At 41.3% G+C, this 72,089-nt stretch overlaps 2 long non-coding RNA genes across 5 annotated transcripts; one reads left to right on the top strand and one right to left on the bottom strand.

The window, feature by feature from the left end:
• Window positions 1-13,322: 13,322 nt before the first annotated feature.
• On the top strand, window positions 13,323-39,684 carry LOC116553973. Of its 4 annotated transcripts, none has more exons than XR_004269988.1 (5): window positions 13,323-13,833; window positions 17,624-17,719; window positions 19,922-20,032; window positions 24,392-24,528; window positions 39,455-39,684. It is a non-coding gene; the product is annotated as an uncharacterized LOC116553973 (long non-coding RNA). The 4 variants fall into 4 exon arrangements; XR_004269989.1 differs by lacking the exon at window positions 13,323-13,833 and adding an exon at window positions 16,135-16,717; XR_004269990.1 differs by lacking the exon at window positions 13,323-13,833 and having other exon boundaries at window positions 16,136-17,719; window positions 39,417-39,684.
• Window positions 39,685-67,262: 27,578 nt separating this feature from the next.
• On the bottom strand, window positions 67,263-68,758 carry LOC116553972. Its single transcript, XR_004269986.1, has 2 exons — window positions 68,497-68,758; window positions 67,263-67,581 (listed from the first exon to the last, which is right to left on the bottom strand). It is a non-coding gene; the product is annotated as an uncharacterized LOC116553972 (long non-coding RNA).
• Between the last annotated feature and the right edge of the window lie 3,331 nt (window positions 68,759-72,089).

The following is a 72,089-nucleotide window of genomic DNA, read 5'->3' as shown; positions in this document are numbered from 1 at the left end:
CTTCCCGACAATTATGAAAAGAAGAGTGAGTAGAAATGATTTGGGTTTGAGTCCCATAGCATAGGGACAACAATGACTCCAACCTCTTAGGGTTGTGAGAAAGAAGAATTGAAGGGAAATATGTAAATCATTCAGCATGAAGCCTAGTTATTTTTATCATCATCATTCATTTTTTAGGTGGGGGAACTGAGGCTCAGAAAGATAATTTGGTCACACGGTTTTGTGCTTCAGTTTCTCACAGTCAATTGAGTTACTGCCTAGGACCTAAGGTTGATGTTTCATAAGCATACTCAGTAGACCCCATGCTTCAAAATCAACTGGTGTGAATAATAAAAATTCAATTTCTTAGGCCCTTCTCTAGACTAACTCAATCAGACCCTCTGGAAGTAGAGAACAGAAATATACATTTTAGAATTTCACTGGATGCTTCTGTGCACTAAGATTATAATCATTGCTGTTCAAGCTTTCCAAACTCACCAGCCAAGTTCCTGGGCCCTAACCCAGGTTTCCCTCTCTGTGAAACTGGAATAATATTACTGCCTATCAAATTAGTCAGGAGGATGAGAACAGTATATCGTATAGGAAAGTGCTTTGTACGCTGTAAAAGAATTATTGTTTCTCTGTACCTGAATCAAGCTCTTAGCAAATAGGAAAAGACAATATCCAATGTCTCCATCACAAATTAATAGTACTGTCACAGACACAGTTCACGCTAGGCCTAACCAGATAGCCGGTAAGATTGTATTGCATTTGTTTTCTCTCATTATTTAACTTTGAGCCCTAAACATATGGGGACTATTCTGAAAACTTGATGTCATCCCTTTGCATCCCTCCCTGCCATGGTCTTCCCAGACAAAATTAGACATTGTCACAGTTGATCTTAAATACCATTCTTCACTGTGTTCTTTCCTCAACGGTTCTGATAGAGTCCGTTCTATTTGTCTGCGGGTGACCAGCAAACCTGCAGTTTTCTGAAGAGGTCTTCGTACTTCATGTTTTGCATGTGGAGCTATTACAGTGTGTCTGACATTTTCTTTTCGAGGTATGTGATTATGAGTTAAACCAGCACATAATCAAACCAGCCTACTTGCCTAATCTTTCTCGTAATAGAGTAGCTTTCAGGGAAGGGAATGTAAGCAGTATGCAGAGGAAAAAGAAAAAGCCCAGGAACAACAAGAGTAGGGAATAATGTGTGATCCGTGGGCAGGACTGGATCAAAGTAGCAGGAAGAATGTGCCCCTGTGAAATACAGCGTAACTTGTTTCTTCCCACTCTCTCCCACAAAGCTAGCCTCTCCATGGAAACTCCTCTCAAAGAGAATGGAAAAATGTTAGCAGCAAGAAGAACGTGGATCTCCATCTGCCTAAAGGAAAATGTTCAGGTCCACCTAGGTCCTGAATATCTGGATTCCCAGAACTACATAATATAAAGCCGGTGGAGATCTATTGATTTCTGTTTGATGAGTTCCTACACTACCTCATTTTTGTGAGATTTGTGGAGCCACCATTCCTAGTTCTGAATTCCCCTATTCAAAGTGAGTTCTTTAAGGTTAGACATGCAACTCAGGCCTGGCCAATACATGCTCTGCCCTGAGATTCTTTTTAAATTTTGAAGCTGAAGAAGCAGCAGCTTTGCATTTTTGGTCACAGAGCTAGAAGGGTGAGACTGAAGGAATATTGTTGGTTATCATCACCACCATGGATAGAAAGTCTGTTTATAGAAAGACAATAAAACTAAACAGTATCCAAGAGAATCTGGAATGAGAGTGGACACCCTGCTCCCTGGCCCTGCAGTTATCCAGTGCCTTTGTAACAAGCTCCTATGGCTCAAATTCATCTGAATTAGCTTCTGTACCTTGGAAACCAGAGTTCTTCCTAAATACAGCTGTGCCCTCGGTTCCTTCTTGTCTTCTCACACACAGCCTGGATACATAGTACTAACCTCAAATCTGTCACATATCACATCTACATCTTCCTCATCTTGATAAAACATCCCTTTGCGAAACAACCTGAAAGGGTGAATAAATTAATCTGCTTGAGGTAACTCGACTGATCCTGCCTTAATGTGCTACCTTTCCTGGGAAATCATGCATCTTCATCCAATGACTACTGCTACTACTACGACCAATAACAACAACAATAGCATTGAGTGGCAGGTCGTGTGCTAAGTACATTATATATATTAACTCATTGAATCCTTACAACAACCCTAATATTCCCACTTTATAAGTAAGGGCACTGACATGTGGTGGCAAAGGGACTCTTCAACCAAAGAAATAATCTCCAATAGTATATTTTCAGGAACTGTAGCCAGGAGTTACATGCACATCCATCCTTAAACCACTGTTACCACCCATTCATAGCTCTTCATGTACAATCAGCTGAGGGTAAGCAGTAGCACTGGTCAGTGAGTCTCATATTTTGCTTTTTATCTGGAGACTTGAGGGTTAAAAGAGGCCACAGTTCAGCATTTGCTAGATAAGAAAGAAAGTCATACATTATTCGTTCGAAACAAGCAAGGAGCAGGCTGGAAGCCAAGGAACCCTGGCCAAAAGAGACTGAGGCAAGAGAATATTCATCATCAACTCTCATCCATACAGTGAACACATGGTTGAATTACTCCCCAAGGGAAAGGAATCAATGACATTGGGAATATGGTTCAGAGAGATAAGCCAGTGTTTTCTAGTCAAGCCCCCTGCAAGACTGAACTTTACCAAGCTTAGGAGTAAGACAAGCTCCATTCCAGAGTTCCTTCCCTCTTATCCTTTCCTCCCCTCTTCCCTCCCTCCCTTCCTGCCTTCTTTCCTGTCTTCCTGCCTTCTTGCTTTTCCTCCCTCCTTCCTACCTTTCTTCCTCCCCTCCTTTCCTTCTTCCTTTCCTTCTTTCCTTCCTCCTTTTCTTCCTCTCTCCTTCCTTTCCTCTATAGATATTTAGTGATTTTCTGTGATACATTGAAATAAGATTCCTGCTTTTGGTGAGGTTAGAATTCACAGGAATAACAGGCAATAAAGCCAGCAATAACAATAGAGTATGGGATATGTGGTAATATTATAGAAAAAGCATAGGCTTAGGAGCCAAATAGATTCGGCTCAGAATCACAACTCTGCCTCCTATAAATAGATATGATTTTTGTTGCAAGTTATTTAACTATGTGTGCTTGGCTAGGCGTGGTTTGCTCAGGCCTATAATCCCAGCACGTTGGGGGGCCAAGGCAGGCGGATCACAAGGTCAGGAGTTTGAGACTAGACTGGCCAACTCAGTGAAATCCCGTCTCTATTAAAAACACAAAAATTAGCTGGGCATGGTGGCACACACCTTAGCTCCAGCTACTCAGGAGGCTGAGGCAGGAGAATCACTTGAACCTGGGAGTCAGAGGCTGCAGTGAGCCGAGATCGTGCCACTGCACTCCAGCCTGGGCAACAGAGCAAGACTCCATCTCAAACAAACAAACAAACAAACAAAAAACACAAAAACTATGTGTGCCTGTGTTTCCTCATCTGTAATATGAGGATAATGATCATATCTATTTACTAGTGTTGCTGGGATGATTAAATTAGGCATATTTAATCATTGCATTAAAAAGCTGACGTGTAAAATCCATGTAAAAAACTTGGCAGAAGACACAAACTGGTAAAGCAGCCGTACTTCATTTCTGATTTCATTCAGCAAGCATTATTTAGAGCTTAGCAAGAACACAGTATCGAGGAAAAATCAAAGATTATCAAGCTTATGTTCTATAATCAAGCAATTTATAAACTAGCAGAAGAACAAGCCAGATTAATAAGTAACTGTGTATATTTAAATGCTAAGAAGTTCAATTCAAATAATAAATGTCCCTGGAGGACTAGAGTGGCCAGAAATGTTTCATAGAATTGGTGGATCTAAACCTGGGCTTTGAAAGAAAGACAAGACGTGGTAAGAAGAAGGAAGATATTCACAGCGGGGAAACATCATGAGTGAGTGCTCTTCTGGGATGAGGCACGCCAGTCTTGCTAGGGTTTGCTTCCTATTGAGAATCAGTAGGCCAGAAGGTTGGAAAGGTTCAATGGATCCTGTATGACAGGCTGGGGAGTGTGAACTTGATCCTGAATTCAATGGGTAACCATGAAGGTTTGCATTTTAGAGTATGGCACAGTGTTAGTGCTTTACGGGTAATATCAATTGCTCCATGCATGTGGGGTAGATTGCTGGGGACCAAATTCCAAGGGGGTAGAAGTGGGGAGACCAGTTTGGTGACTACAATTGTCCATACATTGGGCCATGGAGACCTGAATAGGGCTGTAGTAGTAAGGAAGACAAGGAAGTTGACAACAACAGGCTATTTTAAACTTTTTTTTTAAATGGTGGCAAAATACACATAACAAAATTTACTGTCTTAACCATATCTAAGCATATAGCTCAGTAGTGGAAAGTCTATTCGTATTGTTCTGCAACCAATGTCCACAATTTTTTCCTCTTGCAAAGCTAAAACTATATCCATTGAGCAATTTTCCATTTCCCTCTCCTCTCAGCCCCTGGCAACTGTCATTCTACGATCTGTGTAACAGACATTTCATATCATTTAGAACTCTTTAGATTTTTTTTAAGAGCAAAAGACAACTTAAGCTAACAGGCAAAGGGGGTGGCAAGGGATTTATTATTGATTTACAAAAAAGGATCACGATGCCTCCAGACAGGAATGCGTCTGGGCCTCTGAACTGACTGGAATGTAACCAGAAAGGTGTCAGACATCTCCGAGTGTCTGCTTCTTTCTGTGCGCTACTGCATTCCATCTGTGCAGACTGGCTTCCTCTGCTTCTCTCTGTGCTTGATAGAATATTGCATCCTTATAGCTCTGAGTTCATATGTTCCAGTTCTACCCACAAACAGAGACTACAGAGCTGTTTCTGAATCTCAATTTGAGATTTCAGAGAGCAGAAGAGAGAGAGAGAGAATATCAATCCGATTGGTCCAGCTTGTGGCAACTGTCTATCACTGTTCTAATCAGCTATTGTCTCAGAAAGAGTCATATAGAACATAGATGTCTGCAAGGACAGATTTCCAAAGAGGGCAGGGGCCTTCATGAACTGGGCAAATACCCTAAAAGGGGTCTACTACACATTTCAGAAAAAGAATTACAATGGCTTGGTAACTGATTTTTTGGAATTGTGCAGCAGAGGATTGGCTGAGGAGATCAGGGAAGAGTGAAAGACACACTTTCTGCCTTCAAGAGTCTCACAGCCTAACTGGGAAGACAGCCTACACAAGAACTGTTCAGCTCAGAGATGGCTACAAAGAACTCACCCATTTTCAAAGTAACTATTGTTACTGTCCCCTTTTGGAGGCACTGCTACAATCTTGTAAATTTAACAAGATATGACTGGACTGGGAAAAGAAGCTAAAATATAACACATTTACATTCTTTCACGAGAAACAGAAGAAAGAGCACCTTTACCTCTAGGGTCATGGCAAAAGGAGAGCAGACAGATCTCAGGCACAACCCAATGGCTGAGTTTCATTGGCCGTGATTTATAAAACTGCCTCTAAGATCAGGGTAGTTTCAGAGGCTTTCTGGGGAGATTTCTGCAAAGGCATAGTTTGTTCTTATTATAGTCATGCACTGCATAATGTTTCAGTCAATGACAGACTGTATATACAGTGGTGGTCCCATAAGATCATAAGATTATAATACTGTATTTTTATTGTACCTTTTCTATGTGTAGATAGGTTTAGATATACAAATACCAGTGTTACGATTGCCTGCAGTAGTTAATTCAGTAACATGCTATACAGGTTTGTGGTCTGGAAGCAATAGGCTCTACCATATAGCCCAGGTGTGTAGTACCCTACGCCATCTGGGTTTGTGTATGTACACTGCGATGTTTGCACAATAGCAAAATCACCCAATAATGCATTTCTCAGAACATATCCCTCTCATTAGGTGGCACATGACTGGTATTAAGCAACAACAACAAAAAAACAAACATGAGAAGGTGGAGTTCAGAGAGGAACTAAAGTTAAAAATAAAATGCAAATCAAATCAGTCTCTGATACATCCTGAGCACCTCCCACAAACCATTCCAGACTTTGTTATCAGCAGATTAGTGACTCCAGCTGCACTTAAAATGCAATAAACATAATTAAATATGGCATTCAAAATGATAAAGTGATATAGTCACAAAGCTCCTGGAGCCTTCCTTTCCTCAAAATGTGTAAGCTCTAGCTTCTTTAAATTTAATTTTACCTGAATTTTTCAAGAGACCAGTTGAGTTCTTTGAGATTACATATTCTGTTTTAGATGAAAGCTGAGTGGTGCAGTGAATTGTATTTGAACTCATTTCTCTAGACATCAGTTACCAGAAATCCTTTTAATGAAAGCTTTGAGAACTGTCTGTCCATTATGCTACTAAGGCTCCTGAGTCAGCAATCTCATTCAGATTTAAAAATTTAACTGGCCCTCATCCAATCGTTAATCAAAACCTACTGCACTTTTCCAACCTAAGTCTTTTGCATTCACTGTCCAGAGAGGATGCCGAATACAATGTTTTAGGGAAACAGCTGGTTCAGTATGCAAGTTGCCATCATAGTTGTGTTGCAGTATTGTTGTGAGTGTGTGTATGTGTGTATTTTTTCTGAAAAGGCATGACTTATAGCAGGTCCTCACAGTTATCAAGCATTAACGAGCCTTTATAAGGAAAGACTTGCCACAGATGCTTTTTAACCTGCACTGAAGATGGAGCTAGGTGGACAGAATTAACAACTGAATCTGTTTGGGTAAGGGCAGGGAAGTTCTTCAAAGAATCTAAGTTCCTTCCCTGAAAGAGCTTTGTGATAAAGGCTAAGTATATTCCAGAAGGCAAGAAGTTGAATATTTAATTCCCTGTAATGGAACTAATCACAAATGAGAGGAAAATTACTCATGTTGGGCCCTGGGACAACATTCAATGAATCAGAAAAGGTAACTACCAGATAGAATTCTGGCAGAACGACTTTACCAAGGATAGAGCAGAAGTTCTCCAAGAGGGATTTGTTTATTCCCTTCAGTTCACTGAAAGACTAAAACAGAATCCAGCATGCTTTTAAGAGTAAGCCTGGACACTTAACTTGGCACCTGTGCCATGTAAGACTTTCGGCAAAACCCCCTTTCTACATAGGGACTGAAGGTCAAAGAGCTCACCACTGCCCATTTGAGTCAAGATAGTTCTCCTCATAAAGAATTCAAATGCTTTTTAATAGATCCTCAATGAATTGATTAAATAAATACTTTAACTTTCACATGGTTTCTTTTTCTTATTTTTATATTGAGCAAAACCAGCTTGTTCTTCTAATTACATAGATTGTATTTTTTGTTCCTTAGCTAATGACTTCCGTATTTTAAGTAAGCACAGAAATTGACAGATCAGTCTATTTCAGCCAATCTAATGAATTCTTTATATTTGAGAGCTGTGGAGAAAAGACTTCTGTACCACATTGCTCAATAGCCCATTTATATGTAAGCCAAGAGCCTTAGTGCGTATAAAACATTTATGCTTAAGAAGCACAGCTCTCATAATAGATATGTATTAGCAAAGCCAAGTGTTGCATGAGAGGGAATTGTGTGTAGATGACTTACAGGAAAATTGTACAAATTATCAGTGAATTCAAACTAATTATGCAGTATAATTAGGGGGCTTGTAAAAAAGTAAGCTTTACCTGAAGAGCTCAGCTTTCTCATTTCTCTCTCACAACGTGTCACATGCTTTGGAGATCCAGCAGTAGACGCCTTCTAGGACTGCTGGGAGCACTTACTACTCCAGGTGGTGGTTTGAGGATTCAGGACTGATGTTCCTGTGGAGAGTCAGCAGAAAACACAGCTGACTTCTGAAGGAAGAAAGGCTGGACACACACAAGAGATCAGTTCCACTCCTGAGGCTGCACTGCATGAGATTAACTCCATGGACATGACAAACTTAGTGGTGTTAATTTCAGTGCTGTGCCCTAAGTAGTGGAGAATACGTTAAATGCCCAAAATACAGCTCTCTAGAACATCCCATATTAAGGAGGCCACCCTACATTCCAGGAGCAGCTTGGTTGGTGTTGGTTTCCATAGGGGAATGCTTTAATTACAAAATGTGAGTAGACTTTACAACATGTCAAAAAGAATCAATTGCTAGAATGTCTATTGTTAACCAGGCCTTTCCTTTTCCAAGATTACTTGTCCTAAACTAAGGTGAAGAGCCCTGGGAACATGGTTAGAGGAGAAAGAGCCTGGCCCAGTGGCTGTAGTTTATTTGGTCTAGGATAATCTGAAGACATTGTCCCCAGAATAAAAACAAAAGCAAAGCTAAGGCAGTCCATGCAAACAGCCACCAGTCCAGAGGTGAGGAAAAGTGGAAGATCAGAAAAGGGAGAGAACCATGTAAGGAAACTAGCTTAGGAGAAACCCTGTAGAAGCTTTTACAGACCATCTATGGCCTCAGGTACAAGCAGTGAGTAAACTGTGAAAAGTAAGTACAAGGCTTAAGATACAAGCACCCACTAGTAGAGTCCCTGTGTTTTTTTTTCTGTGTGCTACTTTGTTGGAAGCGTTTGTGAAATTAAGGAAGACATCAAAGAAAACCATTTATAGCATGATATAGTGGCCCTTGCCCTTGTTTGCTTAGCCCTACCATCATCGTAACATGCACTCCTTCCTCTGATAAGACTCTACCATCACTACCACTACCTCAGGGACAGGAAGGTGACCCATACTGGACTAATCCTAGATCTCATTCCCTTATTTCCAAAGCCCCTTCCACCCTGACTCTCTCTCAGAAAGTTACATGAGACAATATATTTTGCTTTTGACTTAGGTTGGTTTGAATTGAGTTTCTGTCACTTGCAATCCAAGGGTTCTAAATAACATACAAAGTAATCTACTTTTCACTCTCTTTCTCTTTTTCTCATACAAATAAAGATGTGCTTATCCTATGTGAACACCAGAATACTCAGTATTCTCACTTCTATAATTACAGAAAATGATTTTCTATTTATCTGGCCCTTTTACTATGGGGCTTAGTCCTCATAAAGAGCCTAGCATAGGTACACAGTGTAGGTTGGGGAGAAGACAATCAGCAATAGCCCCCAAGCCATGGAGCATCAGAAGGCTGAGGTCCTGATAACAGGAGAGCATTTAAACGTGTCACTTTGGGTCCCGTTTTAGCTACTATGGGCATAGAAATACAGCGCAAGTAAAGCTACCTGCTTTCTCTGGTACTCCCATGGAGATGTTTGAAATTATTGGGAAATGCTGGGGATAAAGAAAGAAAAAATAGAGCAATGAATCAATAAATGCCAGTTGTGTACTTCCTTTATGAAAGATATTGCTAGGTGCTGTGATATCTACAGATGGATGGAACATGGACTAACATCCTTGAGAAGACCACATTTTATATAAGGAAACAAGACATGCACATAAACAGACAATGACCCAATAGAAGGAAGCAAGTACTAAATCCACCTAGCCACTGGGTGGATTAGATAGGAAGTGCTGCATAAGATTGGCAGAAGCAACATAGAGCATTGCAAGCTAGTGTTTTATTTATTCTTTGGTTATAAGGAGATTTGCCAACTTTAGCCAAAAGAGGAACTTACGGGAAAGGCAGCTCAAAGGACTGAAGACAGAGTTAAGCAACAAACCTTCAGAAGAACCAGAACCAGGGTAGCCCCAAAAGACCTCAGCGGTCATGATAAGGGTGTCAGTCAAAGAATAAGTGGAAGAACCTAGTGGGAGACAGTGAGAAGGAAAAAGTGGTAAGAAGAAAGGCATTTGAAAGTTCTCCCGTCCTCTCAACCTGACACAATATGTACTCATCACTCTTGGAGACTGGAGACAGTTGATTATATAAAACATATATATCTCTATGATTCAGGGATCTAAGAGATGAGGGAAAGACATATATATTGAGGGTAAAAATATCGCAGCAGAATGTCAGCCATAAGTAAATTCTCCAGGCTCAGATTAAAGACCAGCTAGGGATTTTAACCACTGAAGAACCAAGACTAATATTCTAAAATTGACTGCCTAGAAAGCCCTTCTGCACTGAGAAATCTGACTCAGCAATCAGTATGCAGAAGGGAACGTTTGGCCTTCTGGCTTTATTGAGCGCTATTGACAGGACCAGGCATCCATGACAGCTAATCACAAAGTTACAATTAGCTCTTGTCTCCTTCTGCCCTTCCACAGGGCATCTGCTGCCCAAATGAGGCTGGCACTCACTTTGGCCTGGCTGGGACCCCACAGGGAAACAGAATAAGTTGCCCAAACATTGTGAAAGAGTTACATCAAGAACAAACAATACAAGGGTTCTGACATTGAGCTGTAGTTTATAGAAACAAAACACATTTTGTTTTTTAAAGGAACACTTTAAAGGGAGTCTTATGACCACATGGTGGGGCGTCAAGGAGTGGGTGTGGAATGACAAAGTTGACAATATGCAGCAGCCACAGATGGTTCCTTCCCTTCCACTCAGCCAAGTAGGAGGTAGAACGAGCTGAGGAAAAACTCCCCATGATCCGTGTAAGCTATTTCCTATTACTAATAGAGCTGGTGATTCTTCGCTGTTAAAGAGAAGCCTTATTCCCCCAAACTTCATATTCCCATAAAGAATTCCAGGAAAAACTTGGGAGGAAACTGCCCTCTCTTTCTCCACACCACCTCAGTGGTTTTGTCCCAAATGAATTATGTGATTGTTTACTTAGGAAGGGGGACCTGACCAGCTGGTGCCTTTGCTGCTCTGCTTTTTGGAGTAGCCTGATCTCAGCTGACTTTTTCCTCCACCTGCCTGCACTAGGAGGTTGTTCTGTGGGAGAGACACAAGAGTGTTCAGCTCTGCCCCTGACTGGGTGAGGAAGCTTGTCTCCTCACCTAGTCAGGAAGTATTAGAAAGCTCATTGTGGCCACACACGTAAGCCACAAATTTCCAATCCAGTTGATATCTTCAACCTCATCCATTGGATATATAAATATATCTCAGCTCCTTCACAACTCAGTGCAGAAAGAGAGGAGTGGGTATCCAAAGGTCCCAGTATTCTTTATTATTATTGTTTTCTATGTTTTTAGTGACAGAGCCTCACTCTGCTGCCCAGGCTTAAGTCCAAGTGGTGCAATCACAGCTCATTGCAACTTCAAACTCCTGGGGTAGAGTGATCCTCCCACCTCACCCTCCTGAGTATCTGGGACTACAGGTGTGTGCTACCACACCTGGCTTTTTTATTTTTATTTTTTATAGAGAAGGGTTCTCACTATGTTTCCCAGGCTAGTCTTGAACTCCTGGCCTCGACTGATCCTCCTGCCTCAGGCTCCTAACGTGCTGGCATGACAGGAATAAGCCATTGTACCTGGTCCCAATATTCTTTATAACTTCTAATAGCAGTCAGAGACATCTATCTATGGTGTTCAGGAATTTAAGTAATCACACTAACATCTGACATCTGTATAGCACTCTTTCACATTATCCCTATGTGCCTCACAAAATCTTATGCTGTAGGTAGAGCAAGTATTATTGTCTTAGTTTTAAAGGTTAGAAAATGAAGATTCAAAGAGCTTGAGTGAATTCCCCAAGTGTGTCTGGTTACTAAGTGGTGAAATTGGGCCTCCAATCTGGTTTTCTAACTTTAAGTTCTGTAAGAATAAGATGGTTGAGATGCAGTTTTAGAATGTAGGCTTAAAAGCCAAGTAGATTTTGGTTCTGGCTCTGGTACAGCCCTTGGGAAAGCTAGTCATGTTCTCGAAGTCTTCCTGTCGTTACACATAAAATAGGAAAAATAGTAGGGTCATTTTGAGGATTTTATAGAATAATACATAGCCCCTGGCAAATTGTATATTAAACATTCAGTAAGTGTCATCTTTCTATCACAGATTTAAGCCAGTTGAATAAGCAATTTATTTAACCAACATAGATTTGGTACAGATCATCCTATAAATGTCTGTTTGGCCATAACGCTAAGGATTTAGTAAATAACCCAGTGAAATTATTTTGAACTGAAAACATTCTATGTTCCTATTTCAAGTACTTTGTCATCTATTACAAGGTTCTCCTTAATGGAGAGACAAATTTTTATAATTTTTTTCAGTAGTACTTTTTGTTATATATATAATACAAAATGTAAATTGGTATAATCCTCTTAAAAAGCATTTGCACAATTTATATTAAGAATCAGAAAAATGTTCATACCTTTTGACTAAGTAATTCCACTTCTGAGAAATTATATAAAATATATAAAAAGCTACATCCAAACAAACAGAACATTTTACACACAAAGATGTAAAATGTTCATACCTTTTGACAAAGTAATTCTGCTTCTGAGAAATTATATAAAATATATAAAAAGCTACATCCATATAAACAGGCACACACAAAGATGTATATCACAGAAGTATTCAAGATATTAAAAATAACCAAAAGCCCTAGCAACAGTTCTATCATTCAGAGTTCTTTGGTTGCAAAGAACAGAAAACAACTCTATCTTCTTTTCTATCTGTCTTCCAAAGACACCATTGGAAAGATTGGGTAATGTCTCAAATGAACGGCATTAGGAAGAATGAAAACCAGGAGTGTCAGTATAAAGGCCTCATTGACAGTCTTTCTTTGAGGTACAGGTATTAATTAAAATGACCCAGCTTTAGTCATCTGCTCATCTCCAACTAAGCCTTGAGTGGGGCCATACTGTGATCAACACCTTAGTTATCTGAAGATTGTCTAACTGGCCTGGCTTGGGTCTTCTGCTTACCTCTTAGTGAGGCAAAATGGGGAGTGAAAACACTGTGATAAACAGTTCCATCCAGATCCCATGCAGAGAGCAGGTAGCATTTCCCGAAAAGAAAGAAAGGTGTTGAGTGGGCAGAATGACAGACGTCCACTACTCAGCAGACTGGCCAAATAAATTATTATTAATATATATCGACTATTTGAGACTATAATCATGACCATTATAGAGACTATCTAGAATGCCTGTCCTTCCTTCCTTCCTTCCTTCCTTCCTTCCTTCCTTCCTTTTCTTCCTTTCTTTCTTTCTTTTTCTTTCTTCTTTTGACGTGAAGTTTTGCTCTTGTTTCCCAGACTGGAGTGCAATGGCAAGATCTTGGCTCACTGCAACCTCCATTTCCTGGATTCAGGCGATTTTCATGTCTCAGCCTCCTGAGTAGCTGGGGTTACAGGAGCCTGCCACCATGCCCGGCTAATTTTTGTTTTAGTAGAGATGGGGTTTCACCATGTTGGCCAGGCTGGTCTTGAACTCTTGACCTCAGGTGATCCGCCCACCTTGTCCTCCCAAAGTTCTGGGATTACAGGCCTGAGGCACTGTTCCCAGCCCTATCATGTCACTTTAAATAAAAAGGCAGGATATTCAAATATGTGTGTAGGTGTATGGTTATATCTACCCAAAAAAAGGGTATTAGAAAAGCACTGGAAGGAAATTCACCTAAATCCTTGCCAATAGCTATGTTTCTGTCTGATCTAGGCTCACACAGTAGGGTACCTGCCATATGAACTAAAACCAGAGAGAGGTCTGGGGCTTGAAGCTGGTTCTGAAAGAGTTGTCTCCAGTTGCTACAGAAGGCAAGAGTCAGGGAGTGAGAGCAACTAGAGGGAAAGAGAACTAACCACCCAGCCGGATGAAATTAATCAGTTCCCAGGACTTGAGCAGAAACAAAGCCCAAAGTCAAGGGCTGAGAACAAGTTGGAGGGGAGGAAGTGGGAAGGTCAATGGCTTTCCTGTGATCAAGACTGGATTGCCCAGACCTCCCTCTGTGGGGTGTGGCTGCACAGTAAGTCGAGGCTTGGGCCTGAGGAAAAGACACAGATTTGAAGGAAGTCACTGGAGAGAGGAAAAGCGGGTAATTTTCTGCCCCCTCCTTCTTTCAAACCTTCTGTGATGATTTTAAAATTTTTGTGAATAAGGGCTGGACGCGGTGGCTTATGCCTGTAATCCCAGCACTTTGGGAGGCGGAGGCGGGCTGATTACTTGAGATCAGGAGTTCAAGACCAGCCTGGACAACATGGTGAAACCCCATCTCTACTAAAAATACAAAAAATAGCTGGGGTTGCTGGCGCGTGCCTGTAATCCCAGCTACTCAAGAGGCTAAGGCAGGAGAATTGCTTGAACCTGGAAGGCAGAGGTGCAGAGGTTGCAGTGAGCCGAAATCGTGCCACTGCACTCCAGCCTGGCGACAGAGCAGCACTCCTTCTCAAAACAAAGCAAAACAATACAAAACAAAACAAATATATGTGAAGAAAGAAGCTGAATAAAAAATACATTATAGTTTTAAATTGTTGATTCATTCTTCTTAAATGCCTATTGCTGTTGTACCTCTATTAGCACAGTGAAGGAAGCTTTAAATTTGGAATGTGAAAGTCTATTAAATTGAACTGCTATCAATATTCCTGAATTGTAAAATTTTACTTGTTTGACTTACAAGCTACCCAACTTTATCTGAATCTCAAAATGCAGGCTTTCTATTCTTCTATAACTTAATGATCCAAGAGGCGATTTTGCTTATGCTTAGATGTAATGACTTCATGATTGGTTCTCTTACAGGTTCAGTAATCTGTTTGTTTTTATAACTCCCCAAAGATTCAGGGATGAAAACATTGCCTAGAGCTTCCTTTAAAATTTCTACAATTTTTCCCTTTATAATATGAGGACAAGGAAACTGTGAATAACAAATTACTTTACCCAAAGAGAATGGCTTCTTTGCAAAACAAAGTTAAAAAAAAATGCAGCTTCAAGATTTTATATGTTTGGTTAATGATACAACACACTTTCTTTCATCTCTGTGTAATTATAAAAAAGACATTGGTCCTGGTGTCATATAGAAAAACTTCATGGCTGGGCGCGGTGGCTCACGCCTGTAATCCCAGAACTTTGAGAGGCCGAAGTGGGTGATCACGAGGTCAAGAGATTGAGACCAGCCTGGCCAACATGGTGAAGCCCCGTCTCTGCTAAAAATACAACAATTACTGGGCATGGTGGTGCGCACCTGTAGTCCCAGCTACTTGGGAGGCTGAGACAGAAGAATTGTTTGAACCCAGGAGGCAAAGCTTGCAGTGAGCCGAGATTGCACCACTGCACTCCAGCCTGGCAACAGAATGACACTCCATCTGAAAAAAAGAAAAGGAAAAAAAAAGAAAAATTTCAAAGTTTCTGGGAGTGAGAAGAAACAATCTGAAGGGAAAAATATTCATGATTAGGTACAAGTTTTTGAGGACTTTGAAAACGAAGTAAAGAAAACCTATTTTCTGACTGCTGACATTTACATTTTGAAATATACACTTTCTTTAGGGCAGGAAGAAAAAAACTGTATTTTACACAAAGATTGCCAACCTTATTGCACAGATCTATTTAACATTTCCATGAGGAAATGATGTGTCTTAAGTCAAATGGGCTTCTAATGTCATAACATGAAACTTCCTTTGATATAAAACTGTATCCTCTATTCTATGACATGTCCTTCAACCACAGAAGAATTTTTCCTTTAAAAAAAACTCACAGGATATAAATAGAATATCAAGAAATACAGGTTATGAGATAGAAGGAAGCCCAAATATGCATAGAATCCTTTGCTGGACTAAGAACATCTTGAGAAGATCCACACACTTTAATCTTGAATGCTGTCATCTTTTCATGATGAAAGCCTAAAATCTTAAAGCCCAAACCAAAAGATTTCAAGAAAAATTAATTTGTGAAAAAGAAAAAAAAATCCAGCTTGTCATTTGAAATAATGAATACCATAATTCAGTGCTTACATGATATGCACAAAACTTGAATATGTAAATAATACCCGTTACATTTTGAATTTAACTTTTATGCTAGCTGAGCTTTCTTTTTTGAAAAAGGATGGGAAAAATGCAAGATAATCTTATTTTCTCTTTTCCACACAAGATATAGTCCTCAACTCTGCATAGGAAACCACTACATTAACCAAGTTTCTGAAGGCCCGGTCTGCACTTTAAATCCTCTTTGAAAGCTGACTTCCAAAGGATTTAAAAGGACGTTCAGGGAGCCCCCAACTTTCCTGGATGCTCTAAGAGAATTTTTTTTATCACTTCAAGCTGAAAAACATGATCTTAGTTTAATAATTAATATGTCTAATCTCAACATTGTCAAAATTTTAAATGTTTTAAAATTAGACGATAATGTTACATTTTCAGTTTTAAAAGAACACTTCTTCCCCATTCCCCAGCTCAGGCCTATGACAAGGGAGAATCCAGCAGTTGATGAAGGAGAGAAAGCTGCTCCTTTTTCCCCACTGATGGCTTCTCCTCCTCTCCCCATCTTGCTAGCCACTAAGGTTGGAAGAGGAAGAGGAGAGATGGGAAGGGAAGCAGGGATGTTCTTCCTTGCCAGGTACCCGGATAACTTAGTATCTGAGTTTTCTAGGCTCGGCATGTATTTACAGCTGACTGGTTATATATGATTTTCTTTTTCTTGGGGGTGGGGGCAGGTGGGTGGGTAAATTGTTAGAGACACCCCCACTCTCTATCACAGGGCATCTTTCCTATGTAATTCTCTCCAGGGGGGAGAATGAATCTCTAGGTTCTAGTTGGTGGCTTACCCCACATTCATCCATTGAAGGTACCTCTATCTTCTTTCCTACTGAGTGTTTGTTCTTCCAGGGACCTCTTAAACTCGACCTAAGTCAGCACCCATGAGACTTCTCAATGCAGGCGGTCTTTTGGACTCCACCATCAGAACACCCAACCTGTCTCCCTGACTTAGCTGTGAGTGAGAAACTAGACCATAATGTCCCCATAAGCAACAGTCTCCACACATTAGACTCTTGAAGTGGTATGGTTGAGATCCTTTCCCAACTATGCTTGAAAAGCACAGGCCTCTCCTACCCTGCCTCTATGGTGGTAGGGGTGGATTCATTCATAGCACACCAACATTTTTCTTTAAAAATACTTTCCAACCGATTTCCAATGTATATACTCTTATCAAAGGTGAAATACTTAAGAATTGTAAAACTGATTTCCCCCCACCTCATCCTATCCCACACAGATTCATATTAAATATATATAATACACATGCATATATATGTATATATATTTAAATCCTGTATGGTGTTCTGGCATTCATTTTGGACTGTGATATTTTCACTATCTTCAGTCTTAGGCAAAACTTCCACGTTAATATCTGATACTGATGTTCATAAGAATGTTCTAGTTCTGCCCTAAGACTTCAGAGAATGCACATATATGTCAGGTATTTGATCTGTAAAAATTATAGATCCTCAGTATAACCGAAAAGTAATACAAATGTGAGTGCTGGTCAATTCAAAATGTAAAAGAAATTAAAAGAAAAGTAATGCCTACTAACTACCATGGTTCTGCTATTGTCATATTAAGCAAGACGGTATCAAAGAAAATATGCTGAGAACATATGAACTGCAGAAATTATATACTTTTATCAAATAGCCATGGTTTTCATGCCTGTTCATTTTCTTAACACTGTATTTCCTGCTTCTTCAGAGACTACCTAGTCAATTACATGGTCTTCCTTTCACACTTACATCAAGGCCAGGAGTAAACTGCTCTAAGCACAATGCAACAGCCTGTTTCTTTTGAAGCAAATAAAATGGGACCATGGTTTTTAATCTTTTTTTTTTTTTAATTTTGCCAGAAAAGTGACAGGATAAGAATTAGGCTAAAGAGAGAAGCATGAAGAAATCTTTTCTTCCAGAAGGCTGAACAGCACTACATTAACAATACACTTCCTGATGGGTAAGTGGTGAGTTCTTTTGTTTACTAAAATACCTCAATCAATTTTTCTTTTAATGACTTCCATCACCACTACCAACACAGCACTGAAGGACATTTCAGCCCTGAATTTTATCTTTCCTCATGTACTTTACTGTTCAGAACAAGCACACACCACAGTCATGTGATATCCCTTATTATCGTAACTGAAGCTTAACGGATATAATTAATGGATTATTCCAACCCTCTCTTTAGTTCCTCAGCTCCTTTTATTCTTAAAGAGATGAATTCTAATAGGGGCTTTATCAGATTCTAAATACAGTAGAGACATATTAGAATAATGAAATGCCCCTCATGACTCACCGTGTGGCTTATTGTTGTAATAAAATAAATGTCCATCCAGAGGAATATTGTTAGGTTTTAGCACTTCTCCCTTGATTCTTTGCTGAAGATTGGAAATTTGGTTCCAATATCCTCCCACGCCCCTACTAGCTGTGTGAGAGTGGCAAGTCACTTCTCTCGCTAATGTCATCTGCAAAATTACCCCATCAAGAAAATGTCTAGCTAGATAATTTCTTAAGTCAGCTATCCTTCTCCAAACTTGAACTTCAGAGTTTAAAAAATCAGAATGTATGGTACAATTATGGGTCATTTTAAATTTTTTCCTTCACTTATCACTATTTTCTATGGTTTCTCCAATGAACATGAATTACTCTTATAGCAAAAAAAAAAAAAGTTATTTAAAAGAGAACCAACAAGAAAAATAAAAATTAGTAAAAATATATTTGGGATCTTACACATCCCCAAGCCTTTGTCAGTTATGTGTTAAAACCCAAAACAATGTGATCACCATGCGATGTAGAGATCACCATGATACACTTAAGAAATCTAATCACAACAATCTAAATGTAGCATTGTATCAATTTTATTTTTTTAATATTTTAATTTAATTTAATTTTTTATTTATTTTTTTAATTTTTTAATTTTAATTTTTGTATCAGATTTTGAAAACACTTGTGTAGCATGTGTAGGTGAAAAAAGTATATGAGCAAAAACAAAAAACAAATTAAATACAAATCACCTATTATCCCATTTCCCAGTAAGCTGACAATTTTAAAGTGCACCAGATTATGATCAGAAATCCTGGGTTCAACTTACTTTTGTTCAGTCAACATTTATTGAGCTCAAGGCATCAGAGATTGAAGATGAATGAGGAGATTACGATACAATGGAAGGGATAGATATTTAAGCAACTTCATAATTAGTCGGACTGGCACACATGCTGAACAATCAAAAAGGGTACCCTGGAAAACTCTAGTTCATTCTGACTGAGGAGATCAAAGGCCTTGTATACTCCACTAAGAGGTTTGTGTTCTAGTGTGGTCTGCGCTCAGTGCTCTTCAACAAATTGTTTGGCCTCTCTGGCCATCTGTTTTCCCAGATGAAAATTAATGAAATTGAGTTTTGAAATTTCTAATCGTATCAGCTATAAAATTCTAGGAGTCCTTGATTTTATGTTATGACAATGTTGAGGGCCCTTTATCTAAAGCTTTTTAAAACGTCTTTGTCCAGTCTCCCTGACCCCTCACTATTATTGTTACTGGAAAGGGGTCCTGATTCAGACCCCAAGAGAGGATCTCCTACAAGAAAGAATTCAGGGGGAGTCCATACAGTAAAGTGAAAGCAAGTTTATTGAGAAAGTAAAAGAATAAAAGAATGGCTATTCCACAGGCAGTACAGCGGCTTGAGCTTCTCACCTAAGGATACTTACAGTTATTTCTTGATTATATGCTAAACAAGGGTGAATTTTTCATAAGTTTTCCGGGAAACAGGTGGGCAATTTTAGAAGCTGAGGTTTCCTCCCCTTTTTAGATCCTAGACAGTAACTTCTGGAAGCTGCCATGGTACCTGTAAATTGTCATGGCACTGACTGGAGTGTCTTTTAACATGCTGATACATTATACATAATTAGCATATAATGAGCAGTGAGGACAACTAGAGTTCACTCTCCTGGCCATCTTGGTTTCCATAGGTTTTGGCCGGCTTCTTTATTACAACCTGATTTATCAGCAAGGTCTTGTGCTGACCTCCTTTCTCATCCTATGACGTAGAATGTTTAACTTCCTGGGAATGCAGCCCAGTAGGTCTCAGCCGTTTTACCCAGCCCCTATTCAAGATGGAGTCACTCTGGTTGAAAGGCCTCTGACACTATTCTCATTGTCTCAGCTGAATCAAGTCTGAGATTATACCTCTCCCTCTGTTCCCATCTCTCTATGGCTATTGAACTATGGAAGCACTCCATTTACAGGCAGAGAACTCTGCATTTGAGCTGGGCAGGTATGAAAAAGCTGGCCGGGCGCAGTGGCTCACGCCTGTAATCCCAGCACTTTGGGAGGCCGAGGCGGGTGGATCATGAGGTCAAGAGATCGAGACCATCCTGGTCAACATGGTGAAACCCCGTCTCTACTAAAAATACAAAAAATTAGCTGGGCATGGTGGCACGTGCCTGTAATCCCAGCTACTCAGGAGGCTGAGGCAGGAGAATTGCCTGAACCCAGGAGGCGGAGGTTGCAGTGAGCCGAGATCACGCCATTGCACTCCAGCCTGGGTAACAAGAGCAAAACTCCGTCTCAAAAAAAAAAAAACAAAAAAAAAACAAAAACGAAAAAGCTAATTTGGTTCAGTGCTTTCCCTTCGCTTTCTCTTTAAGGATTATTGACTATATGCTAGTTGGAGAAAGAAGCAAATTTGAAAACCTGTTAAATTAGCTATTTTTATAATTAAGTGGTTTTGGCTATCATTCCAATTTAAAGCCATGCAGGGAGCTCATTCTTTTTAGTAATAGTGATTTTTCAAGTTTCTGGAAATCTTACACATTAACCTGAAGCCACATACTTTTCTGACATTCTTCAAATTCTTTAAATAGATTTGGGGGATTGGATTCAGGGCTGGCTTCTATTAGCATTACATTCTCAGCAAATAATATCCATTTAATTTGTTTTTAGAAGAGCATTATTTTATTAGATCTATTCACAGGAAAACGCATGTAGATGCATTTGTGTTTGATGATCCACTCAAGACATATACAAGAACAAATTTATGTAATATAGCCATCTTCCTGTTATTTATTAAAACATATGTGAAATTAATGTTTTAATCTATTCACCATTTAATTTAAAAATTTTTATTAAGCTCCTATGTGAAAGCTAAACATCATTAAACATAATGACCCATCCTTTCATATGAATTTATTTTTTTCTTGTGACATTAAAATGATTCAGGTTTTTTAAAAATTTCAACAAACTGCTGGGGCAAGAGACTGCTAGATGAATCCTAATGCTGAGAGGACAAGAGTTGACTAGAATGTAGAAGGGGAAAAGAAGCTAGAATGAAGTTTCTCAACTTCGACACTATTGATATTTGGGCCAGATAATTCTTGGTTGTGGGGGACTGTCCTGTGCTTTGCAGGATGTTTAACAGCATCTCTGGTCTCCACCCACTAGATGCCAGTAGCAACCCACCCACTCATCCCACACTTGTAACAAGTAAAAACATCTCCAGACATTGCCAACTATTCCCTGGAGTCAAATTCACTCCTGGTTAAGTTAGACCCACTGAGCTAGAATGATTCTTTCTCTGATAACGTGCCAGCTCTTAGGGACTGGCAGTCCCCAGGTTTCTAAGTCTAGGACACATTCCTTTTCCTTCTTAGAGATGAAAGGGAACCCTTGCTCTTCAATCTGTATACATTGAGATTGCACAGAAAAGCAAATTCCATTCTCTTGCCTCTATTTTTGCCACCAGTGGTAATGATAATGGTTAGCCCCTTCATGAAATAGACTGAAAAGGTGGCTACTGGCCTGAAGTCAGGGTTAGAACTTAGTTCTCCTGAACAGGAATACACTTGTATTTACAGAGCTACACTGTCTGATGTAGTCTCCCTTGCCTTAGTTCAGGCTGCTACAACAAAATATTAGGTTGGTGCAAAAGTAATTGCAGTTTTTGCCCTTAAAAGTGAAGGCAAAAATTGCAAATATTTTGCACCAACCTAATATTGTAGCCTGGATGGTGTATGAACAACAGAAATTTATCATCTCACAGTTCTGGAGGCTGAAAGTCTGAGACCAAGTGCCAGCATGGTCAGGTTGAGTGAGGGCCCGCTTCCAGATGCAAGACCACCAACTTCTTACTGCATCTTCACGTGATGGAAAGAGAGTGAGGGAGCTCTCTGGGATCCCTTTCTAAAGGCACTAATCCCGTTCATGAGGGCTCTACCTTCATGACACAATTACCCACAGAAGGCACCATCTCCTAATACCATCACATTAGAAGTTAAGACTTCAACGTAAGAGTTTTGGAGGGATACAAACATTCAGTCCACAATATCCCTCCTAATTAGAGTGTGAGTGGTATAGGGATACCACAATACAATGTCCCCAGAAACTTAAAAATGCAAGTGCTTTGGGAGTTAAATCTAGAAGCCAATATTTTTTGTACTTAGTGGAGATATGCAAAGAAACCTTCAAGCATTGGTCCTCACATTATAGTATATATAGAAATTACCTAGTGATTTGTTGAAAATACAGATTCGTGGGGCCCACCAGCAGAGATTCTGATCTAGTAGAACTGGAGAAGACCTAAGTGTCAAGTCTCCATATGCAAGCCTAGAGCCTGAAAGTCTGAAGTCCTGCTTGCCTCGGCTGAAGTCTCCCACCCCCTGCATGCGTTCGCCATTGTCCCTGATCACCTGGTGGAGCTTCCCCAGACAAGCCCCTCACCCAACCCTGCCATCTTAACTGTTCTTATGACAATGTAAATACCTCTCACCCAACCCTGCCATCTTAACTGTTCTTACGACAATGTAAATACCTCTTGCCCAACCCTGCCATTGTAACTGGACTTGTGGTCATATATAGTCCTTGTCCCCTACCCCTGACCAGTGTAACTGATCTTATTCTGCAAGACCCCCGCCCCGCAAAAAAACTACCCAAACCTATAAAACCAATTCCTATCCCACTGCCCTTTGCTAATGCCTTTTTCAGCCTTAGCCCACCTGCTATCATATAAACAACGATGTTGCTCACACAAAGCCTGTTTGGAAGGTCTCTTCATTCAAAGCATGCATTTTTTCAACACTAAGCATTTTTAATATACATCTAAATGATACAGAGGCATACAGTCCATGAACTTCCATTTGAAAAATACTGCCCTGAAGATGAAAAACAGCTACGGGCCTCTGATTGGAGGCATTGCTATGTGTCAAGAAAGCATAATTCCGGCCGGGCGTGGTGGCTCATGCCTGTAATCCCAGCACTTTTGGGGGGCAAATCAGGCAGATCATCTGAGGTTAGGAGTTCAAGACCAGCCTGGCCAACATGGTAAAACCCTGTCTCTACTAAAAATACAAAATTAGCCAGGTGTAGTGGCAGGCTTCTGTAATCCCAGCCACTCGGGTGGCTGAGGCAAGAGAATCTCTTGAACCCGGGAGTCGGAGATTGCAGTGAACCAAGATCGTACCACTGCACTCCAGCCTGGGGGACAAAAGGGAGACTTCATCTCAAAAAAAAAAAAAAAGGATAATTCCATTAGTAGCGCAGGAGGAGAGAGTCAGCCACAGTCAAGCCTGGAAAGGAGAGTCCTAGAGCAAATTGGACAGTGATAATCTAAGGTCCTGCCCAAGGACTTGCCTGTCCCTTCCTTAAGTGGGCGTCTCAGTTGTGGAAATGGATATTCTGTGTCACCTTAGCCTAATGTCATTAAACATTCAAAATGTGTAACTAGCTCTTTTTGCCTTCCTTTGGGGAATGCCCTGGGGCAGCTTTCCTCACTGTAAACTAATAAATTGATATTCTGAAGGTATGTATCAGTCTTTGCACTTGGGTAATGTGAGTCCTTCCTAGAAAAAAATGGCTATTCTCAGCTTACTGACAAACCCGGGTTTCTAAGTCTAGGGTCAGAACCTGGACTATAGTAAATTAGCAAAGGTAAGACCAGTGGTGTGTTGGTAAATTTTTAACAGACAGCTCTCCAGGAGGAAAATTTTAAAAGACTGGATCTGTAGCCTTGGCCAAGCCTCAGGGTGCAATACTTGTACTCCTACTGTGGCCAATTTCAAGCTACGAGCCTGACGTCAGGCTATGTAGAGTTAGGAAGAGAAGCACACCATTTATATATGAATAGTATTGTCACCATATGGATAAAATCAATATAAATAATCCCAAGGCACAGATAGTAAAATAATTAGGAAGGGAAGAATTTGGGGATAATTAGTACCTTTGTTTTTATTTTAACTTATTTTATCTAATATTATTGTTTGTTTACATAATTTAATTTAAAATAATGACAATTTTTAACAATCAGCAAACAAAATTTCTAAAAATTTACAATTGGCTGATGTAGCCAGCTCCAGCACGCCACTGGAGGCCAATGTTTATGAACTGATTTGAGTGAGCAGATCACCTTCCCCCAATGATACCTGTGTTTCAAATGTGGATATTCTTTAGAGCTTCCATGTGGTCATAGAACAGGGTCAGTGGTACTATTTACCCCGTGCTTAAAATCATCAACCTTGTCTCATGAATCCCTTAGAGGTACAGTCCTTATATGGTATACAAAGAGCTTCCATGTGCAAAATTTCAACTGATTTTGATAGCCACCTCAAAAATTGAGTATAATAATTATTTTCCTCCTTTTCAGACGAAGAAACTAAACTGAGAACAGCCAAATTACTTGCTCCTGTTTAAACAGCTATTTTGCAGCAGAGCAGAGAATCAGCGCAACTACCATTTATGGAAGGCCAACTGCAGACCAGAGATGCTGTTCTACAGTGTCAGGTACACACCTCTTGCCTAATCCTCAAAGCAATCCACATGAAATAGATATTATTGGGCCTATTTTAAATATGAGGAAACTGAACTCAGTGAGATTATGCGACTTGTTCAAGATCACGTACCTGACAAGTCTAAGTCAGGATTAGCTACCCAATGCTTGTCAAACTCTAAGGCACATCACAATCCCAGGAGAGCCTAGTAAGAGACAGATTTCAGGGCCCCACGCCTAGGGTATCCTGAGGATATCCTAGGGAGCATGGATATCCTCAAGCTCCCTGAGGATACCCATGATGCTGTTCTGGGCACCACACTTCGAATAATCTCCAGCTGCATCATGCAGCTATTCATTGCTTCCTAGGAGTCCAGACATCCTGACTCCTAGTTCTGTTCTCTGTTCACTACAACACACCACAGTAGTTTATTCTAACTCTAAAGTAACCAGACAAAAGACAGTATTGTGTATACATTTGCAAATAGACATATTTTCTTTTAAGCAGTTGATATAACATATGGTGATTCTGAGCTTTTGTATAAATTTATATTATACAGAAAATTTAATTGTCATGAAAACCATTAGATGAAAACATTTTAGAAACCTTTTTTCAAGGTTTATTATTATTGTTTTATTTATTTTTTTTTTTTTGAGACAAAGTCTCACCCTGTCACCCAGGCTGGAGTGTAGTGGTGCAATCTCAGCTCACTGTAGCCTCTGCCTCCCAGATTCAAGTGATTCTCATACCTCAGCCTCCCTGGTAGCTAGGATTCGACACCAGACCCAGCTAATTTTTGTATTTTTAGTAGAGATGGGGTTTCACCATGTTGGCCAGGCTGGTCACAAACTCCTGGCCTCAAGTAATCCACCCGCCTCAGCCTCCCAAAGTGCTGGGATTACAGGCATGAGCCACCGTGTCTAGCCCAAGGTTTGTTATTAAAGTTCTAGTCATCCCTGCAAATAAATATTGTATATCCAGCTTTGTTGTAAACAGTCCATTTAGGGAAAAAAGACATTGTGTGTGTTGTGGACACTCTGGAATCATGTATTAAATAAGCTCCCAGAACTTGCATTTTCAAATTTCAATTTTGCTTCAGGGAAAATTGACTTCTTACTCAGCTGATATTTATACTCGGAAGATCTGCATCGAAGCCATACTTAATGATAACATTAATTATAATATTTATAAGACGTCTTTCCATGAGGCATTCAAATAACTGCAGTCATGTAATCTTTTTCTCAGTGTGGGCTCAAGATAGAGATGGAATGATCAACTCTGTCTTAGAGATGACAAGCCTGCGTTTCCGTGCAGCCCTCAGGTGTCTTGGTGAAGGTCATTCAAAGAAAGAACCAGAACCTAAGCCTTGAGAATCCCAGCTCAGGATAGCCATGGTTACATAACTGCTCTTTAATAGATGCAGTCTCTCCACTGCCGGGTCAAGGAAACCGTGGTGAGACTCAAGCCAACCAGTGTGGTTACTTGGTAACCGCTTAGGTAAAACGCTAGAAGAGAGAGGAGAATCAAGCTATTGGATAAAATTTAATGATTGCTTTGAATTACTCTCTTATTTCCCAGCACCATGGAAAAATAGGAGTTGGCATTTGTTCTTTATGGCTTGTCAAATCTGACCTGGGAGAACCTACTACCACTTCCGAAAATGGATGTGTTGTTAAAATAGCTTAAGTTTGATGTATCATATTTGCACACTAACAATTAGGAGGCAATTCATTTTCAAATAATGAGGGCTCCATGAGAACTTACTCAATTAAAATGATAACTTAATTATCTTCAATTGCCATATATGACTGGGGGAATCTATTTAAAGTTTTTACCCCACCCCCACCATTCTTCCCTTTGCCTTCCTTTTAAAATACCACATATTCCTGGTGAGTATTCATTTTGCCCTGTTCAAGGGTGATACATCAACTCACTGTATTTCCCCGGAATGTTCATTTCATGGATGAATGAAAATAGTGACGCTCGTTGTATTTCAGGTGCTCTACCCCATCTAAATGATGAGCAGCTTTATGAGTAAGGGAACTTAGAATGTTTTATTGTTCAGGTCTCCACAGTTACTAGAAAGCCTGAGTAACATTCAGGGAGTTCCAAAATCTAGGCTTTACATTGTGGGCACCTCTATTATTAGGAGACTGGGCCAGTCCCCCAGGCCCAGGAACAGCCTGGAGGCAAATGCATAGGGACAGCATTGTGTCGGAATTTAAAAGAAGGAGGCAGAGTTCTCAGGCTGTGGTGAAAACACCCCTTAATTCTGGTCACTCTTAAAGATATTCCACTAATACTGACTGGTACAGGCTTCCATCATATTTAATGTGTGCCATGTGCCTAGCACAGCCCCTGGTCCATGATAAGCACCCAAATATTAGTCATCATTTTGCAGTCTTTTAAGGCCATGCATCTTTTCCCACTTCTAATCAAGTTTCCACTGCTGTAACATAGACATCCTCAGGTTTCTACCCTGCTCAAAAATGTTCAATGACTATTAGTTCCACCAGTGCTTCGCAAAGTGTACCAGAATCGCCTGGGTTGCTTTTTGTACAGTTGCAGATTTTCAGACTTCATGCCAAACCTTCTGTATTAGACCCTGGAGGAGTTGGGCCTGGGAATTTGAATTTATTAACAAGCTCCACAAGTGTTTCTTACATACGCTACCAATAATTTGAGATTCCCTGACATGTTGTATAGTATGCATATACCTTTACATGGCATTTATTACCCCTTAAAATCTGGTTCCAACCATCCATCCAGTCATATTGCCTGCCACATGGCATGATTGACACTCCCTTATCAGGAAAAATTGTGAAAGACTTTGAAATGAGAAAAAAAAATCCTGGATGTTGTATCTATCATACCATTCTGGATTATCTCTGCCTTTCATTATATTTGAGTTATTTTATAATTCTGTCAGTTTTAGAAAATTAATAATGATGCAAACAATTCCTTCTGTAGAAAGCAACTGAATCATGTCATGTGAAATGCAACGGATTCTTTATATGTGGATAAATCAGTTTGCATCTATTTTTAAATTCATTTCAGCATTCCTCATTGCTCATATATCTGTGTGGATTTCTTTGAATTATCCTTTGAATGAGCTGTAATATCTTACAGTTTCCCTTATTAATAAATTAAATAAGATCTTTGATATCTGTTCTTTTTATATTTGCATGAGGTTATAAGTTTACCTTTAAAAAATTATCCTTTCACACCCTGAACACACTGTAGTAGCTTCAGACTCTGCTGTGGTCATTTCCCTTCCCTCCTTGCCATGCCCTCCCCTGTTTCCCTGACCATCAGTTTCCCTGGTGAAGTCCCTCTAACCCTTCAAGGTCCCACAAAGTTGCCAAGTGCCAGCTTCGCTGTCAAACCGTTCTTCATGTTCAACCCATTCATTCTTCCATCCTCATCTGCCCAACTCAGACTCAGTACCTCCCAACCCCTGACTCACACCTTCTTAGAGGATTTCTCACACCAGATTCCTGTAGGAGTTGCTTTAAAAACTGAGAATGCAAGTATGGTTATTTCTCTACTTGACCTCTCTGCATTTCAGTTTCCTTATCTGTAAAATGGACATAATAACAGCACTGACTTAGTGGGCTATTGTTAAGATTAAATGAGTTAATCCATGTAAAACACTTAGTGTATTTCCTGGTGTATAGTAAGTGTTGAATAAATGTTAGCTATCAATAATTTTGAATAGATATATACTAATATATATAAAAATATATAAATATAAATATAACATATAAATATATATTATATATTATATATATTATATATTACATATTATATGTAATATACAATTTATATATAAATTAACATATTATATATGATATGTTATATGTGATATATAAAAATATATATAGCATAATATAAAATATATATTTATATGTTATATCTCTATATATATTTTTATATAAGTATATATATAAATATAAGTGCATATATAGAGATGGAGAGACTTCATTTAAATTTCCTCTAATTTGTATATATTATATATATATAGTAATATATATATATTGTAATATATATATATTTAGATGAAGTCTCATTCTGTTACCCAGGCTGGAGTGCAGTGGCGCGATCTTGGCTCACTGCAACCTCCACCTCCCAGGTTCAAGCGATTCTCCTGACTCAGCCTCCTGAGTACCTGGGATTACAGGCACGTACCACCACACCTGGCTAATTTTTGTACTTTTTGTAGAGATGGGGTTTCACCATGTTGTAGAGGCTGGTCTCAAATGCCTGACCTCATGATCCACCCACCTTGGCCTTCCAAAGTGCTGGGATTACAGGCATGAGCCACTGTGCCCAGCTGTATTTTTTCTAATTAATAGTTTGATAATCCACATGTCTCAGGTACACAGACTACTGTCTACAAAAACCGTCTTCCTTAGATTACATTTCCTGGCCCTGCTTCTAGCTAGGTTGGATCAGAAATGCCCTATGTGCATCTCAAGTCTGGTCCATAAAAATTCCCACATGTGCTCCTCCAAACTATTCTCTATTTTTTTAAGGCTGCAATGGAGACTTCAATGACTGGAGTAACCTTGGAAGCCAAAGATCAAAAATACAAATTTTCTATCAGCCTAGGTTCCTGAATGAACATCTAAAGCAGGCATTCCTCCATGTCCCTCATCCCCAAACAACATCCCAGAGAGGGCCACCACTTCCCTCAGATGTCACAGACCCTTTCCTGATATCTTTTTAGTAGTCTGATCATTTTCTAGTCTAGGATGAAGGCACAAATGTAATGGTTCTCTATAAGAGGAGAGCCCTCTCTGTTGGGGCTAACCTTAGCCAAGGATGTACTGCAGGTGTTTCCAAGATTCCAGTTATTAGTAGTTAGATCTTGCAGGTTATGTAGAGTTAGGGGCATATAAGCTCCCTTAATCTGGGCCACTTTTACCTGGCTACCCTTTACCCAAAGAGTGTGGCTTTTTGAATCCCAGAAAGCACGAGGGCCTCTTTATACTTTTCTTGAGGCCTGATCATCTGACATGTATACAACAAAGAGCAGCCACTTACTGGCCTTTCCTTGAACCAGAAGCTTTGCTTCCAGAACCGGAAGCAAACTCTGTGATGTTGAAGAAGCTGGAATCGTTAGTCCAGACTTCAGTGAACACCACCTTTGGTCACCGTCTGGACTAGCACCCTGTTACATTAGTAGTACTTTATATGGACTGGGGGCAGTGGCTCACACCTGTAATCCCAGGACTTTGGAAGGCCAAGACGGGGGATCACTTCAGGTCAGGAGTTTGAGACCAGCCTGGTCAACATGGTGAAACCCAGTCTCTACTAAAAACACAAAAATTATCCAGGTGTGGTGGTGCATGCCTGTGATCCCAGCTACTTGGGAGGCTGAGGCAGGAGAATCTCTTGAACCTTGAGGCAAAGGTTGCAGTGAGTTGAGATTGCACCGCTGCACTACCACCTGGGTGACAGAGCAAGACTCCATCTCAAAAAACAGTAGTACTTTATATATTTTCATTTTACAATAAATATGCCTCAGGGATAGGGTTTGTAGCAGTATGTAGGATTTGAAGAAGAGAATACACATTACTGTGTTTTCAGGGATCCGAAGATTGTAGCTAATCCAGTATGTCCTGTTGGTTTTTGCTTCATGCCCACTAGCTTCTAATACCTGTGAAAACAAGATGTGATCCTATGGTAAAATATTTAGCACAGCCCTTGGCACATAGTAAACATTCAGGAGCTGTTACTTTCCATTATAATTCTGGGTGAATAGCCATGACCTACAGCCCTTCCATTCACCACTGTCAAGAGCAAGAATGCTGGCCACCATGGCCCTTGTCCATTCTTATGCACCTGTGCAGGAATAAATGGCTCAATCTTACAAATTTCCTCTAATACCTGCACTAGGTCCTTTTGAACTTCTGGCAAGCTAGAATTTTCAAACAGTTACCAAGGGGGTAAGGCAGTTACTAGAGGGATAGGTCCTTTATTTCATGGTCAGTGCAGCCGGCATGACTTCCACACACGCTTCTTCACCCATCTTTCCTTCACATGGCTCTGCCTGCCGTTGCCCACCACCCAGCCTCCTGGAAGGCAGCTATGTCTTGCTCAGAAGCCGTGAGTGCTGGGGGAGGGATAGAAGACTGCAGATTTGCCAGGCCTTAGCAGGAATCTTTCTATTTTATTTCGTTTAAAGGACTGCTTCTGCCATGCCTTTCAGCTGTGCAAAGATAAAGGCATAAAGCACTGTCTCCGTGATTAAGAGCAAAGCTAGTCAGCACAGCTCCCTCAGATTGAGACTTTTCTTTCCAAGAAGTAAAGAGCAACTGTATTACTGTTGGCAATGAATGGGGGGTGTGTGTGTGTGTGTGTGTGTGTGTGTGTGTGTGTGTGTGTGTGTGTCTAGAGAGAGAGAGAGGTGGGGGAGACAGAGGAGACAGAGACAAAGACAATGACAGACAGGTGGGAGTGGAAAGGGATGGAATAAATCAATGTTCCCGGTGATGAATATAGAAAATTTTTAAATCTTTTCACAATCCAGTTCCACATCTAAACACTGAGTTCTGAGACGTCAGACTTTCCAGGTCTTTTTTCTTTTTTTTGAACATTTCATTTCATTTTCTCAGTCTGCTGGGCAGTTACTTGAAGAGCATTTTCCAGAGAGGATGACGAAGCACAGTAAGTGGCCCGAGGGACCGCCTCTTTCAAACCTAAATCAGCTGTCATTAACACTGTCTGATAGCTATTTGGCAGTCTTTGTGCAAACAGTTCACAGCAGCAGCTGCCCGCCCCCTTGTCTCCTTAAAGCTCTGACCGAATGGCCAAGTTGGGATGGACTGGCTACTTGGTGCAACAGACATTCAAGGTGAATGGGTAAAACCTAAACCAGGTGAATCCTTATCCACATTGCCAACCTTGGAGAGCCGTATCTTCAGAGACCATGTAATCTGAGCAGGCCCTGTGCCTGACACACTCAAGCTGAGAAAGCAGGTCAGAAGAGTTGGATATTTGGGAATATAAAACTGCCTAGTCACAGCACCTGTTAGGCTCCCAAAATATCTACTTTGAATCATTAGGCACATCTGTAGGCAAGACTAGGTGACCAAATACCCTTGTGTTCTTCATACCATAATACAATTAAAATACATGTATCAACTCAGGGTAGACAAAAAACATTTACAATTATCTGGGGGAAATTGCCCAGTAAATATTAACTGACTTTAAATTATTGGCATACAACTTCTCGCAGACACACAAAGAGCTGGTACTAATTCTACAGAAAAAAATTGAGGAGGAGGGACCCTTCCGTAAGTCATTCTATGAAGCCAGTATCTGATACCAAAATGTGGTAAAGATGAAATGAAAAAAGAAAATTACAGGCCAATATCCCTGATGAACAGAAATGCAAAAATCTTAAACAAAATACTAACAAACCATAAGACGGCAGCAAGAGTGAGAAAAAACAAGAATTTAAAAAATACTAGCAAAGCAAATTCAGCAGCGCATTGAAAAGTTAACACCGTGATCAAGTAGGTTTCATTGCTGGGATGCAAGTTTGGCTCAACATGCACAAATCAATAAATACAATTCGTCACATAAATAGGATTAAAAACAAAAACCATATGACCATCTCAATAGACCCAGAAAAAGCTTTCAATAAAATCCAACATCTCTTCATGATAAAAGTCCTTGACAAACTAGGCATCAAAGGAACCTCAAAATAATAAGAGCCATCTATGACAAACCCATGACAACATCATATTGAATAGGCAAAAGCTACAACCATTCCCCTTGAGAAGTGGAACAAGACAAGGATGCTCACTCTCAGCACTCCTATTCAACATAATATTGGAAGTACTGGCCAGAGCAAACAGACAAGATGAAGAAATAAAAGGCATTCAAATAGGAAAAGAAGAAGTCAAAGTATCTCTCTTTGCTAATGATATGATTCTATACCTAGAAAACACTACAGACTGGCCAAAGGCTCCTAGAACTGAAAAATGACTTCAGTAAGGTTTCAAGATACAAAATCAGTGTACAAAACTGTAGCATTTCTATACACCAATAACATTCAAGCTGAGATCCAAATGAAGAATGCAATCCCATTTACAATAGCCACATAAAAAATAAAATACCTAGGAAGATCTCTACAAGGAAAACTATAAAACACTGCTGAAGGAAATCATAGATGACACAAACAAATGGAAAAATGTTCCATGCTCATGGATAGGAAGAATCAATATCATTAAAATAGCATGTTGCCCAAAGCAATCTATAGATTCAATGCTATTCCTATCAAACTGCCAAGGTCATTTTTCAAAGAATTAGAAAAAACTATTCTAAAATTCATATGGAACCTAAAAAGAGCCTCAATAGCCAAAGCAATCTGAAGCAAAAACAGCAAAGCAGAGGCATGACATTATCCAACTTTAACCTATAAGACCACACTAACCAAAACAGCATGATGCTGATACAAAAGCAGACACATGGACCAATGTAACAGAATAGACAACCCAGAAATAAAGCCACACACCTACAGTCATCCAGTCTTTGACAGAGTTGACAAAATAAGCAATGAGGAAAAGATTACTTATTCAATAAATGGTGCTGAGATTGCTGGCTGGTCACATGTGAAAGAATGAAACAGGACCCCTACCTTTCACTATACATAAAATTTAACTCAAGATATATTAAAAGCTTAAATATAAGGCTTTGAACTATAAGAATCCTAGAAGAAAACCTAGAAAACACTGATCTGGGCATCAGCCTTAGGAAAGAATTTATGATTAAAATTCAAAAGCAATTGTAACAAAAACAGAAATTGACAAGTGGGGCCTAATTAGACTAAAGAGCTTCTGCACAGCAAAAACAAAACAAAACAAAAAATTATCAACAGTAAACATAACTAAAGAGCAGGAGAAAATATTCACAAACCATGCATCCAACAAAGGTCTAATATCAAGAATCTACAAGGGACTTAACAAGCACAAAACAACTGCATTAAAAAATAGGCAGAAGATATGAACAGACACTTTTTAAAAAAATTTTTTTATCACATTTTAGGTTTTGGGGTACATGTGAAGAACATGCAAGATTGTTGCATAGGTACACACGTGGCAGTATGATTGCTGCCTTCCTCCCCTTCACCTATATCTGGCATTTCTCCCCATGCTATCTCTCCCCAACTCCCCACCCGCTGCTATCCCTCCCCTATTTCCCCCCAACAGACCCCAGTGTGTAGTGCTCCCCTCCCTGTGTCCATGTGTTCTCATTTGAACAGACACTTTTCAAAAGAAGACATATGAGCAACCAACAAACATGAAAAAATACTCAATATCACTAATCATCAAAGAAGTGCAAGTGAAAACCACAAGGAGATACCATCTCACACCAGTCAGAATGGCTACTATTAAAAAGTAAAAACAAACAAATAAACAAATGCTAGTGAGGCTGCAGAGAAAGGGGAATGCTTATGCACTACTGGTGGGAAGGTACATTAGTTCAGCCCCTCTGAAAAGCAGTTTGGAGATTTCTCAAAGAACTTAAAGCAGAACCACCATTTGACCCAGCAATCCCATTACCGGGTATATAGCCAAAAGAAAACAAATTGTTCTACCAAAAAGACAGGCATTTGTATGTTCAGCAAAGCACAATTTGCAATAGCAAAGACATGGAATCAACCTAGGTGCCCATCAACAGTGGACTGAATAAAGAAAATGTGGTTCATCTGTACCATGGAATACTACACAGCCATAAAGAAGAATGTCCTTTGTTAGCAATATGGATTCAGCTGGAAGCCATTATCCTAAGTGAATTATCACAGGAACAGAAAACCAAATACCACATGCTTATAAGTTCTCACTTATAAGTGGGAGCTAAACATTGGGTACCCATAGACATAAAGATGGCAACAATAGACACTGGGACTACTGGAGGAAGGGGGAAGAAGGTACAGGTTTGAAAAACAAACTATACAGTACTATGCTCACTGCCTAGGTGATGGAATCAAACCCCAACCTTCAGCATAACGCAATATACTCATGTAATACCTCCACATCTACCCCTTGAATCTAAAACAAAAGTTGAAATTACTTTTAAAAATTAAAATAAATAGGCAGGGCACGGTGGCTCACGCCTGTAATCCCAGCACTTTGGGAGGCTAAGTTGGGCGGATTACAAGGTCAGGAGTTCAAGACCAGCCTGGCCAATATGGTGAAACCCCATCTCTACTAAAAATACAAAATTAGCCGGACTGGTGGTGGGTGCCTGTAATCCCAGCTACTTGGGTGGCTGAGGCAGGAGAATCGCTTGAACCCGGGAGGTAGAGGTTGCAATGAACCAAGATCACGCTACTGCACTCCAGCCTGGGCAACAGAACAAGGCTTCATCTCAAAAAACAAAAAAACAAAAAAAAAAAAATTTAATAAATAAATGACTGACATAAGAAGGCAAGTAACTAAATAATACAACCAAGAAATTAGATGAAGATAAAGATAAATTGTGGTGAGTGCCAGGTAAGGAATGAACAGAGTACAGTGAGAATAGCTGAAAGAGGTCAGTAGAGGCAGGCTGGAAAGACGTCTGAACCTGGAGGGAAGAGAAGCCAGCTGTATTAAGAGGTGGGGTGTCTCTCAGAGAGAGATGGATAGCAGGCATAAGTCCTGGAGGGAGGAAAGACATGGTTTGTTAGGACCCGAGAAAAGGCCGGTGTGGCTGGAACGGGAAGGTCAGGAGGAGGGAGGGAAGACTTAAAGTGGGAAAGGCAGGAGGAGCCAGGGCATGCCAGCCCATGGCAGGAAGGAACTGGAGTGTACTAACATAATGTGAAAAAGAACGTGCCAGCTTCTGGAACCATCCAAATGCAATGGGCTGCTTTAGCAGACAGAGAAGCTTGCATCAGCCAAAACTCATCTCCACAGTTCCCCAAAGTGTGGTGCTAGAGCCTTTGTGCCTAGAGTTTGGCTTCGCATCTATTCTTATCACATTTCATCTGTTAGAGCCAAGCCCTCCCTCCAGCCTGAGGAGCTTTTTTCAGATAAGCATCCAGTGTTCTCATCTGAAAGCCACAGTTAAAAATGTTGACTAGGACAGAGCTGACGGCAGAGCTCTTCCCAGCTGGCAGCTAAACCTGCCCTCCAGCAGAGGGTGGAGGCCATTATTAGGGATGTAAGTGAGGGACGCAGCCCTTACAGGAGGAGCAGATGACCTTACAATCTCTGCTCTTTCTGACAATGTATGAGATCTGTGGACTACATTACAAATGGCAGCACACTTTATGGTGTTAGTGGAAGTTTAGGGGATCTTGTCTTCATGAAGATTCAGGAGGATGTAGATCTGGGAAAAGAAAATTTCTTTTCTCAGGAGTATTAAAGTAGAAGAACTTTTACTACAGATGATCAATATTTCTTTTTATGCCAACAGAATATCTCTGCACGATTCCAGTGTACATGGTGTCTTTTCAGCAATTGCTTTAGCATTTGGACCCTGAGAGATGTTATGAAGTACACAGGGCCACTCATCCACTCAGCACTTGAGGAGAAAGGTGTGTGATAACCATTGTGTGTTGGGTCCTTTTTAAACCTAGAAGCAGTTTATATTTTTGCTACTATTCGAATCTTCCCATTTAAGAATGCTGGGCTTAAAAGCTAACATTTGGCGGAAGCACTCCCCTTAAGCATTGAAGCACAGCAGGCAGAACCAATTCTTTTTGGAAACTTCAGAGCATCTAACAACAGCTCAATATTTTTGCACTATGCCCAGAGTCCAGCTCCATTTCTATTGCCATGAATCACCTAGAGCTGGGAGTGTTTAGCTTTGGCACCTTGTTCCGCTAAGTGCAGATGCTCACATGCTTAGGAATGTTTTTCATTTACAAGGTTAAAAAAAATGGGATTCATCTTATAATAATGTTAATTTTTAAAATATTTTTGTTAAATTTTAAATGTCATTTGAAAATATAGAAAAAATAGAGCAGGAAGCTGCTAAGTGTGCCCAGCAGTTCCACTTCTGACCATGACGGAGTAAACACAGCCCTGCCTCAGAGCGGATTGCTTCGGCAAGTCAGAATTCTCACTGTCTATTACAGAAGAGGTCCAACCAAAAGAAACAGCAGGCCAGGCATGGCGGCTCACGCCTATAATTCCAGCTACTAATTTTGAGGGGCCAAGATGGGCAGGTTACTTGATGTCTGGAGTTCGAGACCAACCTAGCTAACATGGTGAAAACCAATCTCTACTAAAAATACAGGAATTAGCCACACGTGGTGGTACCTGCCTGTAATCCCAGCTACTTGGGAGGCTGAGGCAAGAGAATCGATTGAACCCAGGAGCTGGAGGTTGCAGTGAGCCAAGATTGTGCCACTGCCCTCCAGCCCGGGTGACAAAGTGAGACTCTGTTTCGAATTAAATAAACAAATACATAAAGTAGTGAATGAAGGAGGCAGCAATCCCAGCAAAAGATCTTCAACAAAAGACCTTAGCATTGCTTTCTTCTCTAGTATTAGATATGCCAGGAGGTGCAGTTAGAGCCACTTCTATGTGAGTCTATTTCTCAAAATGTGGGCCCCAGATCACCTGCATAAGAATCATACGGGGTGGGACGGGGCATGGTTCTTTAAGGTAAAGATTCCTGGACTCTATCCTGACCCAGTGCATGAGAATTCCGGAGGATGTGGTCCAGACATTTGTTTTCCTTAATAAGTTGTCCACGTGATGACTTTAGACATGCTAAAGTTTGAGAATCACTCCAGCCATAGCTGTCCCCTCTCTAATGGGCCACAGGTGCCACTGACCTCCGCCCCCACCCACCACCCTCCCCCCACACACTAGGGGACTCTTTCTGCAGGAGCAGCTTAAAGGCTTTTCTTGGATGGTCTTTTTGGTATATTTTTAGTCAAGTAATAAAAATAATGGCAAACAATTAGACAGTCTTTACCGTGTGCTAGTCATCATTCCAAAACTTCTATTTTTATATTTACTGATTCTTATAATAACTTTATAAGGCAGGCTTATTATAATCCCCATTTGATAGAAGAGTGAATAAAAACACAGAGAGGTTAAGTCACTGGCCCAACATCACACAGCCAGGATTCAATTCCAGGCCAAGTCTGGTTTCAGAGTCCATACTCTTAACCTATACCAGGCTATTCCATACCTCAACTTTCTGTAATGTGGCCCCAATCCCTGCAACTCATTCATCTAGCAAACACCCCCTCATCTTTGAAGACTAGCAGCATTCCTGCCTCTGTGAAGCCTCTCCTTACTCCATGAGGTAGAGAGTCTCTTTCTACTGCATGTGAGAGGGGAGATGGAGACACAGGCAAGTGGTAAAGATAGAGAGGTAATAAGGGCTAGGTTGGTGGCAGAGAATGTGGTGCTTTGCTGGCAACTGCTGCACTAGTCCAGGCAAGAATGTGAGACCTCAATGACAGATCACTGCAGCAGTGTCCCTCTTAGCCCTACCCCTGACACTGTGACATATACCACTTGTCAGCATTTTCATTAAAACCACAGTTCTGGCTGGGCACAGTGGCTCACGCCTGTAATCCCAGCACTTTGGGACGCCGAGGTGGGTGAATCACTTGAGGCCAGGAGTTCAAGACCAGCCTGGCCAACATGGTGAAACTCCGTCTCCACTAAAAATACAAAATTTAGGCAGGTATGGTGGTGCGTGCCTATAATTCAGCTACTCAGGAGGCTGAGGCATGGGAATAGCTTGAGCCTGGGAGGCGGAGGTTGCAGTAAGCCGAAATCGTGACACTGCACTCCAGCCTGGGCAACAGAGCAAGACTCTATCTCAAAACAAGACAAAACAAAGCAACCATATTGTTAGGTAAATGAAGGTAACCAAACATTATAAGACTCATTGCCATTGAATGTACCTGGCAATCAAACCGTGAAAATGCATGCCAGATTTCCTAGATGAGGTAAAATTTCCCCTTATTTGCTAAACAGCACAGGTCACAGTAAAAGGCCCAAGAGAGGTTTCCAGGCCAATGTGCCAGTGACCACCTAAGGCAAGACCGAATCTTTCATCATTTTTCCAAGTTCTCAGGAAAATGTAGCAATTGATAGATGTTTGTTGAATGAATAAATGAATTCTGTATGGCCACGTGACATTTTCTGGTATCTCAGTAGAAACATCAGTGCTGCGGCAGCAAGCTTCCTGTCCTTCTCAAACTTTCCCTCCCTCCAAACCAGGAGTCCGGCATTGCTATGGAGGGATATTACCCTTCCTTCATAATTGGAGATGTACCAAGTGACATGACAATGCGTCATATTTATGTAAAGCTTTTACCCAAGTAGACTGTAAATCCTTTTAAATGGTCTGCTCCATCTTACGATAGTGCTGGGAATTGGGCGTTATTACCACCCTCATTGTGTATGCAGAACCAGTTAGACCTGAAGGAAAGTTAATGACTTGCCCAAGGTCACAACATGTGATGTGCCCAGCCAACTTCAGAAGCAGGCTTCCTAACTCACAGGCTGGCCGGTTTCATCCCGTGGTCCTTCTTGTGCTCTCTGGCTCCTAAGGCCATTTGTGGCAGTGAACATCTGCGAGCTCTGGTCACTTACGCATTTCCTGGTATCTGATACCCTTTCCCTCCCCACCAAGTTCATTTCCAGTGTGACAATTACTCCATCAGCTACTCCAAGCAGGAGAATTTGAAAGGAGGGCTGCTATTTTCCATGAGTGCAATTATTCATGTGCACAAATAATGGTGCACATAATTGGCTAATGGAGAGTGCAATCGGCCACATGTGGGCATAATTAGCCACTTGCCCCTCATTTGGAGGGTATAATTATCAAAGCAGGCAATTTTATATCTGGGGATAATTGTACATGCAGGAGAGAAAGACGGCTAGGAAATCCAGTCCTTAGTTACTTTTTATGTCTTTTTATTTCCAGAAAAGCATTTTAAGGTAAAGGTAACCTTCTGGTTTCAGTTGCCCATTTGGATCAACCATCAGACCTAGTCTGATGAGACTAGGCAGAAAAGGCAGAAAACAGAATGTAGGAAAGAATGAGCCAGGATCTTGTGGACCAAGCCGAAGCCTGAATCTTCCTCGCCAGAAAAACCCCAGCAACCAATTACCCTGGACGTGACGCCAAGGCCCACCTAGTGGTCAGCCATCTGCCTAGGCAGACAATAAAGCTCAATTTTTCTCCTTCTCCATTATTGTGTATCATTTTTGCTTTAGCAGTTTTAACATTTCCCACACTTTGTGGTTTTATCGTCTCAGAAATGCCAGTTGGCTTGGCACAGCAAGTGATTTTGTTCGCTGCTGGAAGTGGATCATTTAAAATGCTTTAACAATACCTTTAACTAGTCATTCATCTGGGGATGTACGTAGAATAATAAATCGAGAACACATCTCTTTGTGGTTGTTCCAAGACCTGAGATGGCAGAGATTTTCCAGTCTGCTGTGTCCCCACTGCATTCTGGCTTCAGCAGCTCTGCAGAACTTTTCCCACTCTCCCACTCAATCACACAAAAATACACTTGCTAACAGCAGATCCTAAAAATACATGTCACATGCAACCACAAGGGAATTTTTTTAAACATGAATTGACTCTTTAGGAATATGCAAGCTGCATTTAAAAAAAAAAAAAAAAAAAAAAGGAACGCCAAATCTCCTATTATACTATCCTTCATTTCCAGCAGAGTATTATCTTCTGGGGGAGGGAAAGCAGCACAGTGATTGGGGAGACAAACTCTTTAGTGTCAGAAGGACCTGAGTCCCTGGCTCAGCTCTGCCACTTGCCAATTGTGTGACCTTGAATAAGTTACCGAAACTTTCTGACCCAATTTCCCTATCTGTAAAATGGGTTGTTCTGAAGGTCAAAGGGAATACAAGTAAAGCACTTAATGCTAGGTGCATTGTAAGGACTCAAACAAGTGGAAGCTATCATTAATATTAAGAACTTCATCTTTTTTGTTTGTTTGTTTTGAGATGGAGTTGCCCCGGCTGGAGTGTAGTGGCATGATCTCAACCTCTGCCTCCCGGGTTCAAGCGATTCTCCTGCCTCAGCCTCCTGAGTAGCTGGGATTACAGGTGCCTGCTACCACGCCCGGCTAATTTTTGTATTTTTAGCACAGACAGCGGTTTCACCATATTGGTCAGGCTGGTCTTGAGCTCCTGACCTTGTGATCTGCCCACCTCAGCCTCCCAAAGTGCTGAGATTACAGGTGTGAGCCACTGCACCTGGCCCAAGAGCCTCATCTTTTAATCTCTAGCATAGCTTATCTGTACCAGGCACATGGCACTCTAGAGTACCTGTGTACAGCCTTTATTCTCCTCACCAAGTGGAGAGAAATGTTGTCTTACACGTCTTTATAATGCACATGGCAAAATGCCCATAGAAAGTCTTCCATAATTGGCCGTAAATGATGGTTCACAACATCATGTGACATCCCACACTGTCATGTGCTGCCCTCGAACACAATGTCATGCTTGCTTCATCCCCCACCCTTTCCTCTATGGTCACCCTCAGAAATTGGTTATAGGGGTGGGGGTTGGGGGATGGGGAGTTGGGGGTGACTTTCTAATCTCTGTTTTCACCTCTTCAGCTTCATGACCACTGCAGTCACCTCTACTTCAGCCGCCTCAGCACAGCCATCCACTAGACTTCATCGTCACTCAGACCTGAGGCACCTTGAAATCTTGAGTTATCTTTGACCTTGTCGATTTCACCTTCTTTACCTTCCACCTTGCCTGGGAGCAAATGTGCCCATCTCCTTCCAACCCTGCTTTCAGTGACTGCACATTTATAGCTTGAAACTGATCACAGTAGGAGTATTTGCGCCACAGAAATAAGCAAATATGACAAATCAGGGTGTCTCCTCACACCCCCTCCCCGTCGCCCTCTCCACCGCCAGGAGAGTCAGCTGTTAACCATTTTCCAGGACAATTCTGCATGTATTCACATGTGCCTCTATCATAACCCGAATCCATGGATACCTAACCATTCTCCATCATCCCCTGTTGATTCCATTTACCTTCCTAGTCCTCCAGTGTCAGCTCTTACTATACTTAATACATGTCATACTGTTCCTCAGTCCCATGCCCTTTAATGGCCAACTGATACTTCTTTTCTAGTTTACACTTGTGGATAACCCCCATGTCTTCTTCCTCTATCCAACTTTCCTCCTCCTATTACCATCTCTCAACGACTTCTAATCAAGTTCCCACTGTTAATATTCTGAACCTTCAGCTCCTGGTGCCTGCACAGTGGGCAATATTTTAAATAGGATAGACTCCACTCTGTCCATATTTATTGTCCAGATACTCACATTATCTCTCAGAGAGAGAGGAAGAGAGAAAGAGAGAGAGAGAGAGAGAGATTGTATTTGTATGCAGGTCTTTTAATGGCTAGCCTATTCCATCCCTTTTTAAAGCCAGGTTTAATACTAATGTAACCCTTCAGGCAGTGAGTTACATGTGGCATTTAATGCTTTTTTTCACTCGTTTCAAAGCGGAATTCTTCACTGTGCGACACCACATGACCCTCTTAGCGTATCTCAGCCTTGAAGTGTTTACTAAAATTGATATTGCTCTTCCCTGAAAGAAGCAAGTCGTAAATATTGTCTTGTTTAAAATTAAAAATCTACAGCAAAGTGCTTACCACAGGAGGAAGGTAGGAATGTTTCTCAAGGTTGTCGCTAACGCACCTACAATTGACACTCCACGTTCCTTGAACTTCAGTTCAATGAACTGAATGTTCATTGAACCCAGGCTGGAGTCGGAGGAGGCAGAGGGAAGAAGGCAGCCTGAGGGAAGAAGAAAGGTTAAAGAGAGACAGGAAGGAGGAAGGTATAAAAGAAAATAAAAAAGAATTATTATGTAGGGCACTGCACACTACTCTCTTTGACTGCCCTGCACATGGGCAGAGACTGCAAACTGATCTGAGAACGTTTGCCCCATACAATCCTCTTGGAAATTTGAGAGATTTTACACTAACTGAGATTCCTGGCTTTTTCTGAGAAATCTTCGGTACTGGCTACACTAGGCCGCAGTTCTACACGGGAACACAGTTGGCTGGAAATGAGTAGCAGCTGTCCTTTAATATAGGCGTGCACTCCCCAGCTGGAAACCCACTCACCCGTAATTGTTTTCCACTCAGCTAGAATCATTCATTTATATTGTCAGCTGGGCCTCTGCAGGCATTTGAGTTTGTGACTTCCACGCTTCAGGCAGCCCTGGAGCTTACACACATTTCTAAAATTTCCCAAAGTGATGGTTTATAGGAGACAGTGGAATCTCATGATTTTACTCATCTCTGAACCGCTGTAGTGCCTTATACAAAGTAGATGCTCAGTTAACTAGAACAAAGTGTTCACTGAATTAGATGGGTTTAACATCTGAGCAGATACAGGCTCTAGGTGGACTTGCCGAAGCTCAGATGCACCACTGCTGCTGAGAGGTGAACAGCAGAATGACATTTTAGGCTCTGTCCTCTGGGTAATGGTAGTTGAAAAGAAATCCCATTTAGCTGTGTGTATGGGACACTGGCCCCTTGAAGGGAACAAGTTAGAACCAGTGCATTAGGGAAACTCCTTTCACTGGACAGATTTATTATTGGATCAAAATTTTAGTGCTTAATTAAAGGACCAGAGCCCTAGTCATTTCATCCTGGTTAAGATAGTTTACTACTGTGGGCCTCAGTTTCCTCATTAGAAAAACAAGTGTTTATTGGTAGGGTGAATGTTCTACAGGATTCCATTCTGGCTTCCTCCAGAAGAGGGGGGTTGGTAAAATCCAGTTATCTCAGCATCTTCACAGCAACTATCTTTATAATTAGGCTTGTTCATGACTTTAGAATAATTTTTTTAATTTCTAAATTCCAACCAAAATAATCAACTTTGCTCTTCTGATGTAGAAAGAAGTGGGAGATTTCAAGAAGGTCAGTTTCTCACCCTCTTGACTTGTTCTTTGTAACACCTGTCGAGTTAGTTAGGGCTCTGTGAGACTGTTGTCTTCTGAGCCATTTCCTTCAGCCTAGGCGTAGAAGTGAAAGTCCTGTGTGGAGATTAATGAAGACCTGTGTTACAACACCTTCAAAGCATCTGCCTGCTCTCTAAGTCATGCACTGGCTAATTAGAGCAGAACAAAACCGGTGCCTTTCCTTTTTGGTTGAAAATTAAAAACCAAGAAGCTGTTTCTCTTTCTTCTGATGTGACCTGACACCCCTGTGCATATGAAGCATCTCCTGTATTGAAATGAAGGATAAAGAAAATACCAAGGTGCTAATTGAATTCATGTCTCCGCCTCTCCCAGAAGCCAGAAAAACAGAACTAACAAAGCAGTTTCAGTTCTTAGAATCTAAATAACCCAAATGGGCCCCTTCTCAAATGAAAATCTTTTGAAAACATCTGCAACTGTTGCCAATCAGATCTGATTTTGTGTACAAATTTGGTGTATTGTTCTGTACAAATTGTTTCAAGGGAGACAATTCCTAAAAAAAGAAGCAAGGATATTATTTTAGCAAATAATTTGTTTTTCACATAGCCAATGACATAAAATCTGTGAGGGCTTAATTAAAAGTTGCTGGAAACTCTCATGTCAAGTAAAAATAAGTGAACAAAGATGAATTTCTTAAATGAAGAGTACAGCCCATTAAGACAATTTCAAAGTGTGTGTGTGTGTGTGTATGTGATGGAGTTTTGAGTTTTGCTCTCTCTCCAGGCTGGAGTGCAGTGGCACCATCTCAGGTCACTGCAACCTCTACTTCCCAGGTTCAAGCAATTCTCCTGCCTCAACCTCCTAAGTAGTTGGAACTGCAGGTGCATGCCACCATGCCCGGCTAACTTTTTGTATTTTTAGTAGAGACAGAGTTTCATCATGTTGGCCAGGCTGGTCTCCAACTCCTGACCTAAGGTGATCCACCCGCCTCAGCCTCCCAAAGTGTTGGGATTCTAGGCATGAGCCACTGCGCCCAGCCCATTTCAAAGCTCTTGAATAATTTAAGTGTATTAGTTTAAAAATCTTATGAAGTAGTTGTAATAAATAACTCTTAAATCTTCAATAGCAGCTACTACGTGTGGAATCCTTATTTCCTATCAGACACTATCTTCAACAGTTTTTATAGGTGTATTCCTCCTTGAAGCCATCATTATTCCATCTTATGTATGCAGAAAGAGAGGCTAAGAGAGGCTAAGTCATTTAAGGCCATTCAGTAAGTGGCAGCATTGGGATTTGACTCCATCAAAGTCTATCAAATAGCAGACAGATTTAAAGCCCATGTTGTCTCTTTAAATAATAAAAACATTCAAGATTATGAATTTGACAATAAGTACAGCTTTGACTACATCCCGTACATTAAAAAATTCACTATTCTTGTTATTTTCCTAATTGCTTAATACAGTTTTAATTTTTTTCTGTTCAGACATATGTCTTGAGGTCTTCAATTTTTTAAATGTGTGTCTATAAGTTGTTATGGTATAAAGTTATTATTGCTTTATTTATCATATATGTCTTGACTATTTCCTTCTACTTCTGAATATTTCCTGTCAAAAATCTGCTCTCCCTCGTTTCACATTCTGCCATTTTTGTTTCATTCTGGACAGGAGAACTAACAGATGGTAGTAAATAATTAAGAGATGCTGAAAGGGTGTGAGGTTTAAATAGACTAAGAAATGAAGAAAACTGGTGTTTTTGTGGGTAAGGAAATTTGCAAAATAACATAAAATAAAACATTTTAGAGGAAGTAGCATGGTAAGGTTTTAAGAATTCCCGGGTTTTCTAGTAGCTCTTAGCAGCTATTTGCAAAAAATACTATAGCATTTTATTTATATATTCATGTGTTTAATTGCAAAAAACAATATCATGCTTTTCCAATCAAATCCACATCAAATCGTTGGAAGAACAATTGTTTAAACAAAGTTAATGAGCATTCTCCATAGTCACTATGGACACTATTGCTGAAGTGTATGCATTTTTGCTCTTGCCCGTTTGCCTTTCTGTCTCTCTATTTACCCAGTGAGTAACTTAAGGGAAGCTACAATGTCTCATGTATCCTCATGGCCCCTGCGCCTAGCACAATGCTCAACACATAGTTGACACTTGGTAAATTCTCTTTGAATGAATAAAGGCTTTTCCTGGAAATTCCTATTAAGTACCGTATTGGACTCCATGGGCTGGTATTATTCAAGGTCCACCACAAGTTTCTAGGTGTTTCTAGACTCCATGTGTTAAGCTGTGAGCATCCCTTGCAGACCCGAGACCTGGAGATGGGTCAGTTTCCCTAGCCCTGGCCTGAACTATTTCCAGTTTTCTCCTCCTCTCCATCAATATCCCAGAAAGCTTATGCACAATGGTGCATAAATTATAGTACCAACTGTCTAGCTGCTCTGAAGACATCCTAAATGAGGGAATCTTGAACACCGAGTAAGGTGACAAGTTAGAAGCAAGATGTCAAAGGTGGGGAGGTAGGCAGGAGGCAGTCAATTAAAAAGAGAGCTTGAAAACTTTCTGTAGATTGGCCAATTATGTTGAAAGGCAGTGGTAATCTTCGCCGTATAAGTTAGCAGCTGAGAAAATGGAGACAGAGGGTATAAAGATCTGTTTAAAAACCTTTAGCGCAAAGGGAAAGATAAAAATAGGATGTTAGCTAGTGGGAAAAACCAGGTCAAGGAAGATTTTTGTTTTTGGCTTTTGTTTTAAGATGCCTGGTAACGACGCAGTAGACAAAATCTGGAGCAAAAGGAAGCTAAAGCCCCTCAGCTTCAGAACTCACATTTAAAGAAGGCCATAATAATTTTGAAAGTGATTTGAAGTCAGCCATGACATAACCTTCAAAGATTATAAGAACTCAGAAGGAGAAGCAAAGGCCTTAGAGAATGTGACTCTACAACTAAATGTCATTTTGACAGCTTTTTTCTTGGAGGTACATTTAAGATTATTTGAGTTGTCATTTTCTCTAGGAAGACTTCACTTTAATTATACAAATATTGAATATTTTTCAAGATAAAAATAGTAAAGAGTCTGCTTTGAAGTCTTCAGCCTTCAAACACTATTATGTGAAATCCTCATTGGAGAAACAGTGAGAAATCTGGAAGTGCAATCAGGCCTCATAAATGAGGAACTGTGAATGTTAATGGTGTGGTTTTACCACAAACCTTTTAAAGGGCCAACAGAGAGGCTTTATTATTTCAAATATCACAGATCTAAGGGTTCCCTAAGGGAAATAGTGATAAATATTGGTAAAATGCCTATAAAGACAGCAAGGCAAAAATAAGCCAAAAGTTTGAGCTGGCCATTTAAAAGCTACCTAACCTTTCATTTAATTGCCTTTTTGCAGGAAACCAGAAATGAGATTTAAAAGCCAAGTGTGATGGGCTCTCTCGAACATGCTCTGAAATATCTGCTGTAAGGGGATTTAAAGTGCAATTGCTTTGCTCTCAGCTTGAGTGCAACCAACTGGGGAAAAATTGAATTTTGGTCCGCTGGTGGATTGTGGCCATGTGCATGTCTGGGAAGGGGTGGAGGTAGAAAGGGAGGGAGGTCCCCAGGGGTGCATCTGTGTGACGAGCAGCTTGGAATAGCAGACAGAGCAAGCACATGCACTTCAATGCTGTCCCTTCCATCATGTAGCAGAGTGATCCCACATAAGTTACCAAACCTTCCTAAGCCTCATTTCCCTCGTCTGTAAGATGATTATAGTAATATTTAACTTAGAAACCTATAGTTAGGATTAAAAGACAGAATTTATTCACGCAACAAGTATTTATTGCGAGGCTCTGGGGATACAGCAGTGAACAAAACAGGCTGACATTTTAGTGTGGAAGATAGAAACGACCTAAGTCAATATCATCCCCTTCTCACATGATATTGACATGAGACTTCATCTCAAAAAAAAAAAGAGAGAGACACAGAGACATGGAGACACGAGGGGAATACACTATGAAACAAGGCAGATATAGAAGCACTGCAAGCCAAGGGATGCCAATGGTTGCCAGCAAACCACCAGATGCTAGGAAGAGGAAGGAAGGATTCTCTCTTACAGATTTCAGAGGGAGCATGGCCCTGGCAGCACCTTGACTTTGGACTTCCAGCCATCAGAAATGTGAGAGAATTCATGTCTATTTTTAACTACCTGGTTTGTGGTCCTCTGTATGACAGCCCTAGGATACTAATCCAGGGTCCTGCTAGAAGTGAAGGAACTCCACCCCTGCTCCCTAAGACAGGAGTCCCCAAATCCCTGGCCGCAGACCAGTACCAGTCTGTGATCTGTGAGGAACTGGGCCCCACAGCAGGAGGTGAGTGGCAAGCGAGCAAGCAAAGCTTAATCTGTATTGACAGCCACTCTGCTCCCATCGCTGTCATTACTGCCTGAGCTCTGCCTCCTGTCAGATCAGCGGCGGCATTAGATTCTCATAGGCATGCAAATCCTATTGTGAGCTGCACATGAGGGATCTAGGTTGTATGCTCCTTATGAGAATCTAATGCCTGATGATCTATCACTGTCCCCCATTTCCCCAGATAGGACTGTCTAGTTGCGGTAAAACAAACTCAGGGCTCCCACTGATTCTACATTATGTTGAGTTGTGTAATTATTTCATTGTACATTACAATGTATTAATAATAGCAATAAAATGCACAATAAATGTAATGTGCTTGACTCATCCCAAAACCATGTCCCCCACCCCCTGTCACTGATCCATGGAAAAATTGTCTTCCACAAAACCTGTCCCTGGGGCCAAAAAGGTTGGAGACCACTGCCCTAAGATTCTAAATGACCCCTGTAGTTGATAAAACAAAAAATATCCTTGAAATAAAATTTCTTGAAGAAAGAGAATATTCAGAATGGCAACCCAGCTCGTGTACATCTCTGGAGGAGAATCGGTTCAGTAAGCATGTGGCCCAAGCTGGAAGCTTCCATAGATTCAGCCACTTCAATGCAGTGGAGTTACTATGGGAGAAAAGGGCTGAAGGACACAGGAACTAAAAAGGGTTTCCCAGGACTCATAATCAGCTGGTACTCTCTGCAGCTCTACCAGTTGTTTATGGCTTGGGTTTTTCTGATTATTCAATGCCCATGCCATACCAATATTGAAATAGTTTGCTATCAGGCCTACTGTAACTTACAAGTTAGACATGGAACACAAATGCCGCCCAAGGAGGAAACTGATCCAGCAAGAATACCACAATGGAGTGAACAAATGAGGTGGACTGCATGTTTATGTCCCCCTAGAATCAAATGTTGATATCCTAGCCCTCAAGGTGATAGTATTGGGAGATGGTGCCTTTGGGAGGTGATTAAGTCCTAGGGGCAGAATCCTCAAAAATCAGATTAGTTCCCTTATGAAAAAAACCCAGGGAAGGCTCTTACCCCTTCTGCCATGTGCTGAGTGAAAGGTCATCAGCCATCTATGAGCAAATGGGTCTTCACCAGACACCAAATCTGCCGGTGTCTTAATCTTTGACTTCCCAGCCTTCAGAACTGTCAGAAATAAATTTCTGTTATTTATAAGCCACCCTGTCTATGGAATTTTTTTATAGCAGCTGAATGGACTAATGCAAGAATCTGAAGCTCTGCAGAGGACCGATTTTCAGCAGTGACAGCATGAAGATGATAGTGGCTCCCGTTATTTCTCTCCTTGTTAGAAATAAGACTGTTATGTTATGGACCAAGTAAGTGCCTAGATTGAGAAAAGGAAGTTCTCAGGAAGATATTGGACTTCTTGCTAATGAGGAAAAGTGGGAATTCAATCAATTAATGAGAAAAATCAGAGAGATTCTGTTCTATTTGTAACCTAAGCTGAAAAAGCTGGTGAAAGTAGCAAACAGAACACAGTGAACAAAACTATCTATGTGCTTGGCTGCAAAGGATGAAGTGTTCCAGGAATTATAGATGAGAAAATCTATTATTGGAAGATTAAAAAGATATTTTCTAAAACCCGTACTCCAGTTTGTTGAACCAAATCTCTGAGTGGACTTCAAATGAAATCTGCTTTCTACATAAGTAAAGCTATTACTCAGAATCAACCGAGAGCAAAAGAGCCACCTTACAGCAATGGAAACTGGTCAGCTGTTTCCACATAGAACTAAATTCAGAAAAATATCCATTTTCTTAGCAACAGCTTGTCATCAGCTTTAAGTTCTGCTTGGAAAAAGCCAAGTGATGCTTCTCAGTCCAACATTACGTAGATATAACATAGATGCTGCAGCCACTTTTCCATGAACAAACAGACAAGCCAGCAAAAGTATGATTAAAATAGTTATTTGCATCGCTTGAGTACCCCAGATTGGCATGGCAATACTCACCTATCCATGCCACGGGTTTCAGCTGGGTTCTTGGTGGGATCTGTGGGTGCTGTGTTTGAACACAATGATATACACTCAGTAAGTGCTCGAAGAACACTTACCGTTGATGTTATTGAATGCATAGAGGGAACCTTAAAGGTGCTGTGGCAATCCTAAGGGTGGTGGGAAATCACTATGATTTTCCTATGCACAAGAAAAGATCATAACTTTAGGAAGACTGACAAAAGGTGAAAAGGCACCAACTGGGAATCCAAATCCTACAGCCAGGACCTGGTGGGTTATGCTCCATTTCTTTGCTGTGTCCTTGTTTGAGGTGTTAATGACCCAAGTTTTCCATCTGTATAATGAGCAAAGCAGCCCTTCTTGTCTCCAGAATACTGGAAGCCTTAATGAGTTAATTTCTTTCTTGTGAATTCATCAAAATAAAGGTGCAAAAAAAGTGAACAATAGACAAAGTGAAGAAGGGTTAATACTCACCATTTCTACCTCCTTGGATACTGCCAAATAAATAAGATAATTTGCTTTTTTTAATGTATTATTCTTGTATTCTCTGTCCTTTTCCTGATTTCTCATTTTTTTCTCTTGATCTCTTTTACATGAACACACATACACAACTGACTATACATTCTTTTTTCTCATTTTGACAGAAACTCATAGTGACTCCTTCCAGAGTGAGACCATAGGAAAACAGATTTGGTTAGGCATTCAACAGTTGTCTAGCCGTTGCTTTCTATAGATAAGGTATGTGTTCATTACTATGTGATATCTGAATCTCATGTGGAAACTGATCCCTAATGTTGGAGGTGGGGCCTGGTGGGAGGTGCTTGAGTCATGGGGACAGATCCTTCATGAATAGCTTGGTACATTCTTACTCTATTATTTTTTTAATTTATTATTATTTTTTGAGACAGAGTCTCACTCTGTTGCCCTGGCTGGAGCGCAGTGGCACAATCTCAGCTCACTGCAACCTCCATCTCCTGGGTTCAAGTGATTCTCCTGCCTCAGCCTCCTGAATATCTGGGAATACAGGTACACATCACCAGGCCCAGCTATTGTTTGTATTTTTCATAGAGATGGAGTTTCACCATGTTGGCCAGTCTGGTCTTGGGCTCCTGACTTCACGTGATCCACCTGCCTTGGCCTCCCAAAGTGCTGGGATTACAGGTGTGAACCACCATGCCCAGCCTCTTGTTCTGTTAGCTCCCACAAGAACTTACTGTTGAAAGAGAATGGCACCTTCCTTTCTTCCTTCCCTTTTTCCTCCTCTCTTGACATGTGATGCCTGCTACCATGGGTGGAAGTTTCCTAAAGCCCTCAAGTGAAGCAGATGCAGGCACGATGCTTCTTATATAACCTGCAGAACTGTGAGCCAAATAAACCTCTTTTCTTTATAAATTCCCCAGTCCCAGGTATACCTTTATAGCAACACAAACAGACTAAGACACTATGAAAGATAGAAAGATGTTTAGAGCATCATTTTTGCCTTGAAGGAGTCTAAAACCCTTGGGGGCACATGAGATATGAACACAAATAATGAAAAGCTAGCACGTGTGCAATAAATGCCAAAAAGATGCGTGAAAATGAGTTCTTAGACTTTTAGGAAGAGGAAAGCTCTTTTTGAAATGGAATGGAGGTGCTGAACTTCGAGCTAGGTTTTTGAAGTTGGATATAGAATCCAACTCAAGATGATGAGTACAGGACATTCCAGAAAATGGGGTTTTTTTTTGTTGTTTCTTTGTTTTTTTTTGACAGCAAAGCAAAAATCTTTATTTAGACAGAAAAAGGTAATGATGTGAGCAAAGGCATGGCAAGGTGGCAAACCTGATTTCCACTGATGACAACTAGTAGTCTAATTTGGTTAAAAAGTGGACTGTCTCAAGAAGAGAAAATCAAACACCACGTGTTCTCATAGGCGGGCGTTGAACAATGAGAACACATGGACACAGCAAGGAGAGCATCACACACTGGGGTCTGTTGCGGGGGACTAGGGAAGGGACAGTGGGGGGTAGGGAAGTTGAGGAGAAATAACATGGGGAGAAATGCCAGATATAGATGATGGGGGGATGGAGGCAGCAAACCACATTGCCTTGTATGTACCTATGCAACAATCCTGCATGACCTGCATATGTAGCCCAGAACCTAAAGTACAATAAAAAATATGTAAAGTGGGTTGTCTGTAGTTGGCTGGTAGCATATCTAGCTAAAATGTCAAGTAAGGTTTGATTAAAGAGGCCATTAAATGTCTAGCTGATGCTGAAGTAGTAGTTTTAAACTTTTTTGTTTTTTAAAAATTATGATGCAGACTGGGCGCAGTGGCTCATATCCATAATCCCAGCACTTTGGGAGGCTGAGGCCGTCAGATTGCCTGAGCTCAGGAGTTCACGACTAACCTGGACAACATGGTGAAACCTTGTCTCGACTAAAATACAAAAAACTTTAGCCAGGTGCCATGTGCCTGTAATCCCAGCTACTTGGGAGGCTGAGGCAGGAGAGTCGCTTGAACCCAGGAGGCAGAGATTGCAGTGAGCTGAGATTGTACCACTGCCCTCCAGCCTGGGCAACAGAGGGAGACTGTCTCAAAAAAAAATTGTTATGCAATGGGAGCACAACTCCTCTGGCTAAAATGCTTCCTCCCATCAGACTCACATACTCTGATGCTTTTAAGGAGTTCCATGGAACCCTAGGACTCTACAGAGAATTCTGCTAAAAAATGCATTCTTTTCTCCCTCCCCCCACCCGCCAGAGATAGGCCCTTGTTCTGTCACCCAGGATGGCATGCAGTTTGTACCATCATAGCTCACTGCAGCCTCGAACTCCTGGGCTTGAGGGATCCTGCCACAGCCTCCTGAGTAGCTGCGACTACAGGCATGCACACTAAGCTTGACTAATTTTGTAGGTTTTTTGGTAGAGATTGTGTCTTCCTATATTGCCTACCTTGTCTCAAACTCTTGGCCTCAGCTTCCCAAAGTGTTGGGGTTACAGGGTTGAGCCACCACACCTAGCCAAGAAATGTATTTTGCATAGGCAAGGTGCAGCCATTAAATGTTTTTCATTGTTGTTTTGTTTTGAGACAGACTCTTGCTGTATCACCCAGGCTGGAGTGCAGCGGTGAGACCTTAGCTCACTACAGACTCCACCTCCCATGTTCAAGCAATTCTCCAGCCTCAGCCTCCTGAGTAGCTGGGGACCATAGGCAAATGTTACTGCAACTGGTTAATTTTTTTTTTTTTTTTTTTTTTTTTTTTTTGTAGAGACAGGGTTTTGCCATGTTGGCCAGGCTGGTCTGGAACTCCTGACCTCAAGTGATCCACCCCCCTTGGCCTCCCAAAATGCTGGATTACAAGTGTGAGACACCGCACCTGGCATATTAAATATTTTTAAGCTTGGCAATGACAAAATTAGAATAGAATATTCTGAAGATATACCTGGCATTGACAGCACTATTGAACTGATTGGCAAGGGACAAACTAAAGACAGAAAAACAAAGAAAAATACACTGACCAATGTTTAGTATTTAGTAGGCACTGAGGAAACACAATTGTCCCTCCATAACCACGGGGAATTGGTCCCAGGATGCCCCACGAGCGAATACCATCACAGCTGCTCAAGTCCCTTATATAAAATGGTGTACTTTAAATCATTTCTAGATTATAAGATCTATATACTGCCATGTAAATGCTGTAGTTACTATACTGTATTGTTTAGGGAATAAAGACAAGAAAAACATTTGTTCATATTCAGTATAGATGTTTGTTCTTCAAATATTTTCTATCTACAGTTGGTTGAATCCAGGGATGCAGAACCCACAGAAACAAAGAGCCGACTGTTCTTGCTGGATAAATGATAATAGCAGGGAGGGAAACATGAAAAGATATTATCAAGGACTTATTGATAACACTTGCTACTAATTGATTATGGGAGACCAGAGAGAGGTTGTGGTGAGAACTTCAAGGTTTGAAGTCTGGGCTCCTGGGAGAAGGGCAGGAGCACTAATAGGACATAAGAAAAGCTTAAGAGGAACTGATTTGATGGGAAAGATTATGTGTTAGATATTTAGCAGGTTAAATACATTGGAGAGATATTCAATTGGAAATGTCTAGGGACATTTGGAAACGGGAGACTGGAACTTGAGAGAAAGACCAGAGTTATCGACACAGATGCAATAATGTAATGAAGACCCATGAGTGGATGAGAAGGCACAGAGAGTCGAAGAGGTGAGGCAGATTCCGGGAAACAAGGACATTGTGGGGCTGGGATGGGAAAGGGAAGTGAAAATGATAGTGCAATGTTTAGAGAGGAAAAAGAAAACCATGATCGTTGTCATAAAAACCAAGTGAGAGACACTTTAAAGGAGGTAGCGACCAACGCAGTCAGTGGCTTCGAAGGCGAAAGAAGAAATGGAATTGAGAAAAGGTGACAGTATTGTGGACATATCAGCTACCCTCAAAAGAGCAGTTTCAAATAGTAACAACAACAAAAAAAAAGAGGTCTGGTTATACCGGCTTGAGGAATAAAAAGATGGGGAAGAGATGGAAATAATGATATAGGGCAGGTGATATGTTTGGCTGTGTCCCCACCTAAATCTCATCTTGAATTGTAGCTCCCATAATCCCCACGTGTTGTGGGAGGGACCCAGTGGGAGATAATTGAACCATGGGGGCGGTTTACCCCATATTGTTCTTATGGTAAGTGAGTAAGTCTCACAAGATCTGATGGTTTTATAAGGGGAAACCCTTTCACTTGGGTCTCATTCTCTCTTGCCTGCTGTCAGGTAAGACCAGCCTTTCGCCTTTCGCCCTGATTGTGAGGCTTCCCCAGCCACGTGAAACTGTGAGTTCATTAAACCTTTCTCTTTACAAATTATCCAGTCTTGGGTATATCTTCATGAGCAGCGTTAAAAAAGACTGATACACCAACCTTTCAAGAATTCCAGCAATAAGCAGAACAAGGGAATCAAGCAGTAACCAGATTGCAGGAAACTTTTTTGCATTTTTAAGGCCTGAAAGAATCCCAAGCATGTTTCTAGGCAAATAGACAAAGAAGACAGAGTCAACAGAAAAAAAAAAAAAAAAAACTGATGGTGAAAAAAAAAAAATTAGTGAACTTAGATTTTCTGAGTGATGAAAGCCGTACTTATCAAAGTTGAAGATATGCTCAGCGAAAACAGAGTGCCTGTAATTTGAACATAAGTCTCGTAAATGGACAATTATTGCATATAAGGCTGTGGCTTAAGAAGTCCCATGAAATATGCTTTACCTGGAAAAATGCTCCTGTGTACCCAATTCGTCATTTGGCAGGAAGTTAAGCAGCAGTTCTTTCAGTGGACACCAAAAGCAGAGTTTATTACCTTGAAACACTGTTGTGGGCCATCATAACATTAGGTTGTTTGTATAAGTGATTAAAAATATTGAGCTGTAATTTCAAGGAAATTATGCTAAAGTCCTCAGGCTCTGCAGAAAGTAGATCACAACTCAGTCCAGCCAAGAGGAGCCTAAGCACACAATTAAATGAAAACTGAATGTGGTATATGGTTTCCTGAATGGGTTCCTGGAACTGAAAAATGACAGTAGGCGAAAACAAGGAAAATCTGCATAAAGCATGGACTTTAGTAATAATGGTGTCTCAATATTAGCCCATTAATTGTTTTCTTTTCTTTTTTTGGGGTGAGAGAAGAGGTGGATTTTCACTCTGACTCCCAGGCTGGAGTGCAGTGGTGTGATCGCAGCTCACTGCAACCTCCGCCTTCCCAGTTCAAGCAATTCTTATGTCTCAGCTTCCTGAATAGCTGGGAATACAGGCACCTAGCACCATACCCGGGTAAACTTTTTGTATTTTAAGCACAGATGGGGTTTACCATGTTGACCAGGCTAGTCTCGAACTCCTGACCTCAAGTGATTCACCCACCTCTGCCTCCCAAAGTGCTGGGATTAGGGGCCTGAGCCACTGTGCCCCGCCAGTCCTGGCTCATTAACTGTAACAAATGTACTGAACTAATGTAAAATGTTAATCATTGCAGAAATGAATGTAAGATGTTAATAATTGCAGAAATTGCAGAAACTGAGGTATATGGGAACTCTGTATTATCCTTTCAAACTTTCTGTAAATCTAAACATTTTCTAAAAAAAAAAAATACAGTCTGTTAAAAACAACAACAAAAAATAAACTTGAAAAGCCCAATCCTGACAACAAGGCATAGAAACCACACCTGAACTCCAGCCATTTTCATTCTGTAAGCAAGCTGTGTAAAACCGTATGAACTACCCAGGGAAGAAGGGGGATTTTGACTAGCAGCCTGCGTGCTTCCTGATACCATCTTTCTCTGGCTTGAGACTTGCTTATTAAAATGAGATCTGATCACACTCTCTCTGTTTTGGCTACTGGGAAATACAGAATCCGAGCTGTGGCCCACTTTTGGCAACATTGATAGTGCATGCATTCACTTAGTGCAGCAGTTGGGTGCATGGGCTTCTGGAGCCAATGATTAGGTTCAAACCCCGGCTCCACCAGGGTAGCTGTGGAATCAGCCCAGATGCTCAGTCTCTCTGGCTCTATTCCTTATCTGTAAAATGGAGATGATAACAGTGCCTGCCTCAGATGGTTCCTTGAGGATGAAATGAGGTAATATGCATAAAGTGCTTAGAACGGGCTCACAGTAAGAGCTCAGCAAATATTGGCTATTTATTTGGGGAGTTTCGTCTGATCCCTTGTGTTATTCATTTACCAGCCCTCATTTTTTTTTTTTTTGCCTGTGTCCCAATTTCCTCATTTCTAAGCTCCATTTCCTTTATTTTGTCCTTTCGATATATATTGTGAAGCCATTTTGAGTCTTTAACCGTGCTAATCTTCCCTTGGCTAACTGACAATCGATTGTATAACTATTAATACTTTCTTATTTGTAGTTTTTAAAGCACAAAAATATACACATCTTATGCATGGCTGGTGTTAGGATGTGGTACTGGACCCTGAGGTTTACGATTGCATTTTAATATAATTTTAAAGTGTGTATGTGTTTGTATTTTCTCAAAGAAACTTAAAATCAGCCCATTGCAGAAAACTGTTAACATCGGCAAAATGTATTATTTTGTTAGGCTAAGCCAAGATCATTTTGATATGACCAAAAGTTTCCACATAAACTATATCTCTTGGTTCAATAAGCAAGTTTAATCATAAAACTCCATACAGGTATAGTTTACTAATTTTGGTGTTAATGGATGTCAGAGGCAGCTCAACTTTAATTGTAACCCCTATGCAAAGAACTGCCAGTCTCCTGGTGTTTCAGGTGTAAGGGTTCCCTTTTTTTTTGAGACGAAGTCTCACTCTGTCACCAGGCTGGAGTGCAGTTGTGCAATCTCAGCTCACTGGAACCTCTACCTCCCAAGTTTAAGCGATTCTCCTCCCTCAGCCTCCCAAGTAGCTGGGTGGTGCACACCACCACGCCCAGCTAACTTTTTGTATTTTTAGTAGAGATGGGTTTTCACCATGTTGGCCAGGATGGTCTTGATCTCCTGACCTCGTGATCCATCTGCCTCGGCCTCCCAAAGTGCTGGGATTACAGGTGTGAGCCACCACACCCAGCCAAGGGTTCACTTTTACAGGCTGACAGGACTAGGCCACTTATTTTTTAAATCTGAGAGACTCCTACATTGAGTGGGGAGAATGAGTTCATCACTTTATAAGCCAAGTCCCATATTAATGCTCCTTCAGGGAATCAATGCAAAATTTCTGTACATAAATAATTTTTAGAATAATTTTTAAATGCTTTGAAAAACTGGGGTATGTTTTATAGATTTGCATCTTTATTTGATTGGTGGCATGACTGGTTCCAGCAGATATCCTTAGAAAAAAATGTTTTTAAATGTAATTAGCATACACAGAAACCTTTTAGCCGTCTCCAATTAATTTAGTATAAGAAATGAGCTGCCAGGAACAATAGCTGACACCTGTAATCCTAGCACTTTGGGAGGCCAAGGTGGGTGGACTGCCTGAGTCCTGGAGTTCAAGACTAGCTCAGGCAACATGACGAGATCCCATTTCTACTAAAAATGCAAAAAAATAAAAAATAAAAAAAAATAAGCCAGGCGTGGTGGCTCATGCATGTAATCCTAGCACTTTGGGAGGCTGAGGTGGGCAGATCATGAGATCAGGAGTTTGAGACCAGCCCGACCAACATGGTGAAACCTCGTCTCTACTAAAAATTAGCTGGGCATGGTGGCTCAACTACTCAGGAGGCTGAGGCAGGAGAATTACTTGCTCCTGGGAGGTGGAGATTGAGATGAGCTGAGGTTGTGCCACTGCACTCCAGCCTGGGTGACAGAGCAAGATTTCATCTCAAAAAAAAAAGCCAAAAAATTAGCCAGAGGTGGTGGCACGCGCCTGTAGTCCCAGCTAGTTGGGAGGCTGAGGTGAGAGAATCGCCTAAGCCCAGGAGATGAAGGTGGCCGTGGGCAGAGATCGGGTTGCCGCGTTGCAGCCTGGGCTACCAGAGTGAGACCCTGTCTCAAAAAGAAAAAAAAAAAAAAGAAATGAGATAAGGAATAAACCGATTTCTTCCCCCAATTACTAGACAATTATTGCAATACCGATTATTACAAGATCAGTTTTTTCTCCACTGGCGCCACCTTTATTTTATATCAAATTACTTGATGCATTTGCAAGTCCGTGTTCCTGGACCTGATGTCTGTCTCATTGATCTGCTGGCCCATTTCCGCACCAGCTCTGATTTAATTACTGGCGCTTCATGACACATTTTAATATTTTGTATTTTTCTTTCCAGCAATTTGATTTAACACTTCTCGGGATTGGCTTGCTTTTCTGGGAAGGATTTAGAATGTTGGAGATGGGTCAGAAGTATATTTTAAACCTCCTATAGCATAAGCTCCTTCTTAACAGAGAAGCTTTTACTTTTCTTTTGCATCTAGAACAATTGTAATTTTAGACAATCAGTAGTAAGGAATCTTGCGTGTTCTTCCAGTGAGCTTCCTACTCTCTTTCCCTCATTCTTTGTATCTTAATCATATTAAAGCTGAGCCTCAAACACTTCTTAGTTTGGAGGAGATCAGCAGCCATTCCAGTTAGGCACAGCATCTGCTATGCGTTTGGATTTCATTCAATCTCCCCTTAATTTTACCCACAGTTCTCTTTATTCAGATTTCTCTACAAATGTTATTCCACAGACGTACATGACTATGCACAGTATCTATTTTCTCTGATGTTGTTCTTCCAACTCATATTGTTTTGTTTTTCTCTTTCCTTTTTCCCCTCCCTGTCAGCTTTTAATTAAGAGAAGTGTATCATTTCATTGGTTAGTATACTGCATAATTTATGCTTACATTTTTAACCATTAATTTTTAGCTCTTTTACTAATTTTTTTTATTCAGTAAAAGGTAAATGGCTTCCAAGTCTTTCCTTTTTCAACAGAGAAGAGGAAGGGGCAGACATTACAGCATATTCAGAATGGGCTCCAAAGACATAAAGCCCTAAAGGTAGGAAAGTAGGAAGAAAGGAAGGAAGGAAAGGGAGAGGGAACAGAGAGGGAAGGGAAGGGGAGGGGAGGGGAGGGAGAGGGTGAGGGAGAGGGAAGGGAAGGAAAAAGCAGGGAGAGGGAAGGGAAGGGAAAGAGATAGGAAAGGGAAGGGGGGAGAGGGAAGGGAGGAAAAGGGTGAGAGAGAGGAAAAGGAGGGAGAGGGAAGGGAGAGGAGAGGGAAGGGAGAGGAAGAGGGAGAAGCAGAGGGAAGGGGAGGGAGAGGGTGAGAGAGAGGGGGAGGGAAGGGAAGGCAGAAGAAGTGGGAGAGGGAAAGGGAGGGAGAGGGTGAGGGAGAGGGACAGAGAAAGGAAAGGGAGTGGGAGAGGGAAGGGAGAGGCATAGGAAAGGAGAGGGAAAGGGAAGTGGAGAGGAAAAGGGAAGGGAGAGAGAGGGTGAGAGAGAGGGAAATGAGAGGGAGAGGGGAAGGGAGGGAGAGGGGAGGGGAGGGAAGGGAGAGGGTGAGGGAATGGGAGGGGAGGGATAGGGTGAGGAGAGGGAGATGGTGAGGGAGAGGGAGAGGAAGAGAAGGGAAGGGAGAAAGTGAGAGGGAGAAGAAGGGAAGGGAGAAGGGAAGGGAAGGGAGAGGGAGGGAGAAAGGGAGGGAAGGGAGAGGGAGGGAGAAAGGGAGGAAGGGAGGGAGGGAGGGAAGCAGGGAGGCAGGCATTGTGCTTTCCCTGTTGGATGGCTGCTGGACAGAGTCAATCCGCTACTGGAGGAAGACGGATCTTCCATCTGCTCTCTTCTTTCTGCGGGGAAAGGCCCTTGTGTCTCACCTTACTGGAAGGGTTGATTTCTCAGCACATTTGGTGCTCCAAACTCGAAGCCTAAGAGAAGGAGAAAAGGCGACCCGGCAAAGATGGAAACATCCTTGAGTCCGAAGCCCTTCTTGCAAAAGCTGCCAGGACGGAGTCAGTGGCCCCGAGTCCTTCCAGGGATCCAGTTTCTGAGCAGGACATGGGGGTGACAGCCCTTTGTAGGTTGGTGGTATTGCTCTGCAGAGAAGAGGACCTGGCAGGCTTTTGGGCCCTGAAGGTGGTCAAACTTCAATGCCAATAAATGGGTGTGGAAAAGGCAGCCCTGGGGAACCAGAAGAGTTGGGGTGGAGTTCCTCTATCAGCTGGCAGCTCAGAGGCTGCTTCCTCTAGAAAGCCCTCCCTGGCCCCTGGTCTGGGTAAGGCAGCTCTGAGCTCCTGCAGCTGCAGCCTCCCATCTCCATGTGGATGAAATTTCATTAGGCACAGCTCTTCATCCCTCCTCTGTGCTTCCTGGCCATGGACAACATGTGCTTTGCCTCACAACCCTTCGGAGCATAAGTCCAGGGACCCTATCTCCCATTGCTAAGAAAGGTCTTCCTTCCAATTTTTGCTATGAACCTATGTCCCTGTTGGGTACATATTATCTTATAGCGCTGTGCTTGGGCATTGCTTTCAGGAAGAGAGGAGTCAGCATGTTCTGTGGAATGTTACGAAGAATCAAAACAGTTGACAGTTTGTCACTGGCACGTAGTCAAAAGATAAGACATAGTGGAGAAAGAATCTGTTACAAGCTCTTTATTATAATAGCCAGTTAGACCTAGAATGGAGTAATAGAACAGAAGCTGAATGACAAGAAGTGAAGACTATTCAATAAAAATTAGGCATAAGATAAATTCTGAGTTAGAGAAATGAATAATTTGAAAGAAATATAACATCAGCTGGATTGAACACATTTTTGTAGGAATAAGAAAGGAACCAGAGAATTTTCCAGATATTTGATTGTTAAAAATCTACTTAAAAGTGTACTACTTCCAAAATGCATAAGAAGATAGAAACGAAAGCTTGAGAAACAAAATATAAGATCTGAGAAAACAGGCTGGGCATGGTGGCTCACACCTGTAATCCCAGCACTTTGGGAGGCTGAGGCAGGTGGATCACCTGAGGCCAGGAGTTTGAGCCTAGCCTGGTCAACATGATGAAAGTCTGCCTCTACTAAAAATACAAAAATTAGCCAGGCATGGTGGTGCATGGACCTGTAATCCCAGCCACTCTGGAGGCTGAAACAGGAGAATTGCTTGAACCTGGGAGGCAGAGATTGCAGTAAGCCAAGATGGCAACCACTGCACTCAAGCCTGGGTGACAAAGTGAGACTCTGTTTCTAAATAAATAAATAAATAAATAAATAACAATCTGAGAAAATATAATCAAATACTTCTCTGAAGAATTTCAACACTGAAGTGGCCTCTCTTTTGTCACATACGGCTAAAAATCTCCTTATATTGGGCTCTGAAGCATTTTCACAGGTCGTGATCTGGGAGTTACTGTATATGGCATCATAAACGCAATTGTTGACAAACATTTTTTAAAAGGAGAAAAGCACATCTGTCCTACCAGGTTTGTGAAGGAATACAGACTTAAAGGCCAACCCTTCAGCTATATCCATACACGGGGTTCGTATTCTGCGTAAAGAACCTATTAGCTTTCACATATTTAGGATCCCCAGTCAGAGCTTCCAGCCTCTTGTGCAAACTCTAGTTGGGCAATGCTCAGTGACCCATTCCAGCACCTACTGTCCCACTGGGAAAAGATGGCCACTGAGATAACTGCGGCGATTGTTGACTGACACAGTTCCGCGCGTAACAGAACTGAGTTGATTACACTCATCAGTTCATGGCGCATTTTTATTGTTACTCCTTCCAATTCCTAGTCTTGTTTCATGTATTTATTTAGGTTCCATTCCAGCTTACTGACTTTTATTCAATTGAATGGGGTCATTGAAAATGTGGATCTCACTCTGAAGCTCTCTAATTTCACGTTCGAAGCACAAAGCTTGGGCCTTGGCTGAGCAAACATGAAGAGGCACCATGGCAACCTTGGCTTCCATAAAATTCTTCTTCCAAGAGAATGGATGTGGATGCCCAATGCCTTGTTGGAGCTCCTTTGAGTAAGAAGTGATTCCAAAGAATCATCTGCCGTTTGACCCAAAGGAACGTGACTGCCAGAGAGAAGAAAGGCAATTGAGCTGAGAAAAGGAGTAAAGGCCAAGAAAGGCAGCAGTAAGCCGCTGCTGCAGCAGCCCCTGCGTATGATGAGCAAGCTCTCTGACCATCGGCACATCGGGATCCACCTCCAAGGAATCCCCCATTATAATTCCGATTTCTCTCACTCAGTTTGGGGATTTGAAATTGGGCAGCCAATTCTGTGTTTACCTTGATAGTAATACTCCTGCATATACAGTAGGGTCAGGAAGTGAGTATTGTTTCAAGCAGAACACTTGGTGGAGGAACATATTATCAATCCTATAATAGATAAAAGAACAACAATCCCAAATTCATTTTCTTGCTTTCCTGAAAGAACAGAGAATTGCGGGTAACCTTGCGGAAGGAAGGAAACAAGCTGAAGCTGGGCTCATTTTCAGCTGTCAGTGGAAAAACACGAGGCTGCACCCGTCTCCGCTGAAACTCTCAGGCTCGGCCAGTGGTTGTTTTCCAGCTTCTTGTTACCTTTCAAACCCAAATATTTTTGATTTCTTCTTTTCTGCTGTGCCAGCACTGACGGAGCTAAGTGAGAGAGTTTATACCACAAAGGCGCTGCAATTATGCACTGTGTCACCACCGGACATGCAGATGGAGAATGTGCAGGGCGCCTGCAGCCAAGGGGCCGGAGTGTGCTTTTGCAGACGTGGTCACAGCTGCTTTCAGCGCATCTTGCCTTCAATCAGTGGACAAAAAAGGGCAACTGACTCTCCGCTTGCAAGGGATAGTAACACCATAAGAAATCACATATTTTTTGTGTCAGTTTCCTACCTTGCCCTAATTACATAGATGAAATCACATGTGTAAAACTGACTTTGCAATTTAGCTCTGAAGTCCAGAAAGGCTACCCAGGGAGCACCGTGCCCTTTTTTATACTTATTTTCTGATATGTTAAATCACCTAGAAAGCTGGAGGAAAAAGCTCCCCTGCCTGAGCAAGTGCAAGGAGGGTGCCATCTGAAGGACAGTCCGACATTCTAAAAGTGAAAGCAAGCGCAAGATCTAGGAGTAATAATAACAATTATTATCTTTCTATTTTTAACATCAGATGCAGTGAGTTGATTAATTACACTCCTCAGTTCATGCACATTTTTATTGTTACTCTTTCTAATGCCTACTTCTGCTTCACGTATTTATTCATGTTCCATTCCAGCTTGCTGACTTACCCAACACTCCCGCCACCACCCCATAGGTAACTGTTCAATGTGTTTAATGTACATGTATTTATTATGTGTTCTTACAAATTGTGTGAGCCTATATTATCAATCTACATAATGGTACTGTGTTACATATCTTACCCTTTCCTTTTTCACTCAAATCGGTTTTTAAGATCCAACTTTGTTGCTATGTATATAGTGAGTCTATTGATTCTAATTGCTGCAGAATACTCCATGACTCTTATCTCTTCATTAGGTGATTACTATATGCCAGATTCAGTGCTAAGTGATTTAGGTGTATTGATAACTTGGATTACTAATAACAATGAGAGTGTAAAGCATTTGTGTTCATCAAAAGGGATGTGAATTTCTCAGAAGGTTTAAGAGATGTGGCTCTCTGAAGGTATTTTCTTTCTTTTTTTTTTTTTTAGACAGAGCGTTGCTCTGCCACCCAGGCTGGAGTGCAGTGGTGTGATCTCAGCTCACTGCAACCTCTAATTCCCGGGTTTAAGAGATTCTCCTGACTCAGCCTCCTGAGTAGTTGGGATTACAGGCGCCCGCCACCACGCCCGACTAATTTTTGTATTTTTGGTAGAGAAGAGATTTTGCCATGTTGGTCAGGCTGGTCTCGAACTCCTGACCTCAGGTGATCTGCCCACCTCAGCCTCCCAAAGTGCTGGAATTACAGGCATGCCCACCATGCTGGGCCTCTCTGAAGGTATTTTCAAGGGCTAGATCACCAGCCACTTTACAGCTCACTGTCTCTGCTGTCATGGGTCTCCCTGTCTTCTGTACAATGACTCTCCCTCTCCCTCACTTTCCTTTTCACATCTATCTAAACAACTCCTAATTTGCTAGCCCAAGGGGCTCCCTATATTTTTATTCATTTTTTTGGTCACAGTCTTCTGTGAGTACCAGTCTAGTGATTTAAAGCATGGCCTCTGGGATCAGCCCATCTGAGTTTAAATCCTAGCTCTATGTTAACCAGCTGGTGTAACCTGAGGCAAACTGCTTAACGCATCTGCACCTCAAGCCCTCATCTGTAGGATGGGGATGATGGCATCTACTCTATAGCGTTGCTGTGAGAATTAAACAGGGTGCTACAGTGCCAGGCATGCAGTATCTGCAGTAATAAGTATTTTTTATTTTTCTGTGCCCTTTGCCTGGAATAATGTATATACCAAACAGATCTTGCAAATAATTTCAAATGGTATCTAAAATTGCTCTTTTTCAGGTTACCAACAAATTCAGGTTCTCCAGGTCCAGTGATTACTCTTCTGTTTCGGTCCTACTTCCCTCAGCAGCAGTGGCCGGTCCCGGCTTTTTTAAAGTCTTTATCCCTTTAAAGTATTGAGTCCCAGGAATCTACTATTTCTGGTCTTTCCTCCTGACTCGGAGGCCCAATTTTGAATGACTAAGGACCCAGAAGCCATTTAACTTCTTTACGTTCTCCCTGGAATAACCATCTTATCCTGTCCCCTGGGTTTAAACATCAGCCACACACTGATGAATCGCAGATCATCAGCCCCTATCTCTCCCTTAAGCCTCGGGCTCACCTCCACAGTCATCCCTCGGATATCCGGCACCCCTCATACCCGGCATGTGCACAGCAGAGTCTTCGTTTCCTGTGGACTTGCAAACCTGCCTCTTCCGCAGTCTCACTTGCCTCTGCCAGGTGTGCGGAGAATCAACTCATGCAGAGAGAAAGGAACTCCCCGCAGAAGTCCAGGCGAGAGAGCTTTGTGGCTTGTACTGGAGTTGTGGCAGTGGAAAAGAGGAGCAGTGGTCACACACCGGATTCTTTTGGCAAGGGAGGGGGTGAGGAGGCAGACCGGGAGCCGGGAGCCGGGAGCCAAAACTCCATGTACGGAAGACAGACAAGGTTCAGACAGAAAGAATACATTTCACAACAAAGGCTGTTAAGGGCAAACTACAGGGAATGTTCTGGGGACCCAAAAGAATGTGTGTTTTTCTGCTTACTATTGCATAGGTGCAGGGAAAAGAGGACTCTTTATGAGATAGTTTTTAGGGAAGCTGGGTTGCAAAGGGAAAGAGGTATGTTGCAGAAAATGGCAGATAAAACCATCACAGATCCTCATAGCCAGGTGTGATTTCTCGGTCCTCTAAAGTCTCACAGATATATAAAATACAAATATATACATGCATATGTATATATGTGTGTGTATATGTACACACATACATAAATATATATGTATCTCCCTTTTTTAGTTTTTAAAACTTAATATTTCAAACATGTAGAAAATTCTAATGTTACAAATATACCTACCACCTGCCTTTAATGTATATACTTTTTTTTCTTTTTGAGACAAAGTCTCACTCTGTCACCCAGGCTGGAGTGCAATGGCATGATCTCAGCTCACCGAAACTTCCGCCTCCCGGGATCAAATGATTCTCCTGCCTCGGCCTCCCAAGTAGCTGGGATTACAGGTGTGTGCCACTGCACCCAGCTAATTTTTGTATTTTTAGTAGAGAGGGGTTTTAACATCTTGGCCAGGCTGGTGTATGTACCCTTTCAATGGCATCTACCTCTGTAGCGTTGTATTAGCGTTTCTTTTCTTTCTCCTATATTACAGAGAGGTGCCTGAGGGCAGGGGTTTGCCCTCCTCTTTGTCTCAGGGTCACCTTGCACAGTGTCTGTATACCTTAGACCCCCTAATTATTGCTGATTTGAACTGAGTTCTTGAAAGACCTCAAAGAGACCTTCAGGAAAAAGGAACGTGTAGCAAGCAGCACATATGATTCTCACAGATTTGAGAAGCTGCAGCTATTTTTAAGGTATATTAATTCAGAAGGAATTACTGGAAGTGAAAATAGGACAGCCTCATCTTGTGCCATATAACACTGAAAACTTATTTCATGTACTGATATCCTTGACTAATATTTCTGACTCTGGAATTAAAGCCACAGGCAACCTGAATCCCAGCTTTCCACAGTATCTGTGCCCTCCTACAAATGATGTTTATTTATTATGAAAGATCTTTAGCTGATGACAATTTACTATTAGCTACATCAGGTTTACCATTAGACATTTATGCCCTTTGTCAAGTCCCAATGGTTTTGTCTTCTGCCCTAACCTCCCTTTACCTGCTACAAATGCAGGAAAGTGTTTTACTGCCTGAAATGTTAGAATTCTACCAGACTGTTCCTTGGCACAGAGCTACCTCAATGACTTACCAGAATTTCCAGAATTCACAGAAGAATTTGCTATATACCAATGTAAATGAGACCTTGGCAAGCTTTCTAGCTAGTTGTAATGGCATCTGGCTTGCTCTGATCAATGTTGTAGATCAAAGAATTATTTTCATGTTCCCTCTTCACTCTCAAAAGTGTCTCGGGGCCCGGCAGAGTGGCTCACGCCTGTAATCCCGGCATTTTGGGAGGTCAAGGCGGGCGGATCACCTGAGGTCAGGAGTTAGAGACTAGCCTGGCCAACATGGTGAAACCCCATCTCTACTAAAATACTGAGTAGCTGTAGTCCCAGCTACTCAGGAGACTGAGACACAAGAATCACGTGAACCCGGGAGGCGGAGGTTGCAGTGAGCGGAGATCATGCCACTGCACTCCAGTCTGGGCAACAGAATGAGACTTGGTCTCAAAATAAAAGTGTCTCCTTTTAGCTGATAAATTATGTGATCACTCTATTAATTCCTCCCACCTAAACTTTTTACATCATAGGACTGCCTTATGTGGATGGGACTTTCATTTTTAAAATTTCTGCAGGGTCTCATTAAGTGGATTCAATAAGAGCCTTTGATTTGTTAAAGGAAGACACACTAGACATTACAAACCACTCTTTATTTCTGGCATCCTGCTTTCTGAACATAATACAAACCAAAATAAAACCATACACCCAGATGTTACCATCATGAATCGTACCCACATGACATAGCTGCTTTCCATGGGGAAAATGTAAACCATCAAAAAAAAAAAAAAAAGTAAGGCTAAAATGTAAATTACATGGTAAAAAATGTTCAACATTTACAGTCCTGGACCATTTACATTTAATTGAAAACCAGCTTAAATTTCAAAAACAGCAACAACAGTCCAGGCTGCCTTTTTTATTACCCATTGGATTGCTCCCTGTCTCTTCGCTTCATCTTTATCAGTTCAAAAAAAAAGAAAGAAAAAATAATAATACAACATTGGAATAACATGAAGTTATAACAATATTTTCAGCCCAGCAATTTCAGCCCAATTTTCAGCAGTAGTGTTTCATTAGAATCAAACATTTCCTAGATGGTTTAAAAACACAATGAAAATCTGGCACTTTGGGAGCTTATGTGAATACAGCTTTAACTTCTTATTTTCAAAGAAAAATGAGATTTAACATTAAAAAAATTAAAGCAATGCCCCTGAAGGTTCTTTTCTTAAAAAAGAAAGGAAACTCAACCTGCTGTACACATTAAATAATTCAAGTCAATGATCCTTTTAAGCCTTTAGCAATGCATGAACCAATGGGGAGAAGCAATCTAATACTTCATGCATTTAGGGGATTGCATTAGAAAGACTGCTAGTCAGCTTCTGCTTTTATAAATGCAAATGTATGCAAAGCAGACAGATTGGGATCTGTACAATTTAGCAATGATCGAAACTTGTAATTTTTGAAAATGGGACAGATGTCCAGACTAGTTATATTAAGATGCTTCTTATTGAAGAAGAAACCAAACCAAACAAACAATTCAATGCCACCTTCTCTTTTAACGGGAAACAAATAAACAAAGCCCTCACAAAATAGAATAAGTTATATAACAACTTGCTTCTTTCATGGATTGTTAAAGTTGAGAGGCAGCTTAGGGTAGTGTAATAAACATTTCCAGCATGTATCACGGCATTACTCATCTTTCTGTCCCTAAAACACAGGGATGAAGGGAAATGTGTCCCCATTCAAGGACCAGGGGTAGGCTAAAGTCTAACTTCCAAAGCAGCCAGGTCTCTGGTTCTGTGGACTATGCTCTCCTTGAACCAGAGTCAGGAAAGTCAGTAAATATGAATGAAAGCCTTTGTTTACTCACTTATACTTGTTGAGTGCTCATCATCTTCATGTTTGTAATATCATAATCCAGAGGTTTATTTGATGATGGCAAGTGCCCACAATATGCCACGAACTGGGGAAATAAAGGTGAAAACATAGCATTTACTCTCAGACTCTGCAGTCTGGCAGAAAGACAAAGTAAATGTATGATTAGGATGAGTGCTAGGGGCCGGGCGCAGTGGCTCACGCCTGTAATCCCAGCACTTTGGGAGGCCAAGGCACGTGGATCATGAGGTCAGGAGTTCAAGACCAGCCTGGCAAAGATGGTGAAACCCTGTCTCTACTAAAGATACAAAAATTGGCTGGGTGTGATGGTGGGTGCCTGTAATCCCAGCTACTTGGGAGGCTAAGACAAAAAACTGTTTGAACTCAGGAGGCGGAGGTTGCAGTGAGCTAAGATCACACTACTGCACTCCAGCCTGGGTGACAGAGTGAGACTCCGTCTCAAAAAAAAAAAAAAAAAGATGAGTGCTAGGTAGAGTAACAAGCCAAGGCATGGTGAGCCATGGCAACTGATATGTGGATGGATTTATTCTGATTGGGCCATCAAAAAAATACTTCATTATGGTCCAGGCATGGTGGCTTATGCTTGTAATCCTAACACTTTGGGAGGCCGGGAGGATTGCTTGAGGCCAGAAGTTTGAGACCAGCCTGGGCAACATAACAAGACCCCATATCTTAGGGGAAAAAAGAAAAGGCTTTATCACTATAAAGTGAGTCTTGGGTCTTGAAATATCGCTGGGTGGACAAAGTGAAAAAACCACCCTCTGGGCAGAGGTTAAGTATGTACAAAAGAGGCTGGGTGCAGTGGCTCATGCCTGTAATCCCACCCTCTAGGCAGAGGTTAAGTATGTACAAAGGAGGTGGTCGAATTGCCTGAGTCCAGGAGTTCAAGACCAGCCTGGGCAACATGGTGAAACCCATCTCTACAAAAATTACAAAAAAATTAACTGAGCGTGGTGTCACGCACCTGTGGTCCCAGCTACTTGGGAGGCTGAGGTGGGAAGATTGCTTGAGCCTAGGAGGTGGAGGTTGCGGTGAGCTGAGTTGGTACCAATGCACTCCAGCCTGGGTGACAGAGTAAAACTCTGTCTCAAAAATAATAAAATAAATGTATGTACAAAGGCATAGAGAGAGGCAACTGGAAGAGTAGAGTGGGAGGCACTGAGGTTACAAGAATTCTATCAAATCTTCATTAGGAATGTCTATGTGTGAGGCATGGTGTGAGCACAGGGATGGAGTCCCCACAGTTGCTAGGAGTTCATGAAGGGGAAGGACACCCAGTTGTGGTTCAGAACAATCACTCCGGAGGCAAGGCAGAGGAGGATGGTGGGGGTTCCAGCCTAGGGGCCAGGAGGCTTACTGTGGGCCTGAACCAACACGGTGATGGGCTGGAGAAAAAGAATGTCTGCTTATGAGAGAGACTCCAGCCGGCTTTCCCATAATGCAGCCACTGCTTCACTTTCAGTCAGCGCCGATGGTCCCAGGTTCATCCTTCTACTGAGCTAGAATCCACCTCACTCTTACTGCCATTTGCTGGCCTCATTGTGCACGCTGGAGAAATTCAGAAATGACAGATCCTCAAATAGTGGGGTTGTGTTCATCCTTGATTGCTATCGGCAAAATTCAGATAAAATATTTATATTTTTCTAACAAACAAAAAAGCAGACATAGGGCAAGCATTTCAAAACCTCCCTGGATTTCCCACTCTCAACATTCGAGGCAAGAATGTGAGGTCTTCCTAAAGAGGCTAAAAAGAAGAGAGTTTTACAAATTCTTCCTTAAAAAAATAAAGCCTCAGCTTTATCCATGTTTTCTGGATTTTGGAACCTTTCACTTAATGAATTACCCCTCTTCTTGCTTCCCAAACTCAATAAATGGGGGAAAGTGTTTCTCCATTCCAGAAAAAGAAGAGTTTTGTGTTTTGTGGCTGGGTGTGGTGGCTCATGCCTGTAATCCCAGCACTTTGAGAGGCCAAGGCAGGCGGATCACTTGAGGCCAGGAGTTTGAGACCAGTCTGGCCAACATGGTGAAACCCTATCTCTACTAAAACTACAAAAATTAGCTGGGCATGGTGGTGGTCACCTGTAATCCCAGTTACTTGGGAGGCTGAGGAAGGAGAATCACTTGAACCTGGGAGGTGAAGGTTGCAGTGAGCCGAGATCACACCATTGCACTCCAGCCTTGGCAACAGAGCAAGACTCTGTCTCCAACAGAAAAAAAAAAGAAAGAAAAAGAAAAGTACGGTTTTGCTATTCCAAAGACACCTAGACCTCTACTCAGTGTCCAGTATTCTCCATGAATGAGAGACAGAAGAGCAGAAGAGGTCAACTGCTAATCATGACCTCTGCCCTCTGCTTTCTCACCTTAGAAGACCCACTTCCTGCAGGTACCCTGAGAGGTCTGCAGTTCTATGAAGTTTCCTGGACTCCTATCTACAACTTTAGAAAGGGCCCTTCAGCCCAGACTATCTTACCAGAGCAAAATGGTGAACCATTGTGCTCCCTGGTTGGCCAGAACTCTGCCCCGGTGGTAATGAGGCTTTTCTAGTCCTGGAGCCCAGGGATTAACATTGCTACTAAGTTTTGATCAGGAAAATGTAATTTAAATTTTTTATTATGAAAGTTGACAAACATACATAAAGAAGATTGAAGAGGAAGGTGAACTCACATATTAACTTCCTTCAGATTCAACATTACCAACATCTTGCCACACTTGCTTCATCTATCCTTTTCTTTCTTTTTAACTTACTTTTTTTAGAGACAGGGTTTCGCTCTGTCACCCAGGCTGGAGTGCAGTGGCACAATCACAGCTCACGGGAGCCTTGAACTCCTGGACTTAAGAAATCCTCCCACCTCGGCCTCCCAAAGTGCTGGGATTGTAGGGATGAGCCACAGGGCCCACCCTACTTTCTTTGTCTTTTTTCTTTCTCTTGCCTTCTCTTGTTTTTTTCCCTCTTTCTTTTTCCCTTTCTTCCTCTTCCTTTCTTTTCTTCCTCTTTCCCTTATTTCCTTACTGTAGTATTTTAAACCAAATCTCTTACATCATATTCTAGGCTTATTTCAGAGTATGTAACTCTAAAAAATGAAATTTCTTCTTATAGAACTACAATACTGTTATCATACCTGACCGAATTAATAAGTCTCTAACATCATCTAACACCTAGTTCCCAAGAAAGTTTTAAAATCGTAAGGCTTGAAAGTTCTATTGCCTCTCCAGGGAAAGGCCATGCTACAGACAGCCCTAACAGATTCATTATCGGGGAATTTTTCTGGATAGTCAGCTAAATTTTCATACTATTACTGCATATTGTACCCTGGTATATCATGTTAAATAATTAATCCCTCTTTTTAAAGTTTACACATTTTAGATTTTTGTATCCATTTAGCTGGTCTCTCTTTCATCTTTGCTTAGCAGAGCTATACATATTTAATTCTTTTAACATTTCTTATAAATCAATCCCATGAATCATGTTGGAGCTTTTCTTTGAACCTCCTCCAGCTGGTTTCTATAAGCCTAGTAATGAGTTGTCCAGAACCAGACACAGCATTCCATGAGCAGTTTCACCCAAAT

Source organism: Sapajus apella, unplaced genomic scaffold (assembly GCF_009761245.1).
Source record: "Sapajus apella isolate SASKATOON/1434 unplaced genomic scaffold, GSC_monkey_1.0 scaffold13, whole genome shotgun sequence".
Taxonomy (NCBI): Eukaryota; Metazoa; Chordata; class Mammalia; order Primates; family Cebidae; genus Sapajus; species Sapajus apella.
Note: the sequence above shows the minus strand (reverse complement) of the source record. Positions and strands in the feature narration are given on the sequence as shown.